Below are 71,002 nucleotides of genomic sequence, written 5' to 3' on the forward strand. Positions count from 1 at the left end.
AAACGGGAAGTGGCACTGTTGCTTAAGTGGTAGAACACTAGACTTGAGCTGAAAACTCAGGGACAGCACCCAGGCCCAGAGTTCAAGCCCTATGAGACACACACACACACACACACACACACACACACACACACACACACACACACACGCGCCCATGCACACACGCACACATGCAATTACAAGGGTGGCTGGGAATGTGGCTTAGTGGGAGAATGCTTGCCTGGCCTGCATGAAGCCCTGGGTTCTATTCCTCAGTACCACATAAACAGAAAAGGCCAGAACTGGTGCTGTGGCTCAAGTGGTAGAGTGCTAGCCTTGAGTAAAAGAAGGTCAAGGACAGTGCCTAGGCCCTGAGTTCAAGCCCCAGGACTGGCAAAAAAAAAAAAAAGGCAATTACTAGGGACTAGAAGCAATTTATAAGAACTCACTTAATCCTCTCCATAAAGCTATGAAACCACCTTTAGTTATCTCTTTACAGATGAGGAAATTAAGGCACAGGAAAGCTGGTCTAAATTTATGTAATTAGTTAGTAAGTGATAGCCAGGCTTCCAAGACCCAGATCCATGATTACAATCTCTGTGATCACCAACACAATGCCACTTCACTTATACAGCGGTCTCACTGAGTGATTGACAGGAATATAGCTGCTGAGCTGGTTGAGATGGACTATAAGCTTAGGGACTCAGGAGGCTAAAAGCAAAAGAATCACAGATGGAGCTGGGCGCTGGTGGCTCAGTCCTGTAATCCTAGCTACTCAGGAGGCTGAGATATAAGGACTGCAGTTCAAAGCCAGACCAGGCAGGAAAGACTGTGAGACTCTTATCTCCAATAAACCACCAGAAAACCAGAAATGGCACTGTGGCTCAAGTGGTAGAGCGCTAGCCTTGAGCTGAAGAGCTGAGGGACAGCGCCCAGGTCCAGAGTTCAAGCCCTGCGACCAACAAAAAAGAAAAAAGAAAAAGAAAAAAAAGAGAGAGAATCACAGATGGAAACTAGCCAGGACCAAAAAAAATCCAGAAGATCCCTTCTCAGCCAATAGTTGAGCTTAGTAGTACAAATCTGTCATCTTATCTATGTGGGAGGCTGAGATTAGGAGAGTGGCTATTCCAGGTCAGCCTGAGCCAAAAAGTTCTTGAGACTCCATCTCAAAGAAAGAAGCCAGCCATAGTGACACACCCCTGTTATCTCGGCTATGGATGAAAGTGTAGAAGAGGCAGATTATAATGCAGATATAGACCAGGACAAAAAGTGAGGCTCCATCTCAAAATAACCAGTAAAATAAAGGGTTGGAGCTATAGCTCAGTCGTAGAATACTTGCCTTGCAAGTACAAGTTCCTGAGTTCAAATCCTAGTACTGTCCCCCCCCCTCCAAAGTCTGCAAACACCCTTCTTACTTTGCCAATAGCTGAGAGTCCCATAGTTCAGGTGACTCCTCCCAAAGAGAACAGCAGGCAAGAAAAGCTTCCCTCCGGGCACCCAAACCCATTGTCCTGGGAGCAAACCCTTTGTCCAATCCAATCCTAGCCAAGACTTTTCTCTCTCTTTTTTTTTTTTTTTGGCCGTACTGGGGCTTGAACTCTGGGCCTGGGCACTGTCCCTCAGCTCTTCAGCTCAAGGCGAGCGCTCTACCACTTGAGCTACAGCGCCACTTCCGGTTTTCTGGTGGTTTATTGGAGATAGGAGTCTCACGGTCTCTCCTGCCCGGGCTGGCTTTGAACCGCGATCCTCAGATCTCAGCCTCCTGAGTAGCTAGGATTACAGGCGTGAGCCACCAGCGCCCGGCTCTAGCCAAGACTTTTCAAGGGCATTGAGTTGAGGTTTCTGTGAGTGAAGATCATTTCAGTGGGGGGAGGGGACCCGCCTGAATTCTGAGGGAGAAGGTGGAGCCCATCATACCCCATCCTTTCAACAGCCCCACAGACATCTGCAGGGCATCCCCCAGTGGTTCTACCTGATCAGCTTCCGGCCATTAATAACGTCTCCTTTTCCTCCTCTGAGGCTTTTTCTCTAGCCTCCCTTGCCTCCCCATACTTCCTTCCTGTGCTTTTTTCTCTTTACAACAAAAACTGGGTATTTTTAACCTGAGGTTTCCAGTCACTTCTTGTCTGCTGGGGCCTGGGCTGGGTGGGGGTGCTGGCACACCAGCAGGGCTGGGCCTGTGAGTCCAGCCTCAGAGCCTGCAGTCTGGGTTTCTTTCTGCTGTATCCAGTGCTTACACTGCTTTGTCTGCAAGCTCTCTTCTTTTGGCTTTTGGAGTGAACATCCTAATGTCTCCAGAGTTAAAGTTTGGGAAACTGCACAGAGCACCAAAGTAGCTCCTCCCTCCAGTGATGTTGTGAAAGGATCAAGGGTTCAAAGCCAGCCTCAGCAGAAAAGTTCATGAGACTCTTATCTCTGATTAACCAGTAAAAATCCAAAAGTGGAGATGCGACTCAAGTGGTAGAGTACCATCCTCGAGTGGAAAAGCTAAGAGACAGGGTTTAGGCCCTGAATTCAAGCCTCAGTATCAACACACACACACACACACACACACACACACACACACACACACACACACACACACACACACACACACACACACACACACACAGATCCCTTTAAACCTCACATATTCCTGGAGCAGCCACTATGAGTATATATGCCCACTGGGGACTTCTAGAGCTCCTTCATTATGCCCCCCCCCCTCTCTTCCTTTTCTTCTTTGTTTCCCCCCTCTCTTTTTTGGTCAATTGTGGGGCTTGAACTCAGGACCTGGGTGCTTTCCCTGAGCTCTTTTGCTCAAAACTAGCGCTCTACCACTTTGAGCCACAGCTCCACTTTCAGTTTTCTGGTGGTTAATTGGAGATAAGAATGTCACAGTTTTTCCTCCTTGGGCTGTCTTTGAACCTTGATCCTCAGATCTCTGCCTCCTGAATAGCTAGGATTATAGGTATGAGCCACCAGCACCCAGCTTCTACCTCTTATTTAGTTATTTTGCTGTTAGGGAATTGAGCCCTGGGCCTGGAACATGCTAGAGTGCTCTACCACTGAGCCATGCTCCTAGCTCCTACTAGACACAATCCAGAGAGCTCTGCATACTCTCATATTCCTGAAGATCTGTGCTTTAACATCCCCTATTCCAACCCCAGCCTTGGCTACCAATCATTGTCCACTCCATTCTATACTCCATCCTTGCCTGCCAGAGATTTCCACATCTGTTTCCCACTTCTCTGCACCCTGGTGCTTAATAGTCAGACTCCTGTTTGATACTCAACCAACCACAAAAGAAGTGTGACTGAGTGTTCTGTAGTTAGGATTTGATTTTTAGTTTGGTTTCTGCATCTAGCTTTTGAAAGGAAGAAAGAAAGAAAAAGAAAGAAAGGAAGGAAGGAAGGGAGGGAAAGGAAAGGAAAGGAAAGGATAGGAAAGGAAAGGAAAGAGCAAAGAAAGAAAGCAAACAGTAGTAATAAACAGGTCGATATCCCAGCTTTCTGTTTTCAAAGCAACTGACAGTGTGACTCACCCTTAGGCTGCCAGGCCCAAATCTAATGTTCTCTCAAGAAATTGATAATCATAATAATTGCCCAAGGCACCACTGTATCCTAATTCCAGCTCCTCTGAGTCATGTTGCACAGGATTAGATATGTTTAGCATCTTTTTTGGGTGTGTGTGTATATGTATGTGCTGGTCCTGTGGGGATTGAACCTAGGATGCTGTCCCTGAGCTTTTGTACTCAAGGCTAACTAAACGTTCCATCACTTGAGCCACAGCTCCATTTCCGGCTTTTTTTGGCCGTTAATTGGAGGTAAGAGTCTCCTGGACTTTCCTGCCCGAGCAGGCTTTGAACTGTGATCCTCAGATCTCAGCCTTCCCAAGTAGCTAAGGATTCTAGGCATGAGCCCCCTGGGCCTGGCCAGCATTTTTTTTTTTTTTTTTAATTACTGACTGTATTTGACACCCTCTATCTGATGTCCACAGTGGTTTTTCAGTTAGGGAACTGATTGTCCCAGTGGTGTCGTGTCTGGCCAGCGGGACTTGTTGACTGCACGAAATATCTGTGGCTCTCATCGCCAGCTCCACCCTGGCCGCACCCCTGTCTCACACTCCCGTAACTGTCCTCACCACACCCTCCCACTCAGCTGCCCCGTGGTCCCATGGAGCCATGCTTTCTGGCTCTCTCTACTGAGTCGAAGCTGCAACCCTGTTTGGCACGCCTTTTAGAATTGGTCATTCAGCCTATAAATATTTACTGGGCATCTCCTGTGAACAGAGAGCTCTGCCAGGTGGACACTGGGAAGGGCGGAAGAAAATATATCACTGCTGCCTCCAGTGGGGAAACACTCATATCACCATCACCTAGCTGAGGGCAGTGTGGTACACCTGTCATTCCAGCTACAGGGGAAGCACAATGGCTTGGGTGCTGTGGCAGACATCTGTCATCTTCAGTAACATGGAAGAGCAGAAAATAACCAATGCACAAAGGGGCTGGAGGTATGGCTCAAGTGATAAAGTGCCTGCCTAACAAATGCAAGGCCCTGAGTTCAATCCCCAATACCACCAAAAGGAAAAGAACCAAAGGGGTAACCAGGGACCAAAACAGGGTAGGGTTTGTCAGCAAAGACTTCCTAAAGGTAAAGATTTGAGCCCAAGTTTGATCACAAAGGTGTTCTAGCTAGACAAGCAGGTGCACAGAAGAGGAAGCTCATCCTGGCAGTGGCATCAGAATTCCCCTCCCCTCAGATAGGAAGTTGCCTTCTGAATCCTGAGCCACTTCTTCCCCTTTGGGCTAACTGGTTGGCTGATAAGGACCCTGGACTAGGCTAGGCAAGGAGGAAGTGGGCCAGCCCAAGCAAGCAGGAAGTGGGCCAGCTTCCTGTTTGTTTGTGAATCTCAGATCTGCACTGAAGAACTACAACAAACAGACAAGCAGAGTAACCTGCAGGAGTTCATCTGCCAACCCAGCATATCCTACAGCAGCTGGAGGCTATCAGGTCTCTATCCCAGGGCAGTCTATGCTTGGGAGTGCTGGCCTGGTACAGCTGAGCCAACCCATCAGGAAAAGGAGGAAGAGGAAAGGCAACTTCTCCAAAAAAGTCAAAGCCACACATTTACAGATGAAGCCACAGGACAGCTCAGGGATTCAAGCATAGCCACCCTCCTCACCTTAAAGGTCATTTCCTAGGACTCTTGGCTTGATTCTAAAATTACCTAAGGGTCCATTTAACGTTAGGGCTGGGAAGGTGGCTCAGTGTTAGAGTGCTTGCCTTGCATGCATGAGGCCCTGGGTTCAATTCCTCAGCACCACATAAGCAGAAAACGCCGGAAGTAGTGCTGTGGCTCCAGTCTATGAGTGGCTACTCTTGAGCTGAAGAGCTCAGGTACAGCACTCAGGTCTAGAGTTCAGGCTCCACGACCGAGACACACATACACACACACACTCGAAATCAGGCAAATATGATGGTTTTGCTTGCAAAATTGAAGTCAGCGATTTGAAACAAAGCTGCATGGAGTTGAGTATCCATGGCTGATGCCTGTAAGCCTAGCTACTCAAAAGGCCAAGATCTGAAGGTCATGGTTCACAGCTAGCCCAGGCAGGAAAGCTTATGAGACTCTTATCTTTGATTAACCAGCAAAAACACCGGAAGTGGAACTGTGGTTCAACTGGTAGAGCACCAGCCTTGAGTGAAGAAGCAAAAAAGCTCAAGCTGGAAGCCTTAAACATCAGCAACAACAAAAATAAAATCAAAGACCTTCTGAGGGAAAACAACGTAGCCACTAAAAAGAATGAGGAGGGCTAGATGTGCTTCAGTGATGAGACGTCCAAGACAGTTCAAGAAACAGCAGGATGCAGAACAGTGAGTTGTCCTGGGCAAATAATCACAAGAGGACACGGACCGTGGCTTATATGTGCAGCCGCCTGCAAGGCTTTTTTTTTCTGGAAGGAAATGTCAGCAGCCTAACAATTATTTGTGGGGAAGGGAACTGTGAGGGAGTGGTGGAAAGTATTTCACTTTTCATTATTTCTTTCTGAGCTTCACTTTCTCCCTCCCTCCCACCCTCCCTCCCTCCCTCTCTCTCTCTCTCTCTCTCTCTCTGTAAACTCTTACCTGTGGGCAATGAAATCCTTTACTCTTTTTAAATAAATTTTTTTATTGTGAAAATACTGTACAGAGGGGTTACAATTACAAGAGCAAAGGGCTGGGAAGTTGGCTCAGTGGAAGAGTGCTTGCCTTGCATGCATAAGGCCCAGGGTTCAATTCCTCAGCACCACATAAGCAATTACATGAGCAAGGTAATGAGTACATTTCTTATCAAGCCTTGTTGCCTCCTCCTTTGTTTCCTTTACTCTTTGCTTGCCCCTCTCCCCCCCACTCTCTTTCCTTTTCTTTCGTTAGTCCTGGGGCTTGAACTCAAGGCCCAGGTGCTGTCCTTGAGCTTTTATTTTTTTTTGGTCGGTCGTGGGGGCTGAACTCTGGGTCTAGGCGCTGTCCCTCAGCTCTTTAGTTCAAGGCTAGCGCCCTACCACTTGAGCCACAGCACTACTTCTGGCTTTTTTGTGCTTATGTGATACTGAGGAATCGAACCCAGGGCCTCATGCAGTGAAGCAAGCACTCTACCATTGAGTCAACTTCCTAGCCCCTCCCTGAGCTTTTTTGCACAAGGCTAGTGCTTTTGAACCACAGCGCCATTTTTGGCCCTTTCTGTTTATGTGGTACTGAGGGATGGAACCCAGGGCTTCATGTATGATAGATGAGCACTCTATCACTAAGCCACATTCCTAGATCAATATATATGTCTTACGGGTCTAGCTTCCACATATGTGTGAAAACATGATAGTTGGTTTTTTGAACTTGGCTTATCTCTCAACATGATGCTTTCCAATTCTGTTCATTTTCTTGCAAATGATATGATTTCATTTTTTGTTTGGGGGCATTCTGGCTCATCCCATAGTTCAGCTATTGTGAACAGGGTAGCAATAAACATGACCAGCCCATGTTCTTTGTAAAACGATTTAGTAGCCATGTGCTGGTGGCTCACATCTGTAATTCTAGGTACTAAGGAGGCTGAGATCTCAGGACTGAGGTTCAAAACCAGCACAGGCAGGAAAGTCTGTGAGACTCTTATCTCCAGTTAACCACCAGAAAATCAGAAGTGGAGCTGTGGCTCAAGTGGTAGAGTACTAGCCTTGAGCTGAAGAGTTCAGGGACAGCACCCAGGCCCAGAGTTCAAGCCCCATGACCAATAAAATCAAAACAAAAACAAACCCACATGATTTAGTGGCCAGGCAGTGTACATTTGCAAGATGAAGCTAAGTTTTATCATTCTCCAGAAAAATGAAAGGGAAGAGATGGGAGAAATGTGTGTGACTTTAAGATGACTACATATCAAGTAACTGCTGTATATTTTGTGGATTCCTTGAACCCCTCTGGCTTTCTTCCAACCTCTCTCTTTCCCTATTTCGTCTCAATTTTACATCCTCAGACAATAAGAAACAGAAACCTGAAAGAAGCAAACTAAGTACAAAACACTTTAATACATATCACCAGTCACCCAGTCACCTGTGCCTTTGAAATAGACCACCCTTCCATCCACCTTTTAATCCTCCCTAGCCCAGAACTGCATGTGTTGGCTACTTATAACTGCTGGGTTGAATAAACCACCCTGTGTAAGCAGCATCTTTTTTTTTTTCTTTTTTTCTAGTCCTAGGGCTTGACTTCTGGGCCTGGGTGCTGTCCTTGACCTTTTGTGCTTAAGGCTAGTACTCTACCACTTGAGTCACAGCTCTACTTCTGACTCTTTTTGTAGTTTATTGGGAATATGAGTCTCATGGACTTTCCTGCCCAGGCTATCTTTGAACCATGATCCCCAGATCTCAGCCTCCTGAGTAGCTGGGATTATAGCGTGAGCCATGGGTTCCTGGTCACAGAAGCTTTTTTAGGTCTGTTCATTCAAAAAAGTACTTAGGGAGTCTTGACTTGGTTTTATTGCCACCCCCCTTCCCTGAGTGTTTTGGGAAATTGGAATGAAACCCCCAAATAGAATCAGATGTCTCCTCTGTGTCTTTTTATTAATAACTGGATATACTTTGTAAACTGACATCAAGCCACTGAAACCTGACTAGCGTCCCAGAAGTCTTGCTGGTTTAAGAAAGAATAAATAGCAGAGTGTTGCTGGTTCACACCTGTAATCCTAGCTACTAAGGAGGCTGAGGTATGAGAATTGCAGTTCAAAGTCAGACTGGGCAGGGGAGTCTCAACCACCAAAAAGCCAGAAGTAGAGCCGTGGCTCAAGTGGTAGAGTGCCAGTCTTGAATGAAACAGCTAAGGGACAACACTCAGGCTTTATGCTTAAGCCCTAGGACCATAACAAAAGAATGAATGAAGACTAACTGGCAGCCAGGACCTGGTAGCTCATACCTGTAATCCTAGCCACTCAGGAGGCTGAGATCTGAGGACTGTAATTCAAAACCAGCCCAGGCAGGAAAGTCTGTGAGATACTTTTCTCCAATTAAGCCAAAAGTGGAGCTGTGGCTCCAAGTGGTAGATTGCTAGCCTTGAGCAGAAAAGCTCAGGGACAGCATCCAGGCCCTGAGTTCAAGGCCCACAACCAACAACCACAACAAAAAGGACTAACTAGCAGTCTCACCTGGCACAGAGAAGAGTAGCACTGTGTTTGTAGGTCTGTGTTTGGGGCAGGATATACAGCCAGATACCAGAGGTGGGTCCGTACCAGGAAGTCATCTGCAGAGGGTCACTTCAATCTGTTTACTTATCCTCAGTGTTGGGTAGAACAGTCTTCCTAGTTCTTTTTCCTTACGATATTAAACAGCTGAATCTTGTCATCCCAGCCTGGCACTTGCAGTAGCAGTAAGGATGCTGCCATCTGGTGGAGAAGAGAGGCCATGACCTCATCTGGCCCAGGGTTTGAAACAGAAGAAATGGTTAAGAATTTCTGAGAAGAGCTGGCACCACGGATTTCAAGCTTCCCCAGCTGGACAGCAAGCCTTCCTTCAAACAGCAGCTGTGTCTAAGGCCCTCAGGGGTGGCAGATAAACTCAGCACCACTCTTGTAAACATGTATGTGTCTAGCATCTCACTCTTCAACAACACTGGGACGTGGATATGTGAGTTTAGCTTTTTGTTGCTGTTATAAAATATCTGAGAAGATATATAAGGTTTTTATATAAGATTTTATAAGATTTTCCAAAGGCACACCTCTCAACATCACATTGGAGATGAAATCTTCAACACATCTAACTTTTTTTTTCTTTTTCTTTTTTTGTCATTTTTCTGGTGGTTAACTGGAGATGAGTCTCAGACTTCCCTGCCTGGGCTGGCTTTGAACCACGATCCTCAGATCTCAGCCTCCTGAGTAGCTAGGATTACAGGCGTGAGCCACCAGTGCCCAGCTGACACATGTAACTTTTAGGGACATTTGATATCCAAACCACTACAATGAATATTCACATCTTGTAGGTTTTTCATTTTTAAAATTTTTGTTGTTGCAGTACTAGAGATTGAACCAAAAGTGTTGCACATGATTGATAAGGGCTCTAACACTAAACTCTGCCTCCTGTCTCCTTTAGTTTTTCTTCTGTTTTCCGGGTGTTTTTTTGTCGGTCATGGAGCCTGAACTCTGGGCTTGAACGTTGTCCCTTAGCTCTTCAGCTCAAGGCTAGCGCTCTACCACTTGAGCCATAGAGCCACTTCTGGCCTTTTCTGTTTATGTGGTGCTGAGGAATTGAACCCAAGGCCTCATGAATGTGAGGCAAGCACTGAACCACCTTCCCAGCCCCCTGTTTTCATTTTTTTTTTGCAGTACTGGGGTTTGAACTCAGGGCCTCAAACTTGTGAGGCAGGTTCTCTACCTCTGAGCCATGCCTCCAGACTTTTTTGTACTAGTCATCTTGAAATAGGTTCCTTTTTTTTTTTTTTTTGACCTGGACTAGCACTGGACATTCATCCTCCTATTTTTAGACTTCCTACCATAGTTGAGATGACAAGTACATGACACCATGCCCAGATTTTCTGTTGAGATGGAGTCTCAGATGGAGCCACAGCTCTAATTTCAGCTTTTTCTGTGATCAATTGGAGATAAAAATCTCATGGACTTTCCTGCCCTGGCTGGCTTTGAACCACAATCCTCAGATCTCAGCCTCCTGAATAGCTAGTATTAGGCATGAGCCACTGGTGCCTGCCTCCTTTCTAATTCTTTTCCATTTGCTACCCTCAGCAAAAAGCCAGGCTGGAGGCAAAGCTCAGATCCATGCAGAGCAAGCAAGCTTAGCAAGCACCAAGCAGCATGGGCAGTCTCTGGCCTGGCTATCATCTGCCAACCCTGAAGTGCTTGCAGCCAAATTTAGATGGCTGAAGCCTTTCACTGATCATGGTTTGGGGCTAATCCAAGTGACTTGTCTTACCTTCTAAGTGATGATAGCTTTAAACTTCCCAAAGTCGCCTTGTTCTTTTAGCTCACTTGCTCTTTGGAAGTAGCGCAGTTAGAAGGTTTTAGAAAAAAACCCTCTTCCCCATTCCTCCCAGTGTCTCAGGCAAGGGCATTCTTTTCCAGCTACAAACTGGTTTCTCCGGGCCTGGTACATTTCCATGTGCTGTCTCTTCCAGCTCTGTGTGTCTGGGATTTGCCAAGGTACCCAGTACCCACTGGCCAGGACAGGCCTTGTCACTTCTTTTTTGTTCAATTCTCAATCTCAGAGTTGCCAGATATCTTCTTTATAAAGGGAGACTTTATACACTGCAGAGCTGGGAAGAGGTCAGCCAGAGGGGAATTCCTGGAGAAGGGGGATTTTAAGCTGGGCCTGAGGCACGGAGAGGACAGGATTAAAGGAGGAAGGAGAGAACCCAGTGGAGTTGCAGACTGAAGCAGGAATAGGCTGCAGGTAGGTGATAGCAGAGACCCCAGAGGGCCAACGTAGGAAGGGAGGGAGGGGCGGGTCTGCACAATTGGTAGAGAGGTGTGGCTTTAGTGAGTGGCTGGCCTGCTAGACATGGAGAATCCTAATTCAGAGAGGCTTGGGATAACTAGACATAATGGCCTGATTTGGGGGCTTTGATTCTCAGCCCTCCTATCTAATGTAGTCTGTGCACTTGGATCCTTTTTCTTTCTGCCCATCCTGGGTATTGAACACTGGGCCTGGGTAAGCTCCTTTTGCTTGAGCTACAGCACCACTTCCGGCTTTTCCATAAGAGTCTCCAATTTTTGTTTCTTGCCCAAGTTGACTTGGAACTGGGATTCACAGATCTCAGCCTCCTCAGTCATTAGGATTATAGGTGTGAGCTACCAGTGTTCGTGTCTAGGATCTTTTCCCCCCCCATTTATTCTGCACTTAGTAATTCCCACCAGAACCAGGCATGGTTTGGCTTGGGAAAAGATCAGGATCAGAAGTGAGAGGAGTCCTGGCTTCTCTGATTTTGGAATGAAAGAGTAAACACACACACACACACACACACACACACACACACACACACACACACACACACACACGTGTGCATACATACAGAACTATGTAACTGCAAGCCAGTGAAGAGTGCTGTCTCCTAGGAAGGCAGATATGTTGTTCAGGCAAGGGAGAGCGACCAGGGCTGAGCTAGGAGTCAAAGGACAGGAGGCATCTGGACCTAGAGGCATGGGAGGACTGCTCAGGATGAAGTCATTGTGAGCAGAAAGAGTGAAGCGCAAGTATGGGGGCACAGATGAAGGGAAGGAAGTCAGCTCAGTGCATGACACAATGAGCCTTGTGGCCACTGTCACCTCCTCTCCTTCCACCTAATGCCAGAGCCACTGAGCTCTTAGATTCACAATTCCAAACATCCCCTCCCCCAAACTACTGAGCAGGTATGTGAAGAAAGCAGTGAAATATTGCTAGGCTGGAAAGGGGCAGCAAATCCACACAAGATCTTTGGATGCCAAGATAAGACATTGCCATATGTGTATGTTATATATATGATATAAATATATGTTAATTAACTAATTGCCAGTCCTGGATCTTGAACTCAGGGCACTGTCCCCGAGCTTCTTTCAAGGTTTTAAGCCATAGTGCCACTTCAGGCTTTTTCTGTTTATGTACTGAGGAATTGAACCCAGGGCTTCATGCATGCTAGGCAAACACTCTACCACTGAACCACATTTCCATACCATAAATAACAGTTTTACACACACATACAGTAATTTTTTTTTTTTATGGTCCTGAGGGATGAACTTAGGGCTTTCCACCTGGCAACCATTTGAGCCACATTCCAGGCTATTTATTTCTTTTTCTTTTTAATCTTCCTACCTCTGCCTCCTGATTACCTGGAATTACAGCCTGTACCACCATGCCCAGCAAGATAATGCAATACAGTAAACAATATTAACTACTAAAGGTTCTCTAGTAGGAGAGGATGAGATCTGCTCTAGAAAAATAAAATTTGAAACCAGGTGCTGGTGGCTCACACCTGTAATCCTAGTTACTCAGGAGGCTGAAATCTGAGGATTGTGGTTCAAAACCAGCCTGGGCAGAAAAGCCCATGTGACTATCTCTAATTAACCACCAGAAAACAAAGTGGAGCTGTGGGTCAAAGTAGTAGAGCACTATCGTGGAGCAAAAGAGCTCAGAGAAAACACCCAGGCCCTGAGTTCAATCCCCACAACACACACACACACACACACAAAAGAAAAAAAAAAAGAAAGAAAAATGAAGCAGCATTCACATGAGTGGGAGACTGAGGAAATGTGGGGGTATGGGGAGCGGGCGGTGTCAGTTGAGCCTCCTGTGAACTTCAGGGTTTATTTCTAATCAGGGTAGACTGTTTTGCCAATTACTGGTAGATGGCAAAGGTGAAGGGAGATCTTAACTGCACAGCCCTCTGTTAATTGCTGGAAAGTCCTATCAGAATGGTGTTTGCTAAGTCAGGATTTGAATAACTCATTTTCTTTCCCGATCTTTCACATCTCCACCTGGGGATGACCACAGCCCAACTCACCCCATCAGCATGTGTAAAACTCACCAAGTAAGGAAAATGATAAACCTTTCAGGGTTTTTCTCTCCTCTCTCTGTCCAGAGTCCATTGCTTTCTTAAGCATGGGACCCTTCTGAGCCTGAACAAGGAAACTATTCAGCCTGGCCCAGGGAGAGAGGGAGGAAGACACTTCCTGCTCTCTCCCTTCCCTGGCCAGGACAGGACGTGGCTTTGGATCCAAGACCCAGAGAATCAGAGCTGATAAAGGCCCATTGTGGCAGCCTCTGAGAAACCCAGGGGCCATCAGGGGGCTCAGAGGCTAAGTCAGTTAACAGCTCTTGAACATTTGTGAAAAGAATTACTTGGCGGAAGTCAGGGCAGGATGAGACTCTAGGGTAGATACTGAGATGTGCCTTTGCCATCCATGACAGACCTTGCCCACTGCCCCAAGGGCTGACCTGAAGCAGAAGGAACCCAGACTCTTGTTTTGTTTAAGGCTCAGAGCTCCCTGACACCTGGAGTATGAAATCCAATCTCCTGCCAAATGTAGGAAACAAGAGGGCTCTCTAAAAAGGGCCTAGGGGAGGGAGTGGAGCCTCCTGCCATCCCTCCCCCCTGAAGGGTGTCCAGAGCAATCAGCAATAAACAGCAGGAAAGGAGGAAGGCTTCAGTGGAAGGCCGTCTGGAACTTATTTAGGCATTATGCTCTTCTGCTGCAGTCCTTCACATGCTTTGAGTCCAGGCACCTCATCACTTGCAGGCCTCCCATTCTTAACAGCAAACACAGCAGGAAGAGACAGAAGCCTGAGATGGATGTGGCCAGGAGGAGACGAGATGGGGGGCTTGGGTGGCAGCTCAGAGGTTCAGCGGAAGGTCAGGAGCCCATCACACAGTGGCCCTGTTCCCAAAGATAGAAAGGGCCAGACCCTTGAGAGGCCCTGCATGGGGTTTATGGTGTCGGGAGACCTCAGTCCTTACTTGTACACCCAATCTGTGCATCAGGTCCTCTTCTTTTCCAGCTGGCCGTGGTTTCTGGGCCTCTGGGAGAGGAACTGCAGAATTCAGGTTAGAACAGAGATTGGTCGGGCAAGATATGTGCTGGCTCACTGAATATTTCTGTGCTGTTCCTCAACACGTAGAGGTAGGTGATGGACGGTTCATTTCTCAGTCCTGGTCTCTATTATCACCATCCAAAATACATAATTTGGATACCTGTCAAATGCCAAGGCACTTTTTTTTTTTTCCATCAGCAGTGGGGGCTTGAATTTTGGGCCTGGGTGCTGACCTTGAGCTTTTTAGCTCAAGGAGAGTACTCTACCACTTGAGCTACCGTGCCACTCCTGGTTTCTTGGTGGTTAATTGGAGATAAATGTCTCCTGGACTTTCCTGCTCCATGCTGGATTTGAACAGCAATCCTCAGATCTCAGCCTCCTGAGTAGCTAGGATTACAGGTGTGAGCCACTAGTGCCCAGCTCCATGAAACTCTTATCTCCAATCAACCACCAAAATCCAGAAGTGGAAGTGTGGCTCAAGGGGCAGAATGTCAGCCTTAAGGGTTAAGCATTAGAGGGCAGCACATAACCCCAAGTTCAAGCCCCAGTACCAGCACACCTACAAAGTTTACTTCACACTAGAGTGGGATCCTGAACACAGTACAAAGCACCTTCTGAAACCTGTTTTCTGCCTTGCTGGATATTTGTTCCCAGCTAACACACACAGACACACACACACACAGACACACACACTGCTAGAATGCTCTGTTCTGCTCCCACAGTTCCCACAAACAAAAACCAACCCCTAAGACAGCTGGAAGGTCTGGGTGTCATTTATTGACAGCGGTTTACACACATTTGTTTGCTTCCCAAGACTGTTTCCTTCTCAGCGCCACACACAGCACACAGCCCCGGGGAAGGGCAGACTTGGAGCGGGAATGCAGGACGCACACGTCTTTGGCAGGCAGGCTCAGTTCAGCCCCAACAGGATGCAATCCTTCAATCTGGAATTCCACTGGGTATCTGAGAGGGACCAAGGTGGGGGGTGGAGAGGAAGTCTTCAACAGGACTCACATCTCAGTCCAGGCCTCTCCTACTATCCAAGTCCATCTCAGTTTTAGGACCCTGGGGGGCAGCAAAATCAGGCCCACCCACCTCAATAGGGGCAGATCCCTCACTCCATGCCCTGGCTTATGCACACCTGCTTCCGCTGGTCGAACACTTAGAAGGAATCAGCCTCATGGTAAAAGACAAACTACTTCCTCTCTGACCCTCCCCGGCACCTCCTCAGCTGCATCTGTACAGGAACGGTTGGAAAAACTGAGGGCTGATCCTTGGTTTTGCTGCACGTGGCATGGTCCTCAAGTCTTCAGTAAATGACAGGATGAAGGCTATACAGGTCTATTTGGGCTGCTGGCTGGGCTCCTGTCCGTCCGTCACACACACACTGCCCTGCCTTCTGCCAACTGCCAGCGCCAGCAGGCTCCAAAGGAACCAGAGCCAGTCTGTATAGGCACTTGGCAATTTTTGGTAGAGAGATGGATTAAAAAAAAAAAGGTAGATGGACAGGAGAATGAAAGAGCTTCAGTTGATAATTAAAGATCGGAAGTGATTTATTTCCTTCATTTTAAGCCAATCATGAAATTTCACAGTGATTTCTGGGGTGCTGCTCAGAATCCTAAGGGCTGGGGTCCAGTTGACCAAGGAAGTACAGGCAGGGCAGGCCTCACTGGGGCAGCTGGAGAAGCACAGACTGCCCTGAAGGCAGGTAAGTGATGTTGCGTGAGCGCGAGAGCTGGTATGCAATGTCCTCCGCGGCTTCCAGCTTACGCAGCTCAATCAGGCCATCACCTGCCGTGGCCAGGGAGTTGGCAATCAGCTCGGCCGCCTTGGAGTCGCCCTCAGCAGAGATGATGGCCGCCTTCTTCTGCTGCTCAGCCTAAAGAAGTGGAAGAGACCAAGACCAAGAGCATACCTCAGGGCACTGGATGTCAGGTTATGGCCTACAGGACCAGGACAGATACAGTAGCTGGGTCCTTAAGACACCTTGGGAACTTCTTTCCCTTGTGGCTAAGTCAACTAGCACACTGTTCTAGTCCCCCTCTTTTTTGACACTGTTGGGATAGACCTCTGTTGGCTATGTTTTTTTTTTTTTTTTGAGGGGGGGTCTGGTTATGGGGCTTGAACTCTGGGCCTGGGCGCTGTCCCTCAGCTCTTCAGCTCAAGGCTAGCGCTCTACCACTTAAGCCACAGCGCCACTCTGGCTTTTTCCTTTTTGCTTATATGATGCTGAGGAATTGAACCCAGGGCCTCAGGCATACAAGGCAAGCGCTCTACCAGAGCCACCTTCCCATCCTTCTGTTGGGCTATGTATCTATCTTATTTCAAAGTCTTCAAAACCAATAGCAGTTCCATCCAGTCAACAATATTGAGCCAGGAGACTCTAAGGCCATGGAAAAGGAAGAAAAGGAAAGATAGTTCATCTATCTTTCCCTCCAGTTCCAAGTCAAAATGAGCAGAGCTGTGCTGAGGGTGCAGCTCAGTAGTAAACCACTTGCCTAGCAAGTGGATTTGATGTCCAGCACCATGTGCGCACACATACACACACACCATTTAATAGAAACACACACCATTTAATAGAGCTAAGGAAAGAGCAGTCTATATGTATGAGTCTCTCCCAAGACTGGACTGTGAACTAGGCTGACTCTGACCAGGAACCAAATGAGATTACCTTGGCCTCCCATATTAATACCAACAGGATGAAATCTATTTGGGACATACAACCTTTAGAATGTGGGAGAATACAGTACTGCACCTCTCTGAAATCAAGTGTTCTTTTTCTCATGTTACTGGGGCTGGAATACAGATAAAATACACCCACAACCCAACACACATTTTGAAATTGTTAAGGTGTTGGTTCAACAAATGTGGACTGTACATCTAGTACCACCAGGCAGTGCTAGACTTGGTACAAGCTCTAGAGACATGGTAGGCACAGATCAAAACAAGTCCCTGCCCACATGGAGCTTACATTTTCCCAAATCAAATATAGCCCTCTTCTCTCTCTAAGGATTAAAAGGTCATGAATTAAGAATATTTGTGGGGGTGCTGGGAAGGTGGCTCAGTGGTAGAGCGCTTGCCTTGCATGCACGAGGCCCTGGGTTTGATTCCTCAGCACCACATAAGCAAAAAGAAAAAAGCCGGAAGTGGCACTGTGGCTCAAGTGGTAGAGCACTAGCCTTAAGCTGAAGAGCTGAGGGACAGAGCCCAGGCCCAGAGTTCAGGCCCCACGATTGGACCCCGCCCCCCCAAAAAAAATTGTGAGCTGAGCGCTGGTGGTTCACACCTGTAATCCTACTCGGGAGGCTGAGAACTGAGGATCAAGGTTCAAAGCCAGCCCAGGCAGAAAAGTCTGTGAGACCTTTATCTCCAATAAACCACTCAGAAAACCAGAAGTGGCATTGTGGCTCACATGGTAGAGCACTGGCCTTGAACTGAAGAACTAAGGGACAGTGCCCAGGCCCAGAGTTCAAGCCCCACAACTGACATTAAAAAGAAGAAGAAGAGGAAGAGGAGGAGGAAGAGGAAGAGGAGGGGGGGGGGAGGAGAAGATGAAGATGAAGAAAGAAAGAAAGAAAGAAAGAAAGAAAGAAAGAAAGAAAGAAAGAAAGAAAGAAAGAAAAGGAAGGAAGGAAGGAAGGAAGGAAGGAAGGAAGGAAGGAGGAGGAGGAGGAGAAGGAGGAGAAGAAGATAAAGACGAAGAAAGAAGAAAGAAAGAAGGAGGAGGAGGAGGAGGAGAAGGAGGAGGAGAAGGAGAAGAAGAAGAAGGAGAAGGAGAAGGAAGAGGAGGAGGAGGAGGAGAAGATTTTGGCAGCTGGATACCAATGGCTCATGCCTGTTATCCTAGCTACTCAGGAGGCTGAGATCTGAGGACCTTGGTTCAAAGCCAGCCTGGGCAGGAATATCCTTGAGATGCTTATCTAATAAACTACTCAGGAAAAGCTGGAAGTGGCTCTATGACTTAAGTGGTAGAACACCAGCCTAGAACAAAAGAAACTCAGGGATAGTGCTCAGGCCCAGAGGTCAAGTCTCAGGACTGGGAAAAAAAAAAAAATTGTGACCAGGCGCTGGTGGCTCATGCCTGTAACCCCAGCTATTCAGGAGGCTGAGATCTGAGGATTGTGGTTTGATGCCAGCCAAGCAGGAAAGTCAGGACTCTTATCTCCAATTAATCATCAAAAAGCTGAAAGTGAAGCTGTGGTTCAATTGGTAGAGCACTAGCTTTGAGCAAAAAAAACCTAGGGACAGTGCACAAGCCCTAAGTTCAAGCCTCAGGAATGGTGCGCACATGCCTGCGTGCACGCACACGCACGCACATGCACGCGCGCGCACACACATGCACGTGTGCACACACACACGTGTGCACACACACACACACACACAGAGAAAAATGATGGGAACAAAGGGACAGCAAATAAATAACCTTTACAAACATCAGGAAGACCAGGCTGTAATGCAAATGCATTGTGTTCCATCACTGACACATCTGGATGGATTTAGCAATAGAAAAAAAAAAAACACACAAAAAACCCCAGTGACGATAGCTCATCTAGTATAACGTTTGATCTTTTTTGCTGTCAGCTTTCACTATATAACTATGGTTAAAAATGACTTCTCAGCAGAGCTGAAAATACTCTAGGAGTAACATTTTTACTTGTACGACAGAGTTTTTGATCTTGGGCAAGTGGGGGAAAAAAATGACCCTTCAGTGATTTAGGAACATAAGTTCACATATCCCTGACTGGCCCCCAAAGACTCTGGAACCAATTGCAGGACTAAGGTTCTTTCAATCTCCTTCCGATTATCCCGGAAGAAGAGATGACAGATGATGAATTTCCAGGCCACCCAGCAGATGGGGAAGCCCCGCACAGGAGAAAGGGAAAGAACTCCTACCATCTGGTTGAATGCTCACCTTTTCCACCACAAATCTGGCCCTCTCTGCTTCCTGCTGAGCCACCTGTTTGGCTTCCACTGCTTCTGTGAACTCCTTCCCAAAGGTCAGATGTGTCTAGGGAGAGTGAGTGAGCATAAGCTGAGGCAGTATAATTGCTTAGACAGCATCACTGAGAGGCCTCCCTGGCTGCTGGAAGAGGCCAGGAATGGCTCTAGCAGCTGGAGGCATGGCGAGACACTCTCCCTCCTCGACTCCTAATCCACATTAAATTTACACCTTGGGATCCTTGGGTACCCACATTGCACCTACATACCATTCTATGTGTGGCCACACCACACAGAACCCACCCCTGGCTCCAGACTCTTGACAGGCCTACGGGTACCAGAAGGTTATTTACTCAATTGACACTCCTGTAGAGAAGACCTGGGTTCTAAGACCCTTTACTACTAACTAGGCTAGTGCCCTTTCAAGTTCTTTGATGCCCTCCTCAAAGACCCAAAGGAGACCAGATGGAAAGTTGAGCCCCTGAGAGAGGAGTTTGCCGCCAGTTCCCAGGGATCCAAGAACCTGATGTTTTCTGCTTATGGATTAACCAGGCCCTTCTCTCTCACAGCTCCTCCACCACGAAACAGGAAGAGAGAGAAAGTGGAGTACAAATCATGGCCTTCCCAACTTGTGAATGGTTCTGGTAAAGGGTTTAAAAGAAAACTGGAGGCAGGTAAAGCCATTGGTCAGGGTGAGGGTTTAAGTCTGATTATCCCTAGACCTTCCCTAATCACATAAATAAGGAGACCTGGCTGAAGTGGCTGTCTCTAAAGATAAGCACCATGGGAACTAGACTTCAGATTCTTAACTGCCTAGCCTAGAGCAGTTTACTTCCCCATCCAATTTTCAACTGAAAAGGAAACAAAGGAAGACCACTGGTTTTGCTATCAAATGGTATTTGTTTCATTTCCTTCTCTACCCTCCCAATTGCAGCTTTTAAAAAAATATAAGCAGAGTTCAACCTTCTGAGGAGTAAATCCTGGCCCCCTGATCTTCCAGAGTTTTTAATATTACCCTCCTAACTCTTAAACTGCAGCTGCTCTACTCTGATATATTTCTGGACTCTTGCTCCAAGTTTGGGTAAGAAAACACGATCTTGAGAAATGAAAAATGAACTATATAATTGAGGAATAAAATTCATTTCTAAAAGGGCCAGCTGAGGGCAGCAAATTCCCCAGGAAATCTAATTTTCTCCTCACGCCTCTTAGATATGGTTTCTTGCGGTCAGCCCACAGTTCTCCAGAATGGAGTGTGTGGTCAGAGTCTAGTAGAAATGCCAAGTTTTTTCCTCAGGTTTTTACTTAGTGTGTTCTCACAGCCAAGGTGCTTGGGTTAATAGTAAGTGGGGAGGGCCTGAGGCAGGGTTCTTCAAAGCAGCAAAGAGCTGCAGCTTGATGTGCTGCCAACAGAGGGAGCCCCACATCCTTGTCCTTAGAACAACGGAGGCAAGGTGGAGCAGAGCCCTCAGGGTTAGTAGGGGGTGTTCAAAAACACTGTTTAAACAGCTGCACAGATGCGGAGGGGAAACCCACCTTTCCTTAGCGATGCACAGGAGAACTGAACAGGAAACACACTACCTCACTACCCGAACAAATCCCTCCAAGTGATTTTTCCCAGAGAATCTAGAAACACGACCCCTTTCCCCTCACCTCCTCAACCTGAAATGCTATCCTGCCTGTATTGCTTTCTGTCTGAGTTAGGACATTCAATGTCACATAAATACACAGACTATAATGTCTCAAGAGGCTAGCTTACACCTCAGCAATGTCCTCTGTCCCCCTCCCCACCAGGCCAGGCCTTGGGGAACAGAACTACTCATTTGCACTCTATCACCTTTCACTGGGAACTCCCAGAACTCACTTTACTTCAGACCCTGTGCTGGGAAATCCCAGGGGTCAGGAAGGGAGATCTGTGCTAGAGAGAAAGGCTACCAAGCTGCTCTCTGGTCTCTACCAGGCAGTTTCTCTTGGTGCCAAACATGATTAATAAGGTATTGCTTTCTAGGGAGTTCTGGGGAATATCAGACCATTTGGTGGTTACAGACCATTTGGGGAAGGTTATAAAAATGTGTATGGAAGATGGCAGAAAACAGACCCTAATGTCATCCAGAAATTTCCATTTCTCAGGTAGGAAAGTGGGAGGCAGGAACCAACCATGTTTGCCCAGAAATAAGTCAGGTAGCTAATCACCAAATGCAGCCCCTTCCCTTTGGCCTGCCCTAGAACGTACCAGGGACACGTCATCCAGGATGAGCCCAAAGGTTGCTGCTCGCTCTGTGAGGTCATCGCTCACCTGCCTGGAGACCAGCTCTCTTTGGGTGATCAGTTCTCCAGCATCAAAGCGAGCCTGGTTTCAAAGGGATGGATGGAAAGCCAGTCAGGTTAGTAAAGGAGCAGAAAAAGTACCATGAAACCAGCTAAACCCTAGCTCCTTCCCTTGCCATCAAGACTGACACCCCCCGCCCTCCCTGCAGAGCTTCTACGGCCACCTAGCCATTTCTGGGTGCTCTGGGTAGGAGGCTGACGGTCCCATCAACTCACCACCACAGACTTGAGGATCTCTGTAGTGATGGATGGCAGCACACGCTCATCATAGTCCTCTCCGATGCTAGTGTAGATACGAGGAAGCTGGCTCGCAACTGGCCGGAAGAGGATTCGTAGTGTGATATTGACGTTCTGCAAATCTTAGGGTAGAAGACAGACACTGGAGTTACTGCTTAATGGTTTCAGTGATGACACCAGCTTCTCGGTACATCCTGGATGCTCTCTGACAGGAACAATTCAGGTGACACGCTGCCAGCCATGCAATGTTTGGAATACTAGACATGCTAAGGCCTTTTCAAGGCCTAGTGAATGTGCCCAAGTCAGAAACAGCTTTAGTAGGTTAGAGTGGGTTGGTGGAAACAGCACTGACTAGCCAGCAGTCCTCAGGGCTGGACCCATCTCACCCTGCTGGTTACTATGGTCTGATGGAATCGTAAACAACCAGAATTTCCTTTGCTTTGAGAATGGAGATGATGCAGGGATGGTGGGGGAAGCGCACCCTGTAATGTATGTAACTGACATATGGGTTCCCACATACTCACTCTCAGATCATTTCTTGAAGGCAGAAAGAAAGCCTGGTACTCCTAGGGCACGAATGGTTCTGGCAAAGGGTTTAAAGCAAAGACAGGCAAGCCATGGGCAGAGTGGGGGGGGGGGGTGTTAACAGGCAGATTATCCAGACCTTCCCACAGGCTGCAGGGAGATAGCTTTCACTTACAGCCCCACAGAGCTAAAGGCCCAATCACTGAACGGACATTTAAGGTAGTCTCGGAACACTTGCAAGCCAGTACAGAAAGAAATCCCATGGGCTGGAGTTGTGGGTCAGGTGGTAACTCAGCCAATGAGTCAAAGCCAGTGTCAGTGAGTTTGAGTCCTGGTCTCAGACCAAACAACAACAACAACAAAAACCACCTCCCTAAGAGGTGGCAAGTCTAAAAGTAGGCTTTTATGTTATGTATTTCATGCCCGCCTTACTCTTTTAAAGAAGGCTACTGCAATTTCTTGGCCAGGATCTAGACAGATTTTTCCATTTCCCTATGACCCCTTCTCTGCCTCCACCTCACCCTATCAGACAACAGGACCCTACTCACAACTTAGTTCCTACGGGTGCCTTTGCAGACCTGGGGGCGTTGGCGACTCTCCTCTGTACTCCCCTATACCTCATAGGGCCTTGGCTCTGGCCCTTCCCAGACTCTATAGTTCACTTCCAAGACTCAGCTTCTCAAAGGTGCTCATTTGGCTGGGCCCTGGTGGCTCACCTGTAATCCCAGCTATTCAGGAGGCAGAGATCTGAGGATCTTGTTTTAAAGCCAGCCAGGAGAAAAAAGTCAATGAGACTCTTATCTCCAATAAACTAATCAGAAAAGGCTAGAAGTGGTGCTAGCCTTGAGGACAAAGAGCTCAGGGACAATGTCCAGGCCCTGAGCTCAAGCTCAGGACTGGCAAGAAAAAGGTGCTTGTCGTCTCTTTACTCCTCTACCCTATACACCAGCACCAACCCTAGCACTGTCAGAGGAAGTTAACATCTGCTGAGAAATGACATGGAGGGCATCGAGTGTTATAGAGCCCATCTGTGAGTGACTGGGGAGAAGAGTGATGGGCATTCATTCCAGGCTGACTGGGAACCCAGTGGGACATGTCAGACACCAGGCTATGGGACAGCGATCTGAGTGCTGCACTGCTGGAGCAGAGGCCGTGGAAAGCAAGGCAAAGGGCAATTCCACTACAAGGGCCGGGGACTATGGTTTAGATAGTCACTCTGGGGAATAAGAGCGGATGGGAAAGGGGGAACTGAAGGGAAAAAAAGGCATATTTACGAATTCTTTAAAATTACATCACCATGCCTCTCTTACATCTTTATACATGCCTCTAAATTTGTTCTGTGTGTATACCTTAATGACACATTTCTGCCTCTGAACCCATATAAAACTCTCCTGGGCAAACGCACTATGAATTAGTATGATGTAAAGTTCAATCTCTTTTGGACCTTGGTGTCCTACAGATGCTTCTAGCACAGCACCCTTCCACACTTCCTTCACCGCAGGCAACACTTACCTTTGCTCCCAGTGATGACCGGCACATTACGTGGCCGAGAGCGGCAGTCAAAGATAATTGGTTTCTGTACCCAAGGGATCAGAAAGTGAGTCCCTTCCCCTACCACAATGTCCTGAACACCACGGAATCGGTCAAAGATGACAGCTCTGTGCCCAGCATCCACTAGGGAGGAAGGATAATGACAGGTCAGAAAAACTCCTTTACCCTTTAGCCAAAAGGATCTGCCTTTCAAAGGTCTCTGCTGCTTTCTATTCATTTATGAAGTTGCCCCTCTCCTACTCTGGCCGACCAAATTCCTGGGCTGTAGAAGCTTCTAAAAATCTATAAAACTAAATAATGACTTCCTGTCCCATATGACTCTCCAAGGACTTTGGTAAGGGGATCTGTTCCTTAACGCGCTTTCTCCTTTTTCTCTTGGTGGTACTGCGGGGACGGGGAGTTGAACTTAGGATTTATGACACTCTACCACTTAAGGCACACCCCAAGCTTTAGTGTTTTTGTTTTTTTTTGACAGTCCTGGGGCTTGAACTTGGCCTAGGCACTGTCCCTGAGCTTCTTTTGCTCAAGGCTAGCACTCTACCACTTGAGCTACAGCGCCACTTCCTGCCTTTTCTGTTTATGTGGTACTGAGGAATCAAACCCAGGGCACTCCACCACTAAGTCATATTCCCAGCCCACTTTAGTTATTTTTCAGATAAGGTCTTCCATTTACACCTAAGCTGGCCTGGACCATGATCCTTCTATGTATGCTTCTCAAGAAGTGGGAATGTGCTGGGCGCTGGTGGCTCACGCCTGTAATCCTAGCTACTCAGGAGGCTGAGATCTGAGGATCGCGGTTCAAAGCCAGCCCGGGCAGGAGAGACCGTGAGACTCCTATCTCCAATAAACCACCAGAAAACCGGAAGTGGCGCTGTAGCTCAAGTGGTAGAGTGCTTGCCTTGAGCTGAAGAGCTGAGGGACAGCACCCAGGCCCAGAGTTCAAGCCCCATGACCGACAAAACAAACAAACAAAAAAGAAGTGGGAATGAAAGGTGTAAACCATGCCCAGCTTTTATTGGTTGACTGGGTTCTCACTTTTTTGTCTGGGCTGGTGTCTAACTCCCAAACTCTACCTCCTAAGTAGCTGAAATTTATAGGTATGAGACCACTGCCTGTCTGGCCCACTCATTTTCTCATCTTCCTATATTTCCCTCTTTCTCTCTTCTTTTCTTTGTGTGATGATAGGGATTGAACCAAGGGACTTACGCATGCTAGTAGGCAAGAATTCTACCAACTACATCTCCAAGTCTTGTTGATTTTCTAATTAACCATCCCACTCACAAAATCCCACTAACACAATTCCAAGTGACATAAAGATCTCCAGTTATGGGGCTGGGAAGGTGGCTCAGTGGTAGAGCACTTGCCTTGCATGCATGAGGCCCTGGGTTCGATTCCTCAGCACCACATAAGCAAAAAGAAAAAAGCCGGAAGTGGCACTGTGGCTCAAGTGGTAGAGTACTGGCCTTGAGCTGAAGAGCTGAGGGACAGCACCCAGGCCCAGAGTTCAGGCCCCATGACCGGACCCAAAAATAAATAAATAATAAAGATCTCCAATTATTACATATCTAATGTAGCTCCGATTTAACTAACACTCCTAGAGTCTCTATGGGAATCCTGAAATGTAAAGGGTTCCTTCTTGTTCCTCTTACTAATGTACCCCAGACTGGCCTCAAACTGCTACCCTTCTGCCTGTACCTACAAAAAGAGTGCCAGGATTACAAGCGGGTGCCATTCACATCCAATAGTTGTTTCTTCAAAGTTTTGGGGCATACTGAGCTGTCTTGTTGGTTGAGGGAGAAATTCAGAGATGGTGACTACTGTCTAGATCTCATCAAAAGGATCACAGTATCTACATGTCTATAATCCTGGCTAGTCAGGGGACTGAGATCAGGAGGACTGAAGATCAAGCCCAGCTAAGGAAGAAGTTCACTAGCCTCCATTTCCAGCAAAAGCAAGGCTGGAGGTATGGCTCAAGTGGTAGAGTACCAACAGTAAGTTCTAGGTTCTGACTTTAAATCCCAGGACCACCAAAAAAAGCATCCCATATAAACCAAGCAAGCCTTTCTAATTACATTGTTTTTGTCTTTTCCCCTCTGGAGTTTAGGACTCGGTCTAAATATCTTCTGAAAAATAATCCTCTTGTCCAAAAGCTATACATTAGGTTGGTCAATGGTAAAAAGTTATAGAATGTCAGAGTTGGTGTCTTAGTGATAAACTAGTCCAACTCCATTGTTGTAGAAGAAGCTGAGGTTTAAAAAGGCAGAAGCAACTTATCCTAATTCCATGTAGTAAAGAGAAGAAAAGCCAACTTAAAACTACTGCCAAACCATTAAGTTGACAAAAACAGCTGGAGTTATCCAGCCAGCATCTGGGCTGGAAGGCCATTTTGAACAATGGCTCCAAGAAAATGGGCAATTTGCAAGACAGGGACTCTGATAGTAGTACAACTAACTATATTGTGTGGGGTAGCACTAGGTAAGCCCTCTTGGCTACAAACACATTCATGGACAACAGCTACCATTAACAGTCTCCAATGAAGTCACCTTATGTCCCCAGTGCCTCACCATTATATAAGGCAGAGTTCACCACGCCTCCTGCGACAGCTAGGGCCAGGCCAAACTTGCCAATGGACTCAAATATTTTGGCAGCCATGTTTCCTTCTGTTGGACCCACTCACACCTACGGGGTAAAAAATAAAACAACATAAAACAACTTGATCCCAAATCCTCACAGAAAGTCAGTTCTGAGCCCCAACATCACTTCTCAAGCTTATTCTTCACTCTCAAGAGCTCTAAATCGCCCACAGAGGGACACCTAACAAATCTGTGTGTCTTGCAAACAGTAACGCCATTTCCCTCCATTTTTTGCTTGTGCAATTGCTTTGTGTGTAGGCAGACACTGGGGCTTGAATTCAGGGTCTAGTCACTGTCCCTTAGCTTTCTGCTCAAGGATGGCAGTCTGCCACTTGAACCACACCTTAACTTCCAGCTTTTTGATGGCTAACTGGAGATAAAGAATCTCATGTGCTTTCCTGCCTGGGCTGACTTCAAACAACCATTGTTAGCCTCAGTAGCTCGATTACAAAGCATGAGCCACTAGTACCCAGATTGCTCTTTTTTTGTTTGTTTGTTTGTTTGCCAGTCCTGGGGCTTGAACTCAGGGCCTGGCACTGTTTATAAGCTTCTTTTGCTCAAGGCTAGCACACTACCATTTGAGCCACAGTGCCACTTCTGGCTTTTTCTGTGTATGTGTTAGTGAGGAATCAAATCCAGGGCTTCATGCATTCTAGACAAGCCCTCTACCACTGAGCCACATTCCCAGCCAGCCCCCACTCTTTTCTCTTTTTTTTTTTCTTCCAGTCGTGGGGCCTGAACTCTGGGCCTGGGCGCTGTCCCTCAGCTCTTCAGCTTAAGGCTAGTGCTCTACCACTTGAGCCACAGTGCCACTTCCGGCTTTTTCTGCATACGTGGTGCTGAGGAATTGAACCCAGGGCCTCATGCATGCAAGGCAAGCACTCTACCACTGAGCCACCTTCCCAGTCCCTCTTTTTAATCTCTCGAAGGAGTCTGAGATACTTGGCTCAATAAGGGTAAGGAGGCCTATAGAGAACTGAGTACCATCTGAAACTTCTATTTCGTGTGCCATTCTGGCTTGGAAAAAATGGTGATGATGATGAGAAAAGAATATCAGTAACAGCAAACATTCCCACCAGGCAGTCTTCTAAAGACAGTTTATGTAATCATCACAACCACAAACAAAAACAGGGAGGGCCAAAGACGTGTTACATGAGGAGGTCAAGACACGCAACTATTAAGTGGCAGGTCGGGATGAGGACATCTAAAGTCTACCTCCAGAAGGCGAGGCTGAGTTCACCACGCCGTGTTTAAGAATGGGAGTGGAGGGAAGCAACTATTAAACCACTCTAGCCTGAACTTTGCAATGCCCCGCCCCTACGTCGTCTGTTCGGCCCCCAATCCTCCTCCCTCCGGCCCAGACCCCAAAGTTCCAGATTCCGCAGGTTACTCCCCGCTGATTCACCTTCCTTCCTGGCCCTTTCCATTTCTATGGCTTCTGGATTTTTCCTCACCCTGCCCCCATACACACCTCGCCAACCCTTTCGCAACTTCTGCCACATTCTCCCATCAGCCCCTTTTCTATCCCGCATAAAGTCACCCACGCATGCACCCTACTCGCCCAAAGTGTGTGTGAAGGGGACAAAAGCGGGACCGCGGCATTACGGTACCCGCACAGGTCTCACCTGCTTCCACTCTGACCTCCACATGAATTTTCCCAGTCGTGCCCACTGCGCGTGCGGCAGGCAGCTCCTTTCTTTCTCCGCCCTCCCTCCAAGATCTGCGTCTCCGATTGGTGGGGCCGGCCGCAGTGACTTCTGGGAAACGTGGTTTGTAGCCTTCTGCCGGCCCTGAGACTTTCGGTAGATGAACTACAACTCCCAAAATGCCATGCAGCTGCTAAGCCCGCGCAGGAAACCTTTTTCTCTTTGGTGGTAGACAGTGGAATGTTGCCGCTGAGCCTTTTGGGGGTTGTAGTTCCTGGGGGAATAAATGCACGTGCCTGTCGTGACCCTGAGCTAGGGGTTGCCGGAGGGGCCACTCTAGGGCTCTGGGAAGGAGGGCGTGAGCCCAGAAATGATTACAGTAAATTTATAGTTGGTGAAAGACTACGAATGGGCACTTTGGACAAAGTTGTGATGACATACATAACTGTTTACTTAGAGACCTTACAGAAGCTAGGGATCGTCTCCTTTTTGAAGCTCTGATAGTCCTGTGCTCAGGGTGGTGAGACTTTGATTACCACAGAGGAACTTAGAAAACCATCTGCAAGAAGAGATTCATTCAACGTCGTACACCACCAAGTCGGCAGAGCCCTGGTTTCTGGGACACAATCTGTGTGTGCACGCGTGCACATGCTCGCGGGTCCTGGAGCTTGAACTCAGGGAGCACGTGCTGCTTGGAACCTCCATCCTTTTATCGCAGCCCCCCAAACAGCTAGAATTACAGGTGTGAGCCACCGGCACCCAGCACTTTTGTCCCCCTAAACATTTGTCTATGGAAAAGTTGTAAGAATAGTACAAAGAACACATGTGTATCCTTTCTCCAAGTCACTTGATAGCAATTTGCCCCTTTTGCTTTTTTTTTTTTGTCGTTGATCTCTCTCCTCCCCTCTTCTCCTTCCTGTCCTTTCCCTGCTCTTCCCTTTCCCTCCTTCCCTCCCTCCTTCCCTCTCCTTCTTCCTCTCCCTCTTCCTCTCTTTCCCCCTCTACCCCTCCCCCATCCACACGTCTCCCCTTCACCATTCTGTGGAGAGGAGTCTGTATTTTCTATAAAAAAAGGATATCATCTTGCTTGAGTAAATGTAATCTACCTTCTGCATTCCAATTTTGTCAGTTGAACCAGTAATGAATTTTATAGCACTCCTTTCCAATATAGTACACGGTCTAAAACGAAGTGTTGTATTTATTTTTCATTTCTTTTCAGCCTCCTTTAATTCAAAATATCCTCAACCTTCCTTCGACATTACATTAAAAAAAAAACAAAACACCAGAATACTTATCATTTTGGATTTATCTGCAGTTTCCTCATGATTAGATTCAGGGTTTTTTGTTTGTTTTTTTAAGCTAGGATACTACATAAAAGATGTATTGTGGGCGTTGGTGGCTCACTCCTGTAATCCTAGCTACTCAGGAGCCTGAGATTGGAGGATAACAGTTCAAAGCCAGGTCAGGCCTGGGGCCTGGGTGCTATCCCTGAGCTCTTCAGCTCAAGGCTAGTGTTGTACAACTTGAGCCACAGCACTACTTCCAGTTTTCTGAGTGATTTATATAAGAGTCTCATGGACTTTCCTGCACAGGCTGCTTTGAACTGCGATTCTCAGATCTCAGCCTCCTGAGTAGCTAGGATTACAGGCGTGAGCCACTGGCACTTGGCTTCTTGAGACTATCTCTAATAAACTACTCAGAAAAAGGTGGAAGTGCTTCTGTGGTTCAAGTGGTAGAGGGCTAGCCTTGAACACAAAGAGGCTCAGGGACAGCACTCAGGCCCCAAATAGCTAGAATTAGGTCCTGGGGCTTGAACATAGGGACCACGTGCTGCTTCGAACCTCAATCCTTTGATCTCAGCCTCACAAATAGCTAGAATTACAGGTGTGAGCCACCGGCACCCAGCACTTTTTTTTTTGGTCCCAGGACTGGCCAAAAAGAAAATGTATATTCGTTTCATTTTAACAAAACTACACTTAGATATGGTTCAACTAGGATGGGATTCTAATTTCCCTACATTTGTAGTCTCTCCACCCACCTTCTTTGTCCCCCTTCAACACAGTCAAATGGCCATAAATACTCATGGTGACACTCTGCAGGTGGTAAGATTTTCCCTTTTTCCTAACCAAGCACTCCTTTTTCCTTTGACCTCTGGAGTTTATGAGAGTTGCAAGTTTAGGTTGATATTTTCATTGTTTAAGAGAAGGTGTTCAAGCATCTTTAAGAATAGTCTTAGTATTGTCAAGAATATTGAAAATAAATCTGGATGTGAGACTGTACATGGGAGGCTGAAGCAGGAAGAGTCCAAGTATTTACTTATTTATTTATTTTTGCCAGTCCTGGGGCTGGAACTCAGGGCCTGGGTGCTGATTCTGTGCTTCTTTTGCTCAAGGATAAGCACCCTACCACTTGAACCATATGCCACTTCCAGTTTTTTTCTGCTTATGTGGAATTGAACCCAAGGTCTTATGCATGCTAGGCAAGCACTCTACCACTAAGCTACATTCCAGCCCCTAGTATTTTATTTTATTTATTTTTTGTTGGTCATGGGGCTTGAACTCAGGGCCTGGACATTGTCTGTCCCTGTGCTCTTTTGTTCAAGGCTAGTACTCTGCCACTTTGAGCCACAGTGCCACTTCTGGTTTTCTAGTGGTTAATAGAAGATAAGAGTTTCATGGTCTTTCTTGCTTGGGCTAGCTTTGAACCATGATCTTTTGAACTTAGCCTCCTGAGTAGCTAGGTTTACAGGCATGAGCCACCAGTGCCCAGCTTGCATAGTGTTTTATAATGTTCAATTCTGTGTATCTGTAGCATTCCATTTGAGCATCATAAAAATCCACTATTTTATGGATAAGGATATTGAAGTTCAGAAGTTACATGATTCGTTCAGGGTCACTCACTACATCAGAACCAGACTGGACCAGAATATGGATCTTCCATGTTTAAGTTTTATTTTCTTTCCCTTTCCCCACATTACATTCTGAGAAGAAAATGGAATGGGAAAAGCCAAGTGGCATGAAGGCTTCATGTTGGCTTTGGTTAGTTGGAGATGGGGAGATGGCGAAGATGAAGGATAAGCCATCTAATAAGGCAAAAGTTAGGAAGAGTGGAGCTGTGGTGCATTGCCTTTGAAAGTGGATCTGGCTAGTTACTACATAGAACATGTTCCTCTCCAGCCCTTTTCCCCAGCCAGGTGTGTGAATTGGGGTTAAGAACAAGTAGATCATCCAGGTGCTGGTGGCTCATACCTGTAATCCTAGCTACTCAGGAGGCTGAGATGTGAAGATTGTGGTTTCAAGCTAGCCCAGGCAGGGAAGCCCATGAGACCCTTATCTCCAATTAGCCACCAGAGAACCACAAGTGGCACTGTGGCACAAAGTGGTAGAGTACTAGCCTTGAGTGAAAAAGCTCAGGGACAATACCCAAACCCTGAGTTCAAGCCTCACAACCAACCAAAAAATAAATAAAAGAAAAAACATACATTTTCAAATACCTACTGTGGGCCGGTTGCTTCCTAAATATATCATCTTATTTTGCCTTTTTTTTCCCATATCTCCAGTGTAGAAAGAACAAGATGGATTCAGAGAAGTGATTTGCTCTCAGTCACACGGCTAATAAATGTCAGATATGGGTGATAACACACATATCTGACATTTATTAGCCTGAGTCCCTCTCTAGGGAACGTTTAGTTCCCAAGGTTAGAGTTGGTTCTAACCCTCAGCCAGACTTCTCCATCTGCACCCCAGTACACCCCAATTGAACTTCCTATCCCATCCCCAGGCTGTTCTTCCTCTCTGGGTGACCCCAGCCTCCCTCGATAATTCAAGCCTTAAGTCCAGGTGTTAGCATCAACTCCTCTCTTCTCACGTGCCCTCTTTCCAGATTCCTGCAGCTAAAATCTCCAGACAGGCTTATGTCAGGAACATGCTTATATCATCCCTCCCGCTGCCCCTGTCCTTGCCCAGGCTTCATCATTTCTTCCGGAACCAGTTGGTCTTCCTGACTCCAGTCTGTCCTCTCTCCGATCTATCATCTCTTTCTCTGCTGCCAGAGAGCTCTTTCTCAAGCACAAATCTGATTATGTACATCTCTGCTCTAAAATCTTGGCTGTAGCTTCGTGGCCGAAAGATAAATCCAAAGCCGTAATGAGGCTTCCAAGTCCATTCATGGTCTGACCCTCGCTTCTCCACCTCAGCTCATTTCCCAGCATGCTTCCTGACCCGTCCACACCACATTTCTCCCCATCTTCTGAGCAGCCCAAGTTCTTTCAGTCAGTGTCCTTTGTTTTGTAAACTTCAGCCTCCCAGCCAAGAATTCCAACCCGGACTGCTGCTTGGAGAACCTGGACTCCTCTTTGAAGAGAAGCTCAAGACAAACATTTGTCTCATACATAGATCCTTCCAGTCTCCCCAGTTACTTTCCCATGGCTCAGACAAACTTATGATTTCTTCTTCTTTCTTCCCTTCTCCGTCTTCTTGTAGTACTTGGGTTTGAACTCAGGACCTTGAGCTTTGCTAGACATGTGCTCTACTACTTGAGTCACACCTCCAGATCACCCATCATGCTTCTTATACATTTCTATAATCTACCTGCCTCCCCCAATTAGACTGATATACATTTATGGGCCAATATTAGGGCTTCAACTCTGGGCCTTGCACTCTCATTCAGCTTTTTCATTCAAGGCTGGCATTCTACCACATGAGCTCCACTAACAGCTTTTTGCTGGATATTTGTATGAAAGGCCCTTGTCCCAAATTTATGCTTCTCTTCATCCAGGTTTGAGCCATGTAAAGATCATGTCACATAGCCCATCTCTGACATCCTAACTGAAGACACGGCATCTACTGGCATGCCCAACATTTACTTTCTCCTCCTTTCCTTCCTCCTGTCCCTCCCTCTCCCGCCTCCTGGTTCTTGGGCTTCAACTCAGTGCTTTTTACTCTCTGCTTCCTTAGCAGGCACTTTACCATTGAGCCACATTTCCAGTTCTGGCTTTTTACTGGTTTATTAGAGATGAAATCTCATAGACTTTTCTGACCAGTCTAGCTTTTGTTGTTGTTGCTGTTGGTCATAGGGCTTGAACTCTGGGCACTGTCCCGCAGTTCTTCAGCTCAAGGTGCACGTTCTACTGCTTGAGACACAACTTCCGGTTTTCTGGTGATTAATTGGAGATAAGAGTCTCACGGATTCTCCTGTCTGAGCTGGCTTTGGACCAGGATCCTCAGATCTCACCCTCCTGAGTAACTAGGATTACAGGCATGAGCCTGTACCACCACCAGCATCTGGCCCAAGATAGCTTTAAACTAGTGTCTGGCTCTTTTTCTTTCTTTATAGTGTTTTTCAAAAACTCTGGAACAGTTCTCTAGTGCTGCCTCTTCTAGAGCTTTCCATGCACCTCTGAGGCTCTTCTGCCCCCTGGTTTCAGGGACCCTGGCAGGTTTTGATGGAAAGTGAACCTAGCCCTAGGAAGCTATTGTCCAGCCAAGAGAGGCAGACAACTGAAGGCAGAAAGAGTCCTCAACCCTAGAAGGTGGTAACTCCTCCCTTCCCTCCATTAAGGGCCACCCCTCCCTCAGCTCTGCCAGCTGCTGGGGCTGCTGTGTGATTATGAGCTCCGGTTGTCAGGGCTGGGGCTAAGGGGCACGCCCCCTGGGTGACATTTTCTCGCATTGTGTCCTTCAAACAAAAACGTGTCTTATTTGAGGCGTGCAGGGGGGAGGGAAGGGGGGCCCAAGCAGCCGAGTAGAATTGTGGCTCCAGGGAATCACGATTACTCATCAAAGGCCAGGGCAGCCCGCGTCTTTGTGTGCCCTCTGCAGCCTTCCCTGTGCCTAGCCACAGCTGCCCCCTGGCCCTAGACCTCCCCCCTCACTGCCACCCCCCTCCCAACAGCAGGGCAGGGGTGGGGAGGGAGGAGCTGGGATCGTGTGTGGGCCAAGAGCTAGCATTGGCAAAGTGACCAGGGCAGGCTTCCTGGAGGAGGGAGCGTGAAGATGGGCTGGTAGCAGAGGAGGCTGGAGGAAAAAAGCTTAGGGCAAAGGAGAGAAAGAAGGGAGGGAGGAATGGACGGGAGGAGAGGGGGCAGAACCTCTAAGGTGTCAAAGCAGCCCCCCGGATGGAGTGTCCTGGAGGGGCTGGGGGAGGGGGCTGCTTCCTGTTACAATGGCTATTTTGGGGCCTGAATCCAATCAAATCCGCCCCGCAGCCCCCAAAGCTCCCAGCAGCTGCGCAGAACAGCTGTCCGAGTTGCCTGGAGCCTCAGGACCACGCTTCCTGCCCCCCACTGATCTCTCAGGCTACCCAGGGATGGTGGGTATGGGAGAAATGCAAAGAGGGGGTGGGCAAATGGACTTGGGGCTCGAGTCAGAAACTTGGGGGAACAAATCTTGTGTCTTTCATCGCAGGACCTTCTGTGTCAGTCTTTGGGAAGTTCCTGAAGCTCCCCTAGGTACTTATCTCCATGGAGCCCCTGCCAGGTGCTGGATGATTCTGGCCTGAGCAATGAGCTCCTTCTTCCTTGCCCTTCAGCAAGCTCTCCTAGTCTCCTGATGGGATGGACCCTTTTCTCACCTGCCCCCTTCCATCCTTGATGGTAGTGGAGCCACACATCCTTAAGTTAGTTTGGGGGGTGTGTGTGTGTGTGTGTGTGTGTGTGTTTGTGTGTGTGTGTGTGTGTTTGCGTGTGTGTGTGTGTGACTTCCTTGGCTGAGAATGAGGGTCTCTGAGAGAGGAGGGGAAGGGCATGGCTCTCCTGGCCTTTCCTTTCTCATCCTAGTTTCCAGATGGCTGCCAACACCTCCAGAAGGCCCCAGGATTGGCTTCTTTATCCTTGGCTTCGTCTTCCAGGCAAGGAATGTGAGTGCTGGACTTTGGAGACAGGTCAGCTCTGGGCAGGTGCCTTTTGGGCTCAGGATCATGCCTGCCATTCAAGACCCCAGACATTGGCCTGTTGAAAGTGGGGATACCATGGATCACTTCTCTAAGAAGTCTTGAGGGGCAGATGTAAAGGGCAGCCTTTTTTTTCTCTCGGGTCAGTCAGTGACCCTCAGTGTGACCATGACGAGTCAAGCCCTGGGGCCGCACTGTCCCCCAGGTCACAAGTCCATGACAGGGTCCCTCCTGCCCATTTGGTGCAGAAAGAACCCCATTGTCCTGGGGGCATAGCTAAGGGGTGAGTTCAGAGGCCAGATCTGTCAACCCCTCGGCAGGTCATGTCATCAGCTTTCTGTGACCACAGCAGGATAATGTCTGGGAAAAGCCACAGGGCCACTTGTGGGGGGCCATGAGCAGGGGTGCACAGTGCACACAGAGGGCCAAAAGCCCAAGTCTATCCAACTATTTGAGGCACCCCTCCCCCCACCATCTTGGACAGTCCCTACTCTCTCTCTTTTCCTGTTCCAACTGCCAGTCATCCCTTCTTCCCTTCTGTGGGCGAATGGTCAAATCTCCCCACCCCAGGCATAACCACACAGAGGGCTAACAGGGTTTGTGACACCTGTCCCTGGGGGCCTGAAAAGTCCCCAAGAGTCCCCTTCCCCCTTTAAACTGGTTGCAAGCCAGCATGCTTTGATTTGTGTGCTGCCCTGGTGACAGAGGCTGCCAAGATCAAGGGAGATGTATGCGATGCTCAGAGCAGGGGTATTTTTTGGCCAGGCTAGAGATGCTAAGTTTGTTTCCAGATCTGAATCTTCTTCCTCCAGATGCCCCCTCCCTGAAAAGTCATTCCTCTTCTCACTGGGTTCTTTTTTCCCCTCATACAATCCCTCCTTTTATGGGCTCCCTCCCCAGCTCCTCTTCCTTAGGGAAAAGCAGCAGCCTTTCTATTCCCTCAGTGAGCCCTAGGGAGGGCCTGGGTCACCTCTCAGAGACATAGATCCAGGTGGTCTGCCATGGCCAACCCCCCAAACACCATACACCCACCCACTTTGGCTCCAGCCACCATGACTGCCAGGCTGGCCACTCTGGTCAGGCTTTTTTATTTGTGCCAGTTCTGGGGCTTGAACTCAGGGTCTTGGCACTGTCTCTGAGTTTCTTTTGCTCAAGGCTAGCATTTGAGCCTCAGTGCCACTTCCAGATTTTTCTGTGCATGTGGTACTGAGGAATGGAACCCAGGGCTTCGTGCATGTGAGGCAAGCACTCTGCCACTAAGCCATATTCCCAGCCCTCTGATTAGGATTCTATGGACTCAAGAATACAGCCATTGAAGCAGGTAAGCCTTCTTGGCCAGGCTTCAAGCAGACGAGGAACTGGAAAGAAGGGAATGGAAGAAGGAAGGTAGACTTGTAAACATACAGGATGGAACTTGAGTTTGGCTGTGGACCCTATAATCTAATCTCTTAGGAAATCATTCACATATACTCTGAGGACTCTCTAGCAGGCGTCAGAAGCTAGAGGTGGATCCTGTTCCCACCTCTCCCATCCCAGGGACAACTGTGTGTCTGTAACTCTTGGTATCTGAACAACCTCACCTCTTCCTGAGTGGGGTATAGTGGTGGCCCCACCCTAAGTGACAGCAAAGACTATAGGATTCAGGGAGGAAAGGAGGGAGAACCAGAGACAATGACAGAAAGCCAAAGAGGTGAGCCATTTGAGAGTCCTGGATCTGGACCAGGAGGGAAGATAAGAAGTCTAGGGGAGGGGAAGAGGAAAGGAAGGTAGAAAGAAGAGAGAAGGCAGGCCAGAAGTGCTGAGCCAGGAGCTGAGAGGAAGGAAGCCATCAAGCCCTCTCTCCTTCCCTCCCTCCCTCCCCCAGCCACGCAGGCACAACTCCAAACACAAATGTATCCTATTGGGTAGCTGCCAGGGAAGATCCAAACTCTGCAGTCCCTTCCAAATTTACCTGGCCAAGGATGCCTGCTGGAGCGCACCACCATCGCCCACCACCGCCTAGATGGTGATAAATCCATAGTGAAATTATTTCTGGGAGCCCAAAAAGAGGGCTAAAATCTACCTAAACCCCCTTGAAGCGTTCTCAGGATTCTTTCAATCCCCAACGTGGTTGCAAACTGTTTCCCCTCTGAGAACTAGCTAACCACTAGGAGGCCCAGCCAGGGCAGAGGCTGAGCTGCCCTCTCTTCCGCCTATTCCGACTATTTGCTGACTGCCTCTTTCATGTTGTTAATCGCCTACCCCCCCCCCCTTCTAATTGGTAATTAGTCTTGAGAGCCCAGCCTGTGCTTGGCTAATTGCTGTTTGTCTCACCCTCATCTCCGGCGGAGTGGTGCCAACCCAGTGCCTGGGCTCTATCCGGGCTGCCGACATTCATGCCAGACTCTGCGGAGGTTTCCGCAGCCCCACCCTGTGCTCTTCCAGGGAGGCAGTGGGGTACAGCTTCTGTCTGCCCTGATGGTGGTCCCCAAAAGTCCTCTTGGGCAGCAGCTGACTGTGACCCCAGCTTTCAAGCATATTCCATGTCTTGTTATACAGAAAAACCCATATGCCAGCCACATTGCCTGCTAACTCTGGGTGGACTCTAAGGAGGAGGTTCTACATGGAGTCTTGAAGAAGTCCCTCATGGTCTAGGTATGTGGTTTAGTGGTATAGATTGCTTGCCTAGTATGCAGGAAGCCCTGGGTTCAATTCCTCAGTACCATATAAACAGAAAAAGCTGGAAGTGGTGCTGTGACTCAAAGGGTAGAGTGGCAAGGTGGTGGTGGCTCACACCTGTAATCCTAGCTACTCAGGAGGCTGAGATCTGAGGATTATAGTTCAAAGCCAGCCCTGGCAGCAAAGTCCATGAGACTTTTACCTCCCATAAACCACCAGAAAACTGGAAGTGGCATTGTGGCTCAAGTGGTAGAGCACTCGCCTTGAGCTGAAGAGCTCAGGGACAGTGCCCAGGCTCAGAGTTCAAACTCCATGACCAACAAGAACAACGACAACAACAACAACACAACACAACAATTTCAAATGGTAGAGTGCTAGCCTTGAGCAAAAGAAGTTCAGGGATAGTGCATAGGCCCTGAGTTCAAGCCCCAGAACCAGCGAAAGAAAGAAGGGAGGGAGGGAGGGAAGGAGGGAGGGAAGGAGGGAGGGAAGGAGGGAAGGAAGGAAGGAAGGAAGGAAGGAAGGAAGGAAGGAAGGGAAAAAAAAGAAAAAGTCCCCAGCTGGAATCCTTTACCTCCCATCTCCCTGCCTGTTAGTTCCAGACAAGGTCACCTCCTCCAGGAAGCCCCCCCACTCCCCCCGAGTCCTCCTGGCATAATGAGTGTGCCCATGGCTATGTGTACAGGAACCTCTCCTGATAGCTATGACCTTGTGTCTGTAATGTCCATCCTCTTCCAAGCGCTTCTCAAGCAGAGAGGCTTGTCCATTCCTCTTTGTAACCCTGGCACCTGAGCTGAGCACTTGGCAAGGAGGAGTAGCCATGACAACAGCCAACATTTACTGTGAGCTCCACTCCGTGCAGACCACTTTGGTTCTTTTATAACATGCATGCAACGACTCCACAGGTAGATATTTATATTCTCTGCACTTCACTAATGAGAGCATCTGAGTTTCAGAGAGCAACTTGCCTCAGGTCACACACTGAAGCTGGCACAGCTGGGGTTTGAACTCAGTCCATCAAGGCTCCACACGCATGAGTCACACTATTGAGCTGGATGATGGAATTAATGAATGAACGGCATAAGGATTCCTTAACTGGAATTTCAGCAACACATTTTTTTTCCTCTGTCATAATCAAGTCTCATCTCTCTGTTCTCCTTGCCACAAGGAGCCGAGCAAGAATCCTTTGTAGGAGCCAAGCCACCCAGTGGTCCTGGCACAGGTGGCCTACTGCAGGGATTCGGCTGTCATTCCTGGGTTTCTGCTTTTTTCCCCCCTTTATTGTAAAGGTGATAGACAAAGAAGTTACAGTTCCATAAGGCAATGAGTACATTTCTTTTTAAACAGTGTTACCCCCCTCCCTCCTTTTCTCCTGCTTTCTCTCCTCCCTGAGCTTCTGCTTCTAGTAAAATGAGTCTTAGGAGTCAGGCTCCTTGTACAAATCCTGGCTCCACCACCGGAGTCACCTTGTAACAGGTTAAGACACCTCTCTGAGCCGCTCAGTGCATTGCAGGTAGTAATGATCAGCAGAAGTCTGAGACTCAAGCTGGGAACCAGTGACTCATACCTGTAATCCTGGCTACTCAGGAGGCTGAGATCTGAGCATCATAGTTCAAAGCCAGCTGGGACAGAAAAGTCCTTGAGACTCTTATCTCCAATACACCAGCAAAAAGCCAGAAGTAGAAGTGTGGCTTAAGTGGTAGAACACAAACCTTGAGTAGAAAAAAACTAAGGGATAGTGATCAGGTCCTGAATTCAAGTCCCAGCACTGGCATACACAAAAAAAGGTCTAATTTTCCAATGATCATGTAAACCAAAAGGGAAGAGTCAAGCAAACAATGTCATCTTGGCCTTTCAGCTACCCACACACACATCCCCACCAAAAAAAGACCTCCTGCAAGGACTTAGAAGGTCTACAAATACAACTGAAAAATACTCTTAAGTTTTCTTCCAGCATCCTCCTTTAAGGAAATCTCCAACTCTTGGTTCTCAGGGTTTTTAGTTTGGGGCCCACTGAAGAGCAAAGGGATCACAGCTCATCTACCCACCCTACTCCTCTCTGCAGTCCCACTTCAAATCCCTCCCAGCGGGGCTGGGAAGCACTTGTGCAATTTATGTTCTGGGGCACAAGGCCAGCACGGCTGGAGGAAATAAAGGGGCCAAAAGGAAAACACAAGATGTCCCTGCTGGTTTTGATGAAAGTGCCAGACCTCACTCATCTTACCACAGGCGGTCTTTTTCAAAGCCATCTTCCTGGGAGGGGAACTCCCAATCACCTGGGATACTCTGCTGCCACTCAGGCCCTCTGGCTTTCTTGGACAGAAGCAAAGCTCTGTCAGGGGGAAATTTCAGTTTGGGGAACAGCCAGGAGCCACCTGAGTCCAGCACAGTGAGTATGAGATTCCTCTTCCATTTGGGCAGGTGAGCATCGGGCAGCACACAGCCATAGGCCAGGTGTTTACCATGTGTACAAAGTGTCCCTGGAAGTAGTTCAAAGATGACCAAGGTAATCAGACCATTTGCTGTCCAACAGGGAGAATAAGACCCACCCTGGAGCAGTCCAGGGTGATGTGGACAACACATTCAGGTCTGCCAGCCAAATGAGAGCGTTTCCTTCTTCCTAGGAGGTTCTAGGAAACAGGCAAAGATGGAGGGCATGCTTACCGCACAAAATTTAAAAGCAAGCATGCCTAAGATGTCACCTCCTATGTGTGGAAAAGGGCTTAAAAATCCAGGCTGGCTTCTAGGAGTCAGGTTTGTCCTGGATTTAAAAGGACAGGTAAGATGTAGAGTGAAAGGAGAGGATTCCAGGGAGAGGGCACAAACAAGGGGTCTTTTATTTTTATCTTTTCTTGGTCCTGAGACTTGAATTTAGGGCCTGGGTGCTATCCCTGAGCCTCTTTGTATTCAAAGACACACTACTCTACCACTTGAACCACAGTGCCACTTTTCCTGAGTAATTTATTGGAAGATAAGAGTCTGATGGACTTTCCTGCCCAGGTTGATTTTGGATCACAATCCCTGAGGATCTACTCAGCCTCTTGAGTAGTTAGGATTACTGGTGTGAGCCACTGGTGCCCTGCTAAGCAAGGGGGTCTTAAAGCAAGAGTAAGATTTAATAATCAGAGAAGGAAGGACAGAAATCTTGTAAAAGAAGGCTCCAAGGCAGCGCTGGCATGAAGGTTGCTCAGATACCTGGGGGTAGCTGGCACACTGCAGGGTGTAGTGGTGTGTGTGTGTGAGAGAGAGAGAGAGAGAGAGAGAGAGAGACAGACAGACAGACAGACAGACAGACAAGACAGACAGACAGACAGACAGACAGACAGACAGACAGACAGACAGACAGACAGACAGACAGAGTTAGCTGCTACTGCCTGACTGAGACCTGGGAAGCCCAGATCTGGGAGTCCTTCCTGTTCACCATAGTGAAATTACTCTAATAGAGTGATTCTCAAACTTCAGCCTCAAGAAGACACCCTCTAGCCCCAGGAATCTGACCAAAATGCTGATTCTAATTCAGCAGCCCAAGGTGAGGCCTAAGCATTTCTCTATCTGTCTGTTTGTCTCTTTCTCTGTCTCTTACTGGGGGCCATGCTTCTAGTTCCTTTTTGCCTTGGTTATTTCTGAGATAGGATCTCAATTTATGCCTAGGCTGGTGTGCCATTGGTTGAGATGGAGTCTTTTGAATTCCCCTTTTTTTTTTTTTGGGTCAGTGCTGTCTTCGACCCTCAGCCCCCCTTCTACTCTACCTCTCAAGTAGGATCACAGGCCAAGAATTTTCATTAAAAAATTAAGTAGTGGGATAAAGAGGTTTTGATTTCACAAATTGGTTTATAAGTACATTTTGGACAATGTCTCACTACCATCATTCTCTCCAATCTCTTTCTCAAACCCACTTATACCCTCAAGTTACATGTTTAATAATGTGCATTTTTAATATCAGTCCCTCCTAAATAATTCTGATTCACTTTCAGTGGTAAAGATCTAGGACTGTGGCTCATCATCCAGGAAAGAGGAGGAAGAGAATGCTGAGGCCTTCCCCAAGGGGGCCAGACCTTTGAAAGCTCCCTAGGTGACCAGGCTGTGCAGGGAGAATGTGAGAGAAACATTCCTCCAGAATGTAATCCATTCAGGCTGGGGCAGCGACTCAGAGCTCCCTTCCTAGCGGATGATCTAGAAATAGAGTACAATTCACATGAAGTCCTGGCCCCTGCCCTGTGGACGGCATTCCCAATAACCCCAGAAGGGCAACCGAGGGGTATCCATATCAGGAAGGGGCAGGGGCAGGAAGGGCAGCCCCCTCTCAACTCTGTCCCCACCAGCCCCTTGCAAATGGCTTTGTCCAGTGTCTGAGACACTCGACTAATTATAGCCTGGGTTGGGGGCTGAATTCAAGCTATTGAAGCCTGCTGCTTGCCTTGGCCCCAGCCCTAGGACGTAAGAGGCTGAAGAGGAGGCTGCTTGGAAGGAACAGGGGAGATTTTGCTTAGCCAGATGAAAGGCAAGTTCTGCCCTAGCTCATGTTTAAAATATGGGGTATTATGTTGGTGGGGGCTCAAGGAAATGTATTCCTCACCTATGCTATGGGCTAGATTATGTCTCTCCCCACCCTTCCCCCCACCCCCACCCTCCCGTTCATATGTTATCTGGTATTCTCTATTAAATGTCATTCCAGGTTCTTGGCATCTTGAACAAAGAATTGAGGGAAACTCACATGAATTGGGAGAAATGCAAGGATTATTGAAGTGAAAGTAAAGAAATAGTAAATCAGGAATATATTCCACAATATAGGAGTGACCTGAGCAAGAGAGCCCCAAGGCCCTGAGGCATGGTGTCTGGGACAATGTATGGCTTGGGTTTGGGGGAGGGTTAGAGGACTCCTTCTGCAGGATGGGCCCTTCATAATGGACAATTTTGAGTGATAGTGTCATGGGGTCCAGGTGAGGGTTTGTGAAATTTCCCTTTTTTAAAAAAATTCATTTTTAGTTTTGGTTGGGCATTTGAAGTTTCTGTTTAGAAGTAGGGACTCTTCATTTAGGGTCCTTGACTTCAATTGCAGAATGACTGGACAAGTCATAATGGTAAGAAAACTTAGGAGAACTTTATTGAATAAGCAAGCAAGCAGATAAAAAGACAAGCAGAAAGGCAGAGGCACACTCCAACAGGTGTGGGTGTTCTCAAAGGGGGAGATGCAGAGCTCTTTGACTAGGGCATTTATATGATAAAGGCAGGGTCTGGCTTAAAGTCATGAAAAGATAGTTGTTTTTTTTTTTAATCTTTGCTCATAATCATTCCTGGTGTTACATTTTCGGAGTTAGTTCCTGTCTGTTGTTTACCAGGCAGATCTTTATGTCTGTGCTTCACTCTTTAATGCATGGGCATTCCTTCCAGGAAAGAATGCTTCCTGCCATAAAATAGATGCTTACCCTTGAGATATGGAATGCATCCTGTTGTCTCTAAGAAAAGGTGTATTTAGGGGCAAAGAAGATAGTAGTTCTAAATACCTACTCTGTTTCTGAGTTCCTGAATGGCACTCCCCAAGTCATAATTTTTCTAATCTATACTGCTTCTATAGGTGGTGACACACTCTCTCTCCCTCCCTCCCTCCCTCCCTCTCTCCTCTCTCTCTCTCTCCTCTCCTCTCTCCCCCCCCCCCCCCCCACTCATGCCAGAACTGAGGCTTGAACTCAGGAATTGGGCTCATGCTCAAACTTTTTGCTGGCACTCTACCATTCAAGCCACATCTTCAGCTCAGCATTTTGCTGGTTTAATTAACCACTTTTCTGCCTGGGTTGGCATCAGACTGTAATCCCCAGATCTTAGCCTCCTGAGTAAGATTATAGGTATGAGTTACCAGTGCCTGACTATAAGTTTATAGACTGTGCATGCCCATTCCCATAATGCTTTCTGTTATAGTCATATTAATATAGGAAGCACATAAACATGAAACCTTAATGAGGGGTTCCTCTGAAAAGGCTGTGTAAGGACATAGCCCCCCTCCTGCACACGTGCCTTCATGTGATGTTCTGCTTCATTGGACAAACATCCTGGTTGTCAGGATGTAATGGTTGTAAGACTGACCACAGAATGGGGCAGATACAATTTTTATCAGCACACTGGGGCAACAATCTTTCAGGGTAGTCTTGGGACATTTCTTGGGTGGGGGTGGATCTCTGAGCTGGTCTTACAAGTGGTTCTATCAGTTTGCCTCACGTCCCCTCTTTAAAAGAGTATTGAGGGGCTGAGGCTTCCATGTTCCATCTAATCCTTGGTAAGTCTCTGTCTGCTATGTTTCCTCTAGTGCGGCCTCCTCTACATTCCCCAACAGAACAACAAATCCTGGTTGTAATGTGCCAAATGTCTCATCTTGTAACTGCCTTGAGCTGAGTAGGGTCATAGACATGTCCTTGCTTATGCCTTTTTTTGTTCTGGCAGAGGGTTATGGAGTGGTTCTTGGGGACACAGTTGAATCTAATGAATATCAGAATAAAACTGTATGAAAGGCAGATCCAAGGGTCTAAGAGGCACCCAAGGGCTATACAGTAGGGGATAGAAGCCAAGTTGTAGCATCATTGGTAACTTTAAGGCCTGGAGGCCAGAAGAAACAAGACTGATTAGAAGGTTAATAAAGCAGCTAAACCCAATGGCAAAAAGAAGTAAAGTAGATACCAAGCATCCCAATAAGGGGAGAAGTCAGAATAACCACGACCAAGTATTTTCTCATGAGACCCATCCTGGAGTGGCTTGATTTCTAAGCTGAAAAGTTTGATGGATTAATTTACAAATATTAGCTTGAATTGGTTATGAGCTATTAACCCCACAGCAATAATCTTTTCAAACATAGCACAGGATCTCCTCTCCCTCCAGCAGCAGTAATCATGTCTATTTTGAAGCCCTTCTGTTTTGAAGCATTTCCCTGTTTTGACATCTTTATCTCAGAGTTTAGAAGAGTTAGCCCTTACACTGTATCAGTGTCCAGTGTTATAGACTGGAAGTGAGAAGAAAACTTTTGGTTAAACCATCAACAAGCCGGACGCCAGTGGCTCAAGCCTGTAATCCTAACTACTCAGGAGGCTGAGATCTGAGGATCATAGTTCAAAGCCAGCCCATGAGACTCTTATCTCCAATAAACCACTAGAAAACTGGAAGTGGAGTTGTGGCTTGAGTGGTAGAGCACTAGTCTTGAGCTGAAGAGCTCAGAGACAGCACCAAGGCCCAGAATTCAAGCCCCACAACTGATAAATAAATAAATAAATAAATGCATCAACAATGTGACTCTGTATTTTATATCCCGATATGCTTTAGCTTTCTTTTGCTTGGTACACCTAAATGAAAATAAGGCCTTATATATCTAGTGGGATCACAAAGAAGGAATTTCAGACCTGCTGAAACTTCCCAAATAAAAGATCCTTTGTGACTACCAAATCTACAACCTAACAAATGAAAAAAATCATGGTATTTTCTCAAACATTCAAACATTTCTCAGTAAAGTTTGAATTAAGTCTTTCAATGGAGCTTGTGACAGGATAGGAGGTGTTTCATAAATGCTACCACATGTAAAAGAGATCTAGATAAATACATATGGCATAATTTAGTTTGTTTCAACCCTAAATAGGAGGTGTGGAGACAATGGGTCCAAGTTAGTAAAAGACTTATTGGATACAGGTTACTGGTGCCTGTAATCCTAGCTACTCAGGAGGCTGAGATCTGATGATTGCAGTTCAAAGCCAGCCTGGGCAGGAAAGGCTGTGAGATTCTTTGTGTGTATGTGTGTGTTTGTGTGTGTGTGTAGGTCATGGGGCTTGAACTCTGGGCTTGGGCACTGTCCCTCAGTCCTTCAGCTCAAGGTGAATGCTCTAACACTTGAGCCACAACACTACTTCCAGTTTTCTGATGGTTAATTGGAAATAAGAGTCTCACCGACTTTCCTGCCCTGGCTGGCTTTGAACTGTGTTCCTCAAATCTCAACCTCCTGAGCAGCTAGGATTACAGGCCTGAGACACCGGTGCCTGGGTTGTGAGATTCTTTTTTTTTTTTTTTTAATTTGGGTCCGGTCGTGGGACCTGAACTCTGGGCATGGGCGCTGTCCCTCAGCTCTTCAGCTCAAGGCTAGCACTCTACCACAACGCCACTTCCGACTTTTTTTCTTATGTGGTGCTGAGGAATCGAACCCAGGGCCTTGAGCATGCAAGGCAAGTGCTCTACCACTGAGCCACCTTCCCAGTCCAAGAGATTCTTATCTCCAATTAACCACCAGAAAACGTGAAATGGCACTGTCCAGGCTGAAAGCGGTAAAGCACTAGCCTTGAGCAAAAGAGCTTAGAGACAGAGCCCAGGCTGCAAGTTCAAGCTCCATGACAGACAGAAAAAAAAAAAAGTTACAGCACTAAAACATGTAGCCAGAAAGTCAGTGTATCCATCTATCTTGGTTCTTGCATCTAGTTAGAGAAGAATTTAGGCAAGAAATGTACTAAAAAATGATAGGAGATAGATTTACATGAAGAAGAGCAGTTCATCCCAGAGAGGAGATGGATGATATATTTATGTTCCAGCTTTATTGGGGATTAAAAGGAAGTTTTCCTCCCATCATTAGTTTATCAAAACATCTTTGGGTTTTCTTTAGCAAAATTTCCTGCCACTTGAATTTTTACAAGCTCCTCTTAAACATTCTTACAAGAGTCTAGAAGTTGTTTACATTCCACAAGGACTAATTAAGATAACCAGCTTTCAAATGACCTTGAACAGCTAAACCTATTTTTGTACAAGCAAGAAGGCAGAAAGGAGAAAATACACAGCCCAGAAATCTTTGTAGGCTTACCAGAGTGAGAGAAGAGTGAAATAGGGGAGTAGGGGAAGAGTAGGAGTCTTCTCGAATGGCAGTTTCCTGATGAATTGGTCAGATAGTCATTGTCAATGACTATCTGTCATTGACAATGACAATAGTCATTGTCAGATAGTGGTCTTGGTTAGATGTCTACCAGGTTCCTGGTATCTAGAACAAAGAGTTGAATGAAACACACAAGTAATGAGAAAATTAAATTGAAAGTAAAATAAGTGTCAAGGGAAACATTCCACAGCATGGAAAGCCTGAACAAGAGAGCTCCAAGGCCCTGCTGAATGGTGTTTGGGACAAGTTATGGGAAGATGGGAGGATCCCTTCCATAGGAGGAGCTCTCCAGGATAGACAGTTTTGAGTAGCAAGTGGTAGTTACATATAATTTTCCTAAGGATTCCCACCATGCATTGTTTTGTTTTCGGTCCTGGGGCTTGAACTCAGGGTCTAGGCACTGTCCCTGAGCTTCTGCTCAAGGGTAGCACTCTACTACTTGAGCCACAGTGCCATTTCTGGCCTTTTCTGTTTATGTGGTACTGAGGAATCAAACCCAGGGCTACATGCATGCTAGGCAAGCAATCTACCACTAAGCTACATTCTCAGCCTGCATTCTGTTTTAATGGTATTACTGGTAGAGAGTCTGAAGTTTTAATGGAATCTTAGTTAGTGGTTTCTCTGAAATGATCAGATAAGGGCACAGCCCTCACCTCCTATCCATGTGCTTTTGTGAGATGTTCTGCTTCATTGGACAAACATCCTGGTTATCAGGATGTAGTGATTATTAGACTGACCACAGGAATATGTGTGTGTGTGCGTGTGCGTGTATGTTGGTCCTGGTCAGGGCCTGGGAACTGTCTCTGAGCTTTTATGGCTCAAGGCTCTACCACTTGAGCCACAACTCAACTTTTAGCTTCTTGATGGTTAATTGGAGATAAGAGTCTCCTGAGCTCTCCTGCCCTGGCTAGCTTTTAACTGTGATCCTCAGATCTCAGCCTCCTGAGGAGCTAGGATTATAGGTGTGAGCCACTGGAGGTAGGCTCGATACAATTTCATCAGAAGCTTGAAGCAGTCTTTTAGAGTGGTCTTGGAGCATTCCTCAGATGAAGGTGGATCAATGGGCTAGTCTTACCAATGGTCCTGGCAACTATGGACCTGGTTCTGTCTGCATACCTCCAGATCATGAGCCAAACTGTCATTCAATAGGGAAGACAAGAGAGGATACCTTCCTGGTCTCACCACCACCACCCAGCTACCCTTCAGTCCCTCCTACCCTCAGCATGTGCACCAAAGATAGGCAGTGTGAAGACAAAGACAGCCTTTTGCAAGTCAGGAAGGGAGCCTGTACCAGAAACTGAATTGGCCAATACTTTGGACTTAGACTTTCAGCCCCCAGAGAAAATAATATTTCTGCTGTTTAAGCCATCTACCCTATGATGCTTTGTTATGCAGCCCAAGTCAGACACCTCGAAAGCATCGATTATATCCATTTCTTCCAGAACCAACTCCTCTTCCAGAAACCTCTTCAAAGAGGAAAATTTCTCTGATAATTCATTTATGGGCCAACTTAAGCTGGGCCACAGGTGTCCAGCTATTTGGCTAAACATTGTATTTGGGTGTTTCTGGGTGAAATGAACCTTTCTATCTGTAGAGGAAAGCAGAGAGCCCTCTCTAATATGTGGGAGGCTATCTCCAGCTCAACAGAAGTTTGCAAATGGAAGGGAAGGGAAGGAGTGAATCTATTCTCTCTACCTGACTACCTGAACTGGGATATCAGTCTGGTCTTTGGACTGGAACTTACACCAACAGTATCCTGGTTTGATGTCCTTTACATGTACACGGGAGTCACATCCCTGGCTTTTCTGGATCTTCAGCTTACAGGAAAAAAAAAAATCTACCTCCATGCTCATGGGAGCCATTGCTTTATAATAAGAGTGTGTGTGTGTGTGTGTGTGTGTGTATCTTGTATGTATTTCTCTGAGGACTGACTGACCAACATTCTCCCCTTTCTCCCCTTTCCTAAATGTTTCTCATCTTCATCTCTCACCCAATGAACACCAATCTAATACCTCTCCCCTGGAAGCTAAGTTTGAGGGTAAAAAGAAGGATGCCCCAGGCCCCAGCTTATAAAAATATGCCTCTTTGTTGGCATGCCCATGAGAGGCTTAAGAGGGACACTGGGTGGGGGGGGGGCACACAGAGCTAAGAAGGAGCCAGATTCACCCTTAATCTCTTGCACACCCATCTTCTCATACACAGCTACCCAGGCAGATGGGCCCCCCCCAGGGGCACATACAGCATCATACACAGAAGCCCAGCATCTCTGGAACACAGTTTGTGTGGCACCAAGCCCCACCCCGAGGAATGCGGGCTCCATGGCTGGTCCCCACCCAGCCTGTTTAAGCGGTGAGTTTGCACAGCAGTGAGGCCAGAGGCACATTAAGGATTAACTTCCTGGCTGCAGCCAGCCTGGCTTAGCCTTCCCGTTAGAGGATTCTGTGGGTAACCTCCACCCAGAGACATAGCTCGGCAAAACCACAGCCCCTTTCCCAAGCCCCCCCACCGACCCACCAAGCCCCCTCTGGCACCCAGGCAGGAGCTGTTTCTGCCTCTCTTTCTGTTCAGATGTCTTAGAACAGTAGGGCAGAGGGACAATGGGTCTCAGGTAAAGGAGAGATATGTGGAGGTATCTTAACTTTGCTGATGGATCCCAAACATTGGAAGTTTAACAAAGTTTAAAGGATTAATCAGTTCAATTAGCCTTATGAAAGGCAGACCCTGCCCACTTAATTCAACCCTACCATGAGGAAGAAGGTCCTCACCTATCTGACAAGAGAGTATTGGCAGTCTGGAGCGGGCTGAAGTGAAGACAGGTTGGAAGAGAGAAGGAGGGGATTCTTCAGCAAGACTCAAACAGGTAGAGCTGAGACTGGCAGACACCAGAATTTCCAAGAGGGTAATGTGACAAGGTCGAAGTTGGTATTGCCCTCAAAGGAAAGAATTATGTCCTCGACCTCAGAGAGGGCAGTGTCCCTGTCTTCTGTATTCCATGTCCTGTGTGATAGGCTGGTGCCCTGTGAACTCTGATGGGCATCTCTTCTTCCCATGTCCTTAGCTGATAGAGGAGCTTCCAGGCCACCATAGAGCCTAGACCCACCCATCCTGCCTGTCTCTAACCAGCAGGTCCTCCCTCTGGGCCCCAGGTATTGCCCTCCTCACCTCACTTCTACTACAGTAATGTCTGCTGTAAACCAGCAAAGTTTACTCCCAAGTAAACCAGCAAAGCAGGCCTGGATGGGGGTGGGTGGGTAGTCGGTGTGCTGAGGGGAGGGGGGAGCCATTAGGGAGCTGAGCTGCTGCAGGACTAGGAGGATTCTAATCGATGGGCTCATGTTATATTTATCAGCCACAGTACTTAGGCGCTGCCCTGAGCAGGACTAATGGGCTCCCCATTGGAGACGCCATTACAGGAAGTGTAGGGGGAGGGGACAGGGTCCTGAGAGGACCTGGCAAGGGCTACTCCTGGCAATAGCCACTCATCACTCCCCTCGATGGGGGATGCTGTCCTATAGGCTGCTAGGATTGGATGCAGTGTGTGTACCTACTCTTTCCCACAGCCTGGAGGAATTACCCAGAATCCTCAACCAGAAAGTCACCCTAGTCACCCCTCTGACTCACCTTCCGCACAGTCTTTTCTTCTTCCTTTTCGAAGTCTCTAGATGGAAACAGCTCCCTTGCCACCCTTTGTTGTCTGAGTGACAGCAATGTGGGCCAACCAAGTAGCTCAGCCTTTCCAGGGGTGGAGCCTACAGTAGAGTTGCCATGGTGATCTTTCAGGGTGGTGGGAGGAGGAGGGAGAGGGTCTACAAACTTCCTCTAGCAGCCTTAATTGTTCATTTATTTAGGGCAATTAGTCCCCAGCGACCCTCCCTTCCTTGACCCCAGAACTGGCTATTCTCAGCCTATACAACATTCCACCAAATGGGGTGGGGCCTGGACCAGAATGAATGGGGTGGGGGCAGGGAAGCAGGGTGTGGGACAGAAGCACTGAAGTCTTGAGAATCCACATTGAGAGGCTGACCTGGTCAGACCATGGCCTGTCATTGGCCTATGATCTCGCATCCTTTTGGCCTTCTCTTGGCCCATTCAGCCCTGTGGTTGGACCCAGCCCTCCATACTCTCCATGTTGGTGGCCTCTGGACAGCTGTACTTCTTGTCTAATGGCACCACTGTCCTCCCTGGCCAACCCATCATGGCTAGTTCCTCCCCACAGGCAGCTGCTCCAACAGCTGACAATTTTAGAGGGCCCTTTCCAGTCCTCACAGCTCCCATCCTGTCCCTGGTGACCTCACATCATCACCTGGTGACCTCACAGACCTCTCCGTTCCTCACTCCTGCTGCCTAGACCTCAGTCCAGACTACAAAGACAGGCAGCAGAGTGAGCACATTGGCAGATGGAGGAAGCAGGCCCACCCAGAGACAAATCTGTGGGGTTCCTCCACTAGCTGGAGGCAGCCAACAAGATCCTGGCACGCTTGATGCCAAGTCTAGGGTACTGGCACCACTGTGACATCTCTAATCTGTGTTCAGTGACCACCACCCCCTGCACGTCCCTCCTCAGCCCATCCTGAAGGCAGAGCTTCTGTCTTGGTGCCTCTGGCTCTTTGGCTCTGCCGGGCCACAGATACTTTTTGTTTTCTCAGCCTCACAGCCCTGGAGTGGAGAAGGGGGCTCTGTGTGTGTGTGGGGGGGGGGGGGGGCTCTGTGTGTGTGTGTGTGTGTGTGTGTGTGTGTGTGTGGCTTTCCCGGTGGCTATAGCTGGGTTTCCCCTATCTCCTAGAGGCCCCTTGCTTTAAAGAAGCAACAACTGGCATCTGTTGGCCTTTCCTTTCAGGTTGGATTTTGTTTTTTGACAAGCCATATTTGTATCTGGAGCTCCTTGTGAGGAGGGGGGTTCATCCACTAAGCTAGGAACTGTTTGTTAATCATCATCCTGACCCCTTTCCCTTCACTTCCTCCCATACCTGATGGCTAATCTTCCTTCTGGGAAGCCCCTCACGGGAGTGGGGCTGCCAGTGGCTTGGGGAGAGAGGAGGGGGAAGACAGCCTGAACTCAGCCTTGGTGTCTCCCTGGCTGTGGGACAAAGAGAGCCATGTTGGGGGTGACCTCACCCTTTGGGCATCCTCCGTTGGACACAAGGCCAATTGTTCCTGAGCCTGGAAGTAGGAGGCAGAGGATGACACTAAGGGTTGGAGCCTCTTTTGGACCCTCTTTTGAGACCCTGCATTCCTGCCTGCTGCTGCCCAGCATGGAATGCAGGCAGAAGCAGCCAAGCCTGGCTACCTTAGGAGAACGCTCAGAAGACCTCCATTTAAGAAGTCCCTCCTGGGGTCTGATGTCAATTTTGGGACACTAAGCCCACTGCTCCCAAGCTAGAGGCAGATTCCCTTTGCTGCTGCTTTTCTTTTTTCCAGCCTTGAGCTACTGGGGGAAGGGGAGTGTTTCTTCTCTTTCTCCTGAAAGAACAGTAGTTTCCCTTTATTATTCGCCACCCCAACAGTGCTGAGATCCTTCCACTGAAATCTTCTAGAAGTCTGACCAGTAAAGTAGATAAAAGTGGAAGCCACTTGAAGTCACCATTCCCACTGTATGCATTTTGTGTGTGTGTGTGTGTGTGTGTTAGTACTAGGGCTTGAACTCACTCTTGATTGACTTTTTTGCTCAAGTCTGGCACTCCACCACTTGAGCTATACTGCCACCTCTGGCTTTTTTGCTTGTTGATTGGCAATAAGAGTCTCTCAGATTGGTCTGCCCAGGCTGACTTTGAACCTTGATCCTCAGATCTCAGCCTCCCGAGTAGTTAGGATTGTAGGCGTGAGCTACCAGTGCCCTAGCTCACATCCAACTTCTGTTAAGGCCTCTGATGGATTGTCATCATTTTTGATCTTAGAAGTTCTTTGAGGATAGGGACTCCATCTTTTCCTCCCTCCTACTGCCTAACTCAATCAGGGCCTTGAGGGGTTGGGAGGCTGACAAGGAGGGTTGTTTGGGATTGGCCTGGTTATGCTTGCTTGGTCTGATAAATAGCCCAGACCATCAAACTCCTCGCCCCCCCAATACATGTATGCATCCAAACAGACCCTAGTCCTACCTCTCAGAGCTGCCACCCTCTCTAAGACTGCAAGACTCCATGTGGGGTGGGGGAGGGGAATCATGCTCCAGATGTTGTTAGAAATCTAACACGTCCCCCTTTTCTCCCTGCCCTGTCCCCCACCCCAACACACACTGCTTCTCCCTCTTCCTGCTCCATTTCCCCTAAATATTTACTGATTTTTATTTACATTCTTTGCCCGAGGTGCCCGGCCCCTGTCAGGTTCCATTTGCTTGGCCTCCTGTTCTTTCCCATTAGTCTCCCTGCCCCCCCCCCACCCAATTTCTTACATCTGGAGTCAACAATTGTGTGTGGATGGCAACAACTTCCTCCCCAGGCCTGAGGGGTGAGAGGGTGGTGAGGTTATAGCTCTCTGGTCAGGGCTGGACAGGGAGTCAGGGATGGGGATAGCTTGTCTCAATCTGGGATCGCTTTAGCCACCCCTACCCCCTGACTTCGTTTCACAGGAACTTCTGGAAGGGACTGATGAATGCCAGATGTCAGGAGCACAGTCATTGTGAGAGGACTCAAGAGGGAGGGAGGAGGGAGAGAGACACTGACATGAATTGAGGGAGCCAGTTCTGTTCCTGGCAGGTAGAGTGGCTACTTGAGGGCTTGCAGGCACTCTGGGCCTCCTTTGCCCGTGCTGAGCCAGCAAGAATGGTTTTCCTCTTCATTCCCAAGTTAGCAGCACTGCTTTCACCCTTTCTCCCTCTTAGTTACTCAGCTGATCTATGCAGCACCTTTTGTAAGCCAGGTACTGTCCCAGGTGCTGATGGAAGCTGTAGACAATCTTCTTCCTGTACTGCAGAGCTTGCTTTCTCCCAGGAGGGAAGAAGTAAATGATGGCCTGTGCCAGGTGGTTCTAGGTTCTGTGGAGAGAGGAAAGGCAGGCAAGGAGAATGGAGAAGAGGATTGGTGGGACTGGGCTTTATGTGTGCACCAGTTCAGGGGCTTGAACTCAAGGCCTGGGCACTTAGCCATGAGTTGTTTTTTTTTAAAATAATATTTTATATTATTGTAAAGGTGATGTACAGAGAAGTTACTGTTACATAAGTAAAGTAATGAGTACATTTCTTGTCCAACAGTGTTACCTCTTCCCTCTCCCTGAGCTTTTTTTTTTTTTGCCCAAAGTTAGCACTCTATCACTTGAGCCATAGTTCCACTTCTGGCACTTTTTTTTGGGGGGGGGGGCAGAGATAAGGGTCTCACAGACCTTCCTGCCTAGGCTGGCTTTGAACTGGGATGCTCAGAAGTCAACTTTCTGAGTAGCTAGGATTACAGGTGAAAGCCACCAGCTCCCCAGCTTTTTAAATAATTTTTAGCCAACAACATAGGGGATCCTTTGGGGAGCAAGGCCTTGAAGGGAGTGAGGCAGGGTACTGTTAAGAAAGAGTTCCAAGGGGCTGGGAAGGTGGCTCAGTGGTAGAGTGCTTGCCTTGCATGCCTGAGGCCCTGGGTTCGAATCCTCAGCACCACATAAGCAAAAAAGAGAAAAAGCCGGAAGTGGCGCTGTGGCTCAAGTGGTAGAGCGCTAGCCTTGAGCTAAGAGCTGAGGGACAGCGCCCAGGCCCAGAGTTCAGGCCCCACGACAGGACCTCCCCCCTCCCCAAACAAAGAAAGAGTTCCAAGCAGAGGGCACAGCCTCAGGAGATTGGGGTCGTGCCACAGGACCAGGAGAACTGTGGTGTTGAAGCAGTGGGCTTAGGTGGGTGGGAGGAGGAGGAAGAGAAAAAGCAGGGGATGTGGATGCGAGCAGAAAGAAAAGTCTCTGGTTTTTCTCTGAGTGAGATGGGAGACGGTCTAGTAGCTGCCTGAATACCATTTGCTCTACTCTCTTTTCTTTTTTCTTTTGTGTGTGTTGGTACTGGGGCTTGAACTCAGGGCCTTGGTGCTATTCCTCAGCTTTTTCACTCAAGACTGGTGCTCTACCACTTGATCCACAGCACTCTGTCCAGCCTTTTCTTTGTTGGTTTGTGGTTAATTGAGGATAAGAATTGCATGGGCTTACCTACCCAGGCTGGCTTGGAACAGTGATCCTCATAGCTCAGCTTCCTGCATAGGATTACAGGTGTGAGCCATCAGCGCCCAACCTGTCTGAACCTGTTAGCACAACAGGCCAGTTTCTGTCTTCCTTTTACCCTCTTCTCCACATTGGCTATATTGCCTTGCTGCTTCTTGCTCTCAGCCACCCTAGGATCTGGTCCTGTCTCCCTGTGACCCTGGACTTGGATGGTTTCCCTCCTAGCCTGTCTGTGGTGTCTACAAAGCTCCCCTACGTCAGGAAGTCCCCCAGGATTGCTCAGAGGAGCCAGCCTGGCTCTGTCTGGACAGTAGATTCTCTTTGCTTTCTTGCTTCCTCTCCCAGGGGAAGACATTAATGAGGGAGATGGTACTGCCCCCACCCCGAGCAACATCCTGCTTCCCATGAGCCTTTCTCCTGTCATCCTGAATTTCTCAAAGATGTTTCTGTCTTCCCTTTCCTTCCTCTTCTTCCTGCTTCCTATCTCATCTCCATTCTTTGGGCAGGGACTGAAGCCTCCACTTCTCTTCTCTGGGATGGGCCTGGAAGGACCATTTCAGAGGTAGTGGAGCTGTAGGCTGTGGGCTCCCAGACCCTGGGCTGCTGCTTATGTTGTCACAAGCTCTGTTTTCAAATCATGACTAATAGCCAGCTTGTGCTCTGAGCAGGGGATGGGCTATGGCTTCTCCAAGCTATTTCTGGGCATCCAGGGTCTGGGTTCCTGGTCTTTACTCATTGGTTAAGGTCACAGTGTGCAACCTCCCACCAGGTTCATCACTCACATTCAAATGACAGCTAGTTTTTTTTTTTTTTTGGGGGGGGGGGGTCGGTCGTGGGGCTTGAACTCTAGGTTTGGGCACTGTCCCTGAGCTCTTCAGCTCAAGGCAAGCACTCTACTGCTTAAGCCACAGTGCCACTTCCAGTTTTCGAGTGGTTTATTGGAGATAAGAGTCTCACAGACTTTCCTGCCTGGGCTGGCTTTGAACCGTGATCCTCAGATCTCAGCCTCCTGAGTAGCTAGGATTATAGGCATGAGCCACCGGCGCCTGGCCAAATAACAGCTATTTATTGAGCAACCATTCTAGTCCAGAAACTGTGCCTAGGGTCACAGAAAGTGCAAAGCAGACTTGATTTCTACCTTGTGGAGCCTGAAGCTTAAAGAGGCACAGATATCAAGCAAATAGCCACACAAGTGTAGTCAAAGTGATAAATCATGGTCAGGGTAAAGAAAAAAAAAGTATGACACTCTGAGAGTGTGTTTGGAGGATCTGGCCAGCCAGAGAAGCTGGGGGGCGGGGGCAGCGGGCAGGGAGAGGGGTGCTTTCCCAAGCGGGAGATGCCTGAGCTGAAACCTGAGGGGATAGTTAAGGCAGGAAAAACAGTGTCTACAGAGGACACTTGGCAGATACAGGGCACATAGATGAGGTGCTGTGAGGAGGAGATGAGGCCTGAGTACAGAGAGCAAGGGGGCCAAGTGGAGAAACAGGGGAATGGGTACTAATCATGCAGACCTTCTTGGCTAGGAGCAGAAGCTGCAGAGCAGGGTGGAGAATGGAGGGAGACTGCATGAGGGGGGAAGATGGGGTCAAGGATGATCCCTAGCTTTCTCTACTGTGAGGACAAAAGAGCAGCTCTCCTCTCCTCTAGCCAGACATGAAGTACTGAAGACAAAAAACATCCCCTTGGAAGACACTGAAGGCAGATAGAAGAGATCCATGTCTTATCCTCCCCAGTCAGGCAGTTGTACGTGAGGTCTACCCCAAATCCTGCAGCCAGCCAGCCCCTGCAGAACCTAGGGAATAGAACACGTGCACCTACCATTGTTGGAGCCTGGTTTAGATTAGACGGGTGCTGCCTACAGGGCTAGAGGAATACTGTGGGTAGAGCCAGGAACATGAATGAAAGAGGAGACAGATCCACGAGCAGGGCTCTGTGCCTGGAATGCGGCACAGAGGCCTGTAAACACCTCACTCAACAGTTCAAGATCTATTAGAGCTGGCACTGGCCCGGGAGGTGGCAGAGCCCAGGAGAGAGCTTCAAAGCACTCTTTCTCTGAACCAGCAGAAGGGTCTGTTCAAACACTACCACCTCCCGCAGCCCTAGTTTATGGAGATGAGGAGAACCATGCCCAGGACACAGGCCCAGCAAGTGGCCAGTCGCACAGACAGGGAGGAAATGGGCTGAGAAGGCTTTCTAGAAGAGGGAAAAGAAGAAGAGGAAGATTAGGAAAACAGAGAAGGGGATGAAGTGGAGGGGGACACCAAGGAGGGACCAGCCTGGGCCTGAAAGATGCTTAAGTTTATGTGTAATGAATTTTTATTTTCAGATAAAGAAGCAGGCTCAGAGAGACAAGTGGCTTATCACAGCAGCTGAGCAATGATGGAGTTAGGATAGGAACTTTAAGACTCTACCAAAGCTGTGCTTTTTCCACTATGGAAGGTTCCTGCCATGGGTGACCCACCTGGAATAGTGTGTGTGTGTGTGTGTGTGTGTGTGTGTGTGTGTGTGTGTGTGTTGGTATGGGGTCTTAAACTCAGGACCTAGAGCTATCACTTAGCTTTTTTGCTCAAAGCTAGTTGCTCTACCACTTGAGCCACACACCCACTTCAGGCTTTTTTGGTGGTTAATTGGAGAGAAGAGTCTCTTCTTGGAGTTGTCTGCTAGTCTGCCTTCAAACCTTGATCCTCAGATCTCAGACTCCTGTGTAAACTAGGATTATAAGCATGGAATAGTCTTCTCAGGAGATGGTGTCTCATGCTTGAATAGTAATTCAATGGCCCTCTAGTTAGGGCTTCTGGGACCGGAAGAGGCTCAGAGCTACTCAGGACATGCTAGGACCAGTACCTTGCATATAGACCTGGAATAATCCCATTCAGACCAAGTAACTGAGTCTAGAGAGGAGAGGTGTTGATGGGGGTCTCTTGTGACCCACAAGCCTCTGTCAATTCAGGCAGCCAGCACTTACTTTAGCACCTCTGGACAGCATTGTTCTCTGAGTGCTCCCCAGACCCCACTTCTGCAAGCAGAGACTTGCCGGGCCATAACTGCCAATCCCCTCTCTAATTGGCAATACCATTCAATTCACTGCTTCCCAATGGGTTTCTGTGACACCAAATCTCTGTCTTACTTTAGAAAGGATGGAACTGTGGTGGAGGTTTGGGAAACATGGTTCAAACATGGTAATGTGCCTGCATGCTAATCTTGCAGAACTTCTCAGATCCTTTCCTATACTCGTGTAGAATGTGAACCCCAGGGGCCAGGCAGCTTCAGGAAAGAACATTTCCCAAACATTTGGTCCCTGACGGTTATTGCTAAAGCTTCTCTTGGCACTGGTGAGCTCTGTGGGGAATGATTACTGTGGCTGTGGAGAGGCCCAAAGGCATTTAAACAGTGGGAGGATCTGGTCAGTGACTTAGAAAGACACTGGAGCTGAGGGATGATGGATCACACCTATAATACTAGCTACTTAGGAGAGTGAAATGTGAAGGTCCCAGTCTGAAGCTAGATAGGGCAAAAAAGCCTGTAAGACTCTTATCTCCAATTTACTACTAAAAAAAAAAAGCTGAAAGCGGTGCTATGGTTTAAGTGGTAGAGTACTAGCCTTGAACAAAAAAGCTCAGGGACAGCTCTCTCAGGCCCCAAGTTTAAACTCCAGGACTGGCACAAGAAAGGAAGAAAGAAGAGAGAAAGAAAGAGTAAGAGAGAGAAAGAGAAAAAAGTGAGAAAGAGAAAATAAAGAGGAAGGCAGGCAGGCATGCAGGCATGCAGACCATTGGAAGGGCTGGAGGAGCCAAAACAGAGGCAAGGAGTGTTCAGGAGGTAGAAAGAACAGTCTGAAAAAGAGCAGCAGAGTCTTCTAGGCCCTATGCCAAACCAGCGTCTCTGTTTTCGTGGGTTTACTATCAAGAGATCAAGAGGGAGGCCAAGGGCTGGGTACGTCACATCTGTAATCCTAGCTACTTAGGAGGCTGCGATCTGAGGGTCCTGGTTCAAAACCAGCCCTACCCACCCACCCTCCCCCAAAAAACACAGCAAAAAAAAAAAAAAAAAAGCCAGAAGTGTAGTTGTGATTCAAGTGCTTTGAGAAAGAAAACCAAGGGAGAATGCAAGACCTTGAGTTCAAGTCCTCCAGTTCTGGCATATGCATGCATGCGTGCAAATACACACACACACACACACACACACACACACACACACATGCCAAGGATCCACCAGGACTCTTCCTCGTGGTGAAGAAGTTAAGCCCTGCATGCTGAGCTGCAGCCCTGATCCCGAACCAAGAAGAGCCCTGATGATGTATTCCACTGCCACCATCGGCTTTGGCCAGCTGCCTCTCATTTCTCTTTTCAGGAATCAATACGTGACTTGAGTTTAGGTCAGGTGGTACTCTGCTTTTCTTTAGCCCTCATTGATGGGCTTGATGGTCTCAGCATCTATCCCCCAGAGGGGTGTAGGGTCAGCCTGTCATCTTGTTGGGGCCTTGTGGGTCAAGTGAGGGGGTCTTGGCACAGGCATTTTTGTGGCTACGACTAGGTAATTTTTAGTCTGTTAAGGTGTCAAAGGTCCAGGCTCAGCTGGGCACTGGTGGCTTGTATCTATCATCCTCAGGAGACTGAGATCTAGAGGACCACATTTTTAAAGCCAGCCCAGGCCAAAAAAAAAAAAAGAGTCCTTGAGACTCTGTTGCCAATTAACCAGCAAAAAAGTGGGACTAGCCTGAGGCATTGAGTGCATATCCCAAAACTGAAAATAAAATAAATAAGTAAAGTGTTAGGCCCATGCATCTGGGATAGCTTAGGTCCAGCCAGGTGGGGTACAGGACAGTAACACTTACATCTGTCCTCTCTCAGTTTCTGCATCTGTTTCACCCACACTGTAGTTCCAGGCCATAGGAAATGGGCTCATGCAATATCCCCTCCTCGGGCAGATCTGCAACAAAGTGGTCCCCAGAAAAGCAGAGCAAATATGCAGCGCCCCCCCCCCCCATCTACCTTCCTCCAGAGTTGATGTGGGACACTGCTAGTTCTGCATGGATGTTGGGTCCTGGCCCAGATGTGGCTGTCAAGATACCTTGGAACACTCACTGGGCTGGAAGTCCAAGACCCGTGGAAATGGGCACTTTGAGTGGAATCCTCTCAGGGCTTCAGTTCTCTCATGCACACAATGGGTCTTGTTCTCTGACTTGCTGTGATCCTGATACTTGCTTCTCCTCAGATATCATCTCTGGGTTCACAGTTGAGGGGGTGGGCATTAGAAAACTTTCCCATTTCTACCCCTACAGGATGAATTAGAACACATCTCGTCCCCTTGTCTCTTTTCTTCTTGGAACCAACCCAGAAGATGGGTTTGTTTTCCAACATAAAATCTGATTAAGTAACTTTGCTTTTCCACAATTTCCGTGGCTCCCAATTGGCCCCTGAGAATGGCAAAAAAAAATCCTTGGTGATCTAGGTCCTATTGCAATACTGTTTTTAGCTTGTGTTCCTCCCACTAAAAATCACCCTTTTGCTCTGCGTTTCTTGCATTTTGCCTGTCTGTTGTGCAACTAGACTGGTAGCTCCCTGAAGGCAGGGTTCATGACGACTCAGTTGATATGCACCTGCTGCAAAATAGATGTGCATTAATGCTAAGTGAACAAGGATGAAAGGCTACAAAAGGAAGGCTTCTAAGTGTTTTCACTTGAACCTATAAAGCTTCTCACCCTAACACCCTCTGTAATTAGTAATTAATTAACAATTCATCATCTATTACTGCTACTAACTGTCACAAATTTAGTGGCAAACAAAAGTAATTGAGGGGCTGGGAAGGTGGCTCAATGGTAGAGTGCTTGCCTTGCATGCATGAAGCCCTGGGTTCGATTCCTTAGCACCATATAAGCAGAAAAAGCTGCAAGTGGTGCTGTAGCTCAAGTGGTAGAGTGCTAGCCTTGAGCTGAAGAGCTGAGGGACAGTGCCCAGGCCCAGAGTTCAGGCCTCGTGACCAGAAAACAAAACAAAACAAAAACCCAAACAAACAAAACTAATTGAGCTCAGAGGTAAGATGTCTACAGTGGGTGAGCTGGTTTAACTCCCTGGAAGTGAGTAGCATTTCTTTGCCTTTTATTCTGGAGGCTGCCTGCCCGCATTCCTTGGCTTGTAGTCACCTTCCTCATTTCATTCTCACCTCACATCTCTTGGACTTTTGATGTCTTTCCCTGACAAGGACCCATAATGTTTATTATGGCCCACCAGGATACGCTCCCTCTCTCAAGATCTTTAATTTAGCCATATCAACAAAGTCCCTTTTGCCATTTAAGGTCATACTCATAGGTTCTGGGGCTTAGGATGTGGACATTTTATCCTGTCCACTGCATCCTGGAAACAGAATGAATTCATTTGGGAAGGAGGGGAGGTCCCTGTCTGGCCTCAGTTTCCCCCAATGTTAACTCTGACACTCCCTCCGTCTGCCTATGTCTACCTCACTAAGTTGGAGACCTACTGCTGCTGAGACCAAGGGATCCAGGGACATGATTTCCCCAGTGCCCTTGCCTTCAGCACACAGGCAGGTCAGAGGGCCCTGATAGTGTTCTCCAAGTACTGCTAGCATGATTCGAATGGGGGTACAGGGCCTCATAAGTACTCATGGAGTGTCTGAGCAGGCAAAGGCAAAGGGCAGTGAACAGCACTGCTACTCCCTCAGAAATCGTTCAGGGCAAAGCATCACTTAAGTGGAGAGAAGGTATTTTCATACAGAAACACATGGAGTATTCTGGAGCCGAACATAATTTGGCTAGAATTTCAGAAACTAGACTGGAGAATCCATCCCAGGGAAGAGCCACTGAAGGAAGAGCTGAAGGAAGAGTTGGAGGAAGCAGAGGCCTCATCCTGGAGGCCCTGCTAGGGCCACAGGAGGAGCTGAGAGGGAAAACAGGTGTGTGTCAGGGCAGTGGGAGCGAGCAGGACATGGAGAGATTGATGGCACGTCTGTACAGAAAAGGCCTAGGGGAGGTGGGAGTGTGAAAGATGCACTTTGGCTTCATCCATGCGCTCTTCTCCACTCCCCCCTCCCGCCCTCCACCGCCCCAGTCCTGGCCTTCACTACTACTGCCTCCAGAGCCTTAGTGGGACTTCTTGCAGGAGAGGCAGATGTTTCCAGATGAGGCCAGATGTTGAGGAACAGGGAGGGCGCTGGCCCCTTTGGGCTTGGAGGGGATGAAGGGAGGAAGGCAGGACAGGAAATGAGTGAGAAGGGAATGTGATCTCCAGCCAGGGCCTATGTGTACTGGCAACTCCTCACAGCAACTGGAGGGAGGCAGGTGTCTAGCCTATTTTACAGATAAACCAGCTAAGATTTGGTACCACCTTCTCAGCTTCTAAGATTGCCTACCTCTCCTTGTCCCCTCCCCTCTCACTTAGCTTAGGTGCTCTGCTTCAGATGGACACGCCTACCCTGTACCCCTTCTCTCATTCCCCCACTCTGTTAGTCTCACACTCTTCCTCCCCTCTTTTTCCTTAACTCCCCTGTTCTCACCTGGCTTCCTCCTCTGGGAAGCCCACCCAGCTGCATTCTGCTGAGCTATATCTATCTCTTTGATCTGTCAGCTGAGGAAGGTGTTCTACCTACTCCTCCAGCAGACCAGAAAGCCTGCTCCTCCCTCGGGATCACCTACCTAATCTGAGGTTGAGGATTGCTCACTTCCTGCTGGAAGTGGGGCCGGCAGGCACTGCTGGGCATGGTGAGAAGAACAAAGGGAGCACGGGGGGGGGGGGGGGGGGGGGGGGACTTCAGATGAGGTGAGAGTCTTGGCTTCTTCCCCAGCCCATAAAGATGGGTGTTAACAGCCTCCCAGGGAGCTGGTGAGGGGTGATCAAAGGGGTGGACTGAGGCGAAAGCTCCTTCCACTTCTGGGTCACCACTGGCACCTCTTTCTGCCCCTCCCAGTGGAGTATCTCACACAAGGAGCTGCTGACTCAAAGACAGTGGTTTGTTCCAGCTCCCTTCTTCCCCGCTTGAACTCCTATCCCCGCTCCACCGCCCCCCCTCCATCTCCCACCTCCTCTGTGGGAAGAATGGAGATTGTGCTGGCGTCAGCTGGGAGATGAGGAAGGGGAAAGGATGGGAGGTCTGGGCTGACCTACCACAGCCTGGGCTCCCACCACCCTGAGCTGACAAAAACCAGGATCTTAGGCTGGGAAGCCTGCCTGGAAGTGGGCCCAGAGAAATCCAGCAATGCCTGGAAGGTACTGGTGTAGAGGAGTCCGAGGTGAGGACTGGGGTAGGCAGACGTACGTGCCAGTTCCACAGCCACTGGGAATAGTTGCAAATGATGTGTTCAGTGGCAAAGTAGGGAGCCAAAGTCACACAACCACACCTGGGTCCATGCAGAGCCAGGACCAGAACACTATCTGTCCATCTACACGAATGGGCATATGAACATGGGTTGTTGTTTTTCCTTTTCCTTCCTTCTTTCCTTCCTTCCTTCCTTCCTTCCTCTCTCTCTCTCTCTTTCTTTCTTTCTTCCTTGCTTTTTTTTTTTTTTTTTTGCCAATACTAAGGATATCTTAGGAATCTCTTGGCACTGGGCTTACTTGCTGATACAATGGGCTGATACAATGTCACTTCAGTAACATCTCTAGCCCAATTCTTTTTATTTTGCATCGCATGTAACTTTTTTTTTTTTTTTTTGCCAGGCCTGGGGCCTGGGCTCTGTCCCTGAGCTTCTTTTGCTTAAGGCTAGCACTCTACCACTTGAGGCACAGCACCACTTCCAGCTTTTTCTACTTAAGTAGTACTGACGAATCCAATCCAGGGCTTCATGCATGCGAGGTAAGCCCTCTACCACTAAGCCACCTTCCCAGCCAGCCCTTTTCATTGCATCTGTACTCTCTTTATCCTAACTGCCTAAGATTCTAATACCAGGTATTTTAGTTTGTATGGCTCCCTCCCTCCACCTCAATCTTCCAGGCTTTGCTCTGCTTGTAGTAACCCCTGGATCAGTCCTGGAAAAAAGATGCTACAAAGACCCATTCATATTTTGGGAGTCTCCATCCCTCAGGCTTTTCCCTAGCATGTATCTGCTCTGACTTCCTCTCCAGCTGGTCCCTCATACTCTAGAATGCTCCTAGGAGAGCTGTGTGTCTGGTTTGGTCAGCTCACCTCCCAGATACGACTCTCTCTGCTCATTCATAGCTGGCCAGGGCCTTCATGGGCTATGGAATTATCGCACAACCAATTTATAAATATCAGAGCTAAAAGGGGCTTTTGAACATGTCTTCCATCGACTTCATTAAACAGATGAGAAAAGTAAAGCCCACAGAAGAGAAGTGGCTTGTTCATAGTCTCCTGTTGTCGTTCAGAATCTGGACTCCTTGATTTCTCTGTTATTCATGTGACTGTCCCTGTGGTGTCCAGACCAAACACTTGTGGGCCTAGGGGTCACATTCACCCATGTCCAACTTCCAGGATGGCTTTCTAGCAAAACTCCTATATCTGATAGTTTCATCTTGGGTCAGAGCCAGATGAACAGGAAGTTGGACACTAGAGGAGAGAGGACAGTTTGATCATCCATCAAACTGTTATTGAACATCCCTAATGTGCCAGGTCTGATCACGGAAGCAGAGTTGAGCTTTCATGGCCTCTGCCCAGGCCTCTCAGCAGGGAGTGAAGCATGAGCTTCAGTTTCTGAGTAGTGAGGTGCAAGTTTGGGACTACTTGTTCAAGGCAGGAATGAAAGATGGTATTTTGTCTGAGAATATGCACTCTAGAAGGAACACGCAGGAAGGAATCAAAAGGTAGGATCCTGGAGGACCACAGGGAGACTGCCAAAATTGCCTGGAACATAAGCTTCCACATAGCTGGTTAGTAGGACCTCAAGGAGAGCCCATTTCATGACGAAACTGACCCAACTCCATATTCACATGCCTCATCTGCAGTGGAGAGGGTATAAAGAGGAGATGGACTATCTCTGCACTGCTAACTTGGGCAGTCAGTGGCTAAGGCATGTTTCACAAAGCAGAGAGAAGTGGGTTGAGGGCTGCTGGGTCTGAAGCTCAACTGGCTCACTGCCTTCTTCCCTACCTCTGCTGGACATGGGCTTGGAGCCAGTCATTGACCCATGGCTGGAGTGGACAGAAGCTTTGGGGCTTCAGACTGCTGTGAATGACATCAGTGTAGAGACATCACTCCCCCAAGGGCTCAAGGAGGTATTCTGGACTTTGGTGAGGCTGATTTAGGTGGAGCTAAGTCTGATAAACCCCTTATCTCTGAAGTCCTTCCATTCTGGAGGATGGATTGGTTACCAACCGTGTGTTTTGTTGGGTTTTGTTGGTAGAATCAGTCTGGCAAGGTGGGAGGGCTCAGGACAGGGAGCGTCCAGTGCTCTTGAGCCATGCAAATGATATGCAAATTACAAAAATGCAGCTCTACCCACAGCAGCTTGAGCTACAGGAGGGTCTTCTCAGCAGTTCTGAGAGGGAGGGGCTCTGGAAAGGAGAAACCCTTCCAGAAAGGAGCAGCGCCCTCCACCAGGGCCAGGACCCCACTTTGATGGGGGGAGCAAGGAGGGATGGGCCGATCCAACTAATGGGTTCATGATTCATTCCAGGGCTCTTGTCTGCACTAATTGGCTCTGCTGGCTGACTGATTCATGGCAGGGAGCTGGGCTCTGGGGGGACCCCTGTGTCCCTCCCCCACCTCCCGCCCAGGATGGCTGCGTGAGGCTTTTAGATCCAGGATCTGTTCCAAGGGACTGCTGCCTGCTGCCTAGCATCCATCACTGCTGACAGACTAGGGCTCTGAGTGGGGGGTTGGGATGGCGACTCAGGGCTGCCATCTGATGCATCTGACTCCACCCAGAACCCTGGGCATTAAGGGGTGTGTGTCCAAGGGCAGCTGAGGCCTAGGCTACCCAGATGGACAACCAGACAGGTATGAACAGTGAGAGTGGAGGGGGGGAGATGAAGTATGGAGGGAAATGGGAAGATCCTTGGGGGCAAAGACTTAGATGACTGAGATCTTTCCCATAGCGCTTTAGTACTTCATCTTCAACTTGCTGACAATAAAAGAGACTTAGTCTTATTTTGAGAAATCTCTTTGACCTTTGATAAGTCATTTATTCAGTCTGAGCTTGCACATCGCAGGATCTATAGCAAAAGTGAATCGCCTCTAGGCATAGGTACTTAGATACTTTATGGAAATTTTCTCTGGCAATGCCTTGTTCCAGACACTCAAGACCCCCTGTATTGTTTATCATTCATTCCACACCACAATGGCCAAAGTTGTCTCCTGCCTGGCACAGGGCTGAATAGGGTCCCTGTTCCCTTAGACAGGAACTCTCATTTTCCTCCTGAGTATCTGAGCACACAGATTGATTTGCAAGCTCCAGTGTCTTCCCAATATTATAGCATGAGAAACCACACCCAGTAGGCTGTAGGGGGAGAGCTAACCAGATTACCCTTAGTAATGGGGCAGACACAGGGCAGGATGAAGACTTGGAAGGGACACATGGCTGAAGCTCAAGGAGTACCTCCTGCCAGAATCCATGAATGAACAACTGTCCTGCAGCCTCTGCGGAGGGAGGCCAGGGCTTGGGCAGCAGGAGATGAATGAAGAGTAGAATCCACAGCGAAGCCTCTTGGCATCTCCAGCCAAGGCGCAAGCATCACCTCTCTCTGTGACCCCTCGGCCACAGGCAGTGTTTAGCAGGGGCTGCTGGCTCTAACTCTAACCCAAATAAACCCAGAATCAGGCTCTCCTCCCAGTGGCCACCACTGCTGATGCTCTCAACTGGACTCTACAATGGCCCGGCTCTGGTCTCCCTTTCCAACTATCACCCAAGCACCTATATCTCGTTCTCTACACAGCAGCCAGAGGGCATTTTAGAAACATAAATACGATCTCATCACATCTCTACTCAAAACCTTTTGGTCTTTTTTGCATCAGATTTTTTTTTTTTAGCAGAAAATTCAACCTCCTTGCTTTCCCTTATAAGACCACCAATGTCATCTAGCCCCTGACCTCCTCTCTAGCCAGTGTGCGACTAGTTCTAAACCTTTCAAGCTCATTCACATCCAGGCATTTCAGGGTTATTCATTCCCACATCAGGACTTGTATACCTGTGTTCTCTCTGCTCAGGGTGCTCTGCTAGATCTGTCCCTGTCTTGGCTTTCAGGTATCAGCTCAAATGTCACCACTGTGAATCTCTATCATACCAGTCTGCTTTTTTGTTTTTTCCTGTCCTCCCTTCCCTGCTCATTTACTGTCTACAAACCCTTAAACCTATCTGGTAAGTTCTTTTTTTTTTTTTTTTTTGCTTATGTGGTGCTGAGGAATCGAACCCAGGGCCTCATGCATGCAAGGCAAGCGCTCTACCACTGAGCCACCTTCCCAGCCCCTCTGGTAAGTTCTTATATATTTGTTTTCAAGTCTGCTCTCACCCAGATGCAATCCTGTCTCCATAGTCTCCCCTGTACTGGCTGCTGTTTCGGAGGTGGGGGGTGGAGGAGGGTGGAGGGTGCTAGGTATTTCCTAGCATCTAAGAGTTGAATGGAAGACTCAAAAAGTCTTGTTTCCAGCTTTTCTTCATAGAATATTTGTTTCTGTTTGGGGAAAGGTTGAGTTCTCATGTCATCATCATCACCCTGCACTTGGATAGCTGGTCCTATCTCCTAGCCAATCCAGCGTCTGTAACCCCCCATCTCACCCACTACCTCCTCCAGTGGGAAGCCTGGGACCAGAGCTGCTGTGTCTTCAACTCATCATGGCTGAGGAATGGTCAGGTGTCCTGTGGGTCTGTGAAGCTGATGAATGGGCATCCCCAGGGGCAGAGAGTGAGGCCCCTTCCCCACCTGCCACAGCCCCTCCCCAGGGGGAAGAGGCATGGGAGGGGCTACCTCAGGAAAGAGGATTCCCTCCTGGCTGGGATGGCCATTACCTAGAAGGCCAGGAAGTCCCTTTAATCAAGCATCCATCTATCTTCACTCTGCTGCCAGCAGGAGCTCTCAGATGACCTTTGTGACCCTAATCCTCTCTCAGGATTTATTTCCCTTCCTCCCACCCCACCACAGAGGAAACTGTGGAGGTCAGGGATCAGGACAGAGGAGGCCAAGTTCGTACCTCAGTGCTCTGATTTACAACTAGGAATTGAGTCACCGTGGAGGAACAAGTCACTATTTTCTGGAAGGAAAAATGGTGGCCTAGAGGGTGTTCACCTGTCTAAAGCTACCTGGGGCACTCAGGCAAAATTTGTTCCTGCTCTGAGACTCAGTTTCTCCATTTGCCTTATGAGCCCAAGTCCCTTCCATCTCTGAGCTGTATGGTCTGAACGGCACCCCTCCCTAGCTGGGGATGTGAGGAAGGGGTCAAGATACATACAAGGAGGCAAGGAGTCCCCACAAAGAGGACAGTACTATTCTGAGATCTAGCCCCTTGCCACTTTCTGCTCTCCCTTTCTGACCCTATTGTTCCCAGTCCCCTTTGAACTGGTTGATTTCTGGGGAGGGGGCTGCAGAGGAATAGGAAGACTCCCCAGTTCAACAGAGCTGTCAGCCACTGACCATACTTCTCCCATTTAGTGTTCCCTGGGTAAGGAGCTATGGCATTTCCTTGGGGTTCTACTTGCTGGAAGCCCAGGTCAATGGGGATGAGAAGAGGGTGCCTAGTCCTTGCGCTCAGGCCCTGATGAAGCAGAAGTCTCAGTGGCCTAAAGTCATTCTCCTCAAAGTCTCGAGCCATGAAGACCGAGTTCACCAACACCAGGAGACTTTGCATTCACCCCAATTTCTAGGGCCTCAAAGAAGATGAGATGTGGATCTTGGGACCACCCTGTAAGTAAGCCATGAAGATGGTGGGATGGGGGAGGGGGCAGGGCCTTAGGGGCAGCAGAAAAGAGTTAATCTCTCAACCCAACAGGTTGCATTCTAACCCCCATGTATCCAGACCATGCATATTTTCTCAGCCATCCCAAATGCGGTTTTAAATGGGAAACACAAGCCGCCAGGGTGGAAGCCTGTTTGGATGAAGAGTCCCTCCCCCACCAGCCTGAGAGCTTGCTTTCTGTGTAGGCAAACATGTGATTATATTTATTTCACAAGCCTGGGAGGCCTGATTGGCACAGCTCCCCCTCCCCCTCTTCTCCTAGCTAGGTCAGATAGATCTGGGCTCCACCCATTGTGGTTTCTTCTCCCAGAAGCTTAGGGAAGGACGGAGAATTTCTGGGTTCAGGGTTCCAGCCTCAGCTTTGGGTGACCTGGAGTAACAAGGTGAGTGTCAGTTTTCTCATCTGTAAAATGAAGAGGCCAGCCACCAACTTGGTTCGCCATGAACCTGTGCTCCCCGACACATTGTAAAGGACTAATGTAGTCACGCATAAAATATTGTAGAAATAGTGGTAGGTGATGTGGAGATTACATACTGAATCATGAAGACATCATGAAGGAAGCTACATAGCTTCCTTCTTGTTCAATTCTATGCTACTTGCTCTGGGAAAAACCTGGCCACCAGCCAGTTGGGTGTGTCATTCTCCCCCTTGCTCTTATACCTTCAGATGACGATATCCCAGGTGACTTCTGGTTACAACCCCTTATCTACCCAGCTAAGATCTTGAATCACAGCAACAAGGCAACCTAACGGAAGTCTGAAATTCTTTAGGCATCTGAATTGGGTGGTAATTAGTTTCACAGCCATCAATAACTAATAAATTATACCAGCTCCTAATTGCTCTGACCTGGACCACTGCAGCCCACTTCACACCTGTCTTCCCTCAGCTTCTTCCACAGTGGCCACTTTGATGCTCTGTTCTGAGGAGTGCTCCCTGCTTTCCTGTGCTCCCTGGGTGGGCAGCCAGCCCTGTGTCACTAGGTTTCAGATCCGTAGTGCTGCCTCAGTCTCTGCACCTCAGTTACACTTCAGGAAGGCAGCTGGACAGGCCCTTCCATCCTCACCCCCGTCTCTCTCTTCCTAGGCGAGGCTGGGGGTGCCCTCACCTCACATCGTCTGCCTCGGTCTAACGTTCCATAAGGGCCCAGACTCTGAGCAAGGACTTCTTTGTTTTCTCTGAGCTTCAGGCTCAGCTTTACTTTTCTTTTCTCTTTTCTTCTTTCTTTGTTCCTGCTCCTCCCCCAGTACTATAGATTGAACTCAGGCTTTCATACCTGCTAGGCAACCTACAAGGAGCAGCAAAATCCTGCCTGCCACGGCCTGCGGAGAGGGCTTGATGAGAGCATGACTTTGAAAGCACCTTACAAACTGTGACATGCCGAAGGTCAGCAGCTGTGAGCTTTTCCAACAGTCTCCCCTTCTGGCACCACATTCTCTCATGCCCATGTGGTAGTCCATGAGTGGCTTTAGCTCTCCTGGAATACCATAAGTCTTTGCTCATGCTGTCTCCTCTGCCTGGAAGGCCTTTCTCTTTCCTCTTTGTCTGTCTGGCTCTTACTCAGCCCTCTCCGCCCAGCTCAAATATCACCACCTCCAGAAAGCCTTCCCCATGGTCTCCTCGCAAAACTATGCCTATCTTCTTCATGGTGCCTATTTATGTCTGTGAATTATACCTTCCTCCCTCAGTTTGTTTGCATGTAACAGACACTCAATAAATGCATATTTGTTTGCTTCCCCAGATCCATTTTCCAGTCCTATTTGCTAGTAGTTTGCTGTTATTCCTTGCTTTCTCCTAACACATCCTCTTACAAATAGATCTTCAAGATTTTCTCCCCCAACTCCCCCTCTAAGAAAAAAATCTTGATCAATTACCTGCCCTCTACAACAAGAGCCAAAATGAGGCGTGACTGTGGTCTGGCACTTGGCCTCTTTCCTAGAGCCTGGGATAGACAAGAAAGGCATGGGGGGGATGGGAGGCTCCAGCCCCCCACCCTCACGCTCTCCCTCAGGGAATTGGCTTTGACTCCGCTGTTATTATGGGGAGGGGGTTCAGCACTGGGTTTTCTGGCATTTCATTTATGCCTTGGAAGTCAGCTTGGGCTGTCAGGGGATTGGAAAGGGGAGGCTGGTTGGTGGCAGGGGGTGTCTCCATGAGTTGTCCCTAACATCTCCTTGGCTCTCTCCCTGCTCCCAGGGAGAGAGATCAAACATCAAAAGCTCTGGCTGGTGCCTGGCAAGAGTCTCCCAGATGTGTCCCTCCCCATCCGGAGTTTTAGGCTCAGGGAATCCAATGTCAAGCCACTATGTGGGCCCCAGATCCTCAGGTGTGGGGTTAGGAAGGCTGGCCTCCTCTCCTCCCATCCCCGACCCTGGTTCTGCATGATGCACAATCTCTTGCCTTGCCTCTTCCCTTCCTTCTGTCCCAAGGATTATGTTAAGGAGCCACTGGATGGAAGACCTCCTTGCTATGTGTCTTCCATCCTTCCTGCTGTTAATAGCCTATCTCCTGGGACTAGAGGAAGGTAGAGGAGGAGAATCTCAGGCAGAGAGGAAGGAAAGAGAGATATTCAGGATCTTTGACTAGGGAAATGTAGAGCGATAATGAAATATGTGGAGCTCAAGTTAATTTGCAAATGGGAGCTCTCTACTTCCAGGCACTCCGCCGACAGAGAGGCTATCAGCCTCTCAGCCGCCCAAGTCCCTCTTCCCAAATGCTATAAGCTCCTAATAAGGATGTAATACAATTGAATGTATT

The 71,002-nt window shown here is 48.2% G+C and overlaps 1 protein-coding gene across 1 annotated transcript; it reads right to left on the reverse strand.

Moving 5' to 3' along the window:
* Positions 1 to 15,478: 15,478 nt before the first annotated feature.
* Phb (prohibitin) lies at positions 15,479 to 27,900 on the reverse strand. The gene is made up of 7 exons (XM_042673818.1): positions 27,822 to 27,900; positions 26,128 to 26,242; positions 23,525 to 23,686; positions 21,467 to 21,609; positions 21,156 to 21,272; positions 18,900 to 18,995; positions 15,479 to 15,866 (listed from the first exon to the last, which is right to left on the reverse strand). Exons 2-7 carry the CDS (start codon positions 26,213 to 26,215, stop codon positions 15,654 to 15,656), a joined length of 819 nt encoding a protein of 272 aa, XP_042529752.1. The 5' UTR covers positions 26,216 to 26,242; positions 27,822 to 27,900; the 3' UTR covers positions 15,479 to 15,653.
* Between the last annotated feature and the right edge of the window lie 43,102 nt (positions 27,901 to 71,002).

The sequence above is a fragment of the Dipodomys spectabilis genome, unplaced genomic scaffold (assembly GCF_019054845.1).
Source record: "Dipodomys spectabilis isolate Male_0828 unplaced genomic scaffold, ASM1905484v1 ptg000018l, whole genome shotgun sequence".
In the NCBI taxonomy this organism is placed as follows: domain Eukaryota; kingdom Metazoa; phylum Chordata; class Mammalia; order Rodentia; family Heteromyidae; genus Dipodomys; species Dipodomys spectabilis.

Coding starts and splice junctions, on each gene's coding strand:
- Phb (XM_042673818.1), bottom strand. CDS start 26,215: ATGGCTGCCAAAATATTTGAGTCCATTGGCAAGTTTGGCCTGGCCCTA. Junction 18,996..21,155: donor TCCTGGATGACGTGTCCCTG/GTACGTTCTAGG, acceptor CACTCTCCCTAG/ACACATCTGACCTTTGGGAA. Junction 15,867..18,899: donor CCAGATTTGTGGTGGAAAAG/GTGAGCATTCAA, acceptor CCACTTCTTTAG/GCTGAGCAGCAGAAGAAGGC.